Source organism: Meleagris gallopavo, chromosome 17 (assembly GCF_000146605.3).
Source record: "Meleagris gallopavo isolate NT-WF06-2002-E0010 breed Aviagen turkey brand Nicholas breeding stock chromosome 17, Turkey_5.1, whole genome shotgun sequence".
In the NCBI taxonomy this organism is placed as follows: Eukaryota; Metazoa; Chordata; class Aves; order Galliformes; family Phasianidae; genus Meleagris; species Meleagris gallopavo.
Window position 1 is genome coordinate 2,033,651 of NC_015027.2, and position 51,921 is coordinate 2,085,571.

Consider the following 51,921-nt stretch of genomic DNA (forward strand, 5'->3'; position numbering starts at 1 on the left):
TCTCCCTTGAGAGGAAAGAGTATTATCAATAAATTATTGCTAAAAAAGATAAGTCAAAATTCAGACCTTGGAAACAAAGGAGAGTGACTCTCAAAGAATTCAGTTCTAACTCCAGAATTCAGACGCTTCCACACTTTAATTCTTGGATGATCATTAAATTCCACTGGTTGTTCTTTCTTAACCCGAGAGTTCCCCAAGGGTACTCACCAGCTGACAGGCTTGTGCCTGACATTCCTTTTTTCTTTCCTCCCACTGCAGTTCTGGGGCTGTTCCTGTCTAGGGCTGGGGGAAAAGATGCTTAGTGCAGCTCTTAGCTCTCAAGGCAGCAGGACCAGCACTACCTTTGCGATGGACTAAAGCCCAGATGGAGAGGATGGGGCCCTTGGTAAAATGAGAGGTGTGGGCTCTGTCTCATCAAGCGACTGTCACAGCTGTCTGCCACTTCTAGAGTGGCCACAGAAAGTCTGTGCCAGTGCTGTAACTTTTCCTAGGGAATAGATGTGCCTCACGTGTGTCTATGTAGAAAAATGACTTTAGTCTTTCTCTGATTTTTCCTAATTTTACATCTCAGCATGTGTGCTCACACAGCTGTTTTTTGTCATCTCGGGGAAAATACCCATCTTAATGAAGGAGATCTGATCACTGTGGTCAAGACAATGATACTGTGGTCAAGTAAGGTTTTACTTAAAGCCACGCTTTCTAATTCAGTAGAATAGGAAGAGTACTATCAGTCAGTCAGACAGAGCTTCAGAGCTTTGCAGGTACTTAGGAGTATAATCCATCAGGTGCTCTGATCTACAAGTCTGGCTGAAATCTTGCAGCTGTCAGCATGAAGTTACTCCCAGTCACATGCAGTGTGCTGAACAGCTAATAGATGTTTTGAAAGGAGTTAAATTGGCTTCCCCATATTCACCTCAAAAATGCAGGACCTTTCTGCAGCTTGGATTCTAAGGGAGGGACTTAAATCACAGTACCTGGTTGTTGTTTTTTGTTTTCTGAAGCTGCCATTTTAACTTGCATTTACCCAACCATTTAGCAATGCTGTGTTGTTCTACAGCAAACAATGTGCTGGCAGGTGACTAAGATCAGAAGAAAAACCAGTTACATTTTCTTGGTGGATGTGGCTTTCAGTTCAGAGCTAAGGCAGGCCTCTAAGTGTGTAATGAGAATGGTGTAGGATGAGTGCAGATCTCACTTCAACTCTGATTAATTTTGCTTATACATACAGTTCAAAGTAAACTGCCACACAGTCAGCAAAATGAAGACAACTCTTCAGTATTCCTGTGCTGTAACAAAGAGCATATTACGATCCGTGCTCTTTGTGAGAAAGTGTAGAGGATGTTCCTTGCATGTTTCCTTAAAGCAGAAAAAATACAGTCAGCATGTGCTGATTGCCAAGTTCTTTGTTAAGAGACAAAGTTGCTTGGCCTTATCCTAGGAAGCTCTCTCTGAAAAACTGGAAAAGAGTAGTTTCAGTGAGGATGATCCTGCAGTAAGCAGAAAGAGTATGGAAAGCATGCTGTCAGATACGGTGAGTGTAGGGATGTAGTGTGCTGCTGCTGGGTTTGCTGCTGGGTTCTGTCTGGTGCCTACAGCCCTCAACTTGGCTTCCAAGCACAGCCTGTGCCCAAAAGTAAAACATCCATTATATGTCAGTCATCTATTTGCCTCAGTTCTCTTTTTCCCCCTTATTTGGGTTGCCAGTTTGGTATAGGGATGGTAGGACTGAGTGCTGGAGCTTGTTTGTAAGTACTTCTTGTAATGCATTGCAAGAACAGCTGGGTAGCACGTATAAATTGCTATTAATTGCCAGCCTAAGAGAAAGGTGCTTGCATACATTACTGGAGAGCCCACTTGAACTTGTTGAGCAAAGCTCCCACCAGCATCAAGAGGTCGCTCAGCCCTCTGCACAGCCGTGCTGTGAGCCATGCACTGCACAGCTACGTGAGTCCCACCGTTCCTCTGACAGGCATTGCCCAGAACTGATGCAAAGCGACATCTGACAGCGCAGGCGAAGCAGTGGCAGTGCTCTGAGACATTAGTAATAGCTGCCGAGCTGGAGCAGTTTTCCTCCTTACTCTTTATTACGTTCACCCCTCTTTGGTGAGGAAATGTTGTCAGTTTATCCTTGGAAACCACCTCTGAGCCATTTAATCTCAAGGCTGGCTGCACAGTGGAGTCAATGTACTAGGAATGCTCCCACCATAATCTCTCTAAAGAACGGCGGATACCTCACTGAGAACTTTGAAAAACATTCCTCTTTGAAGCAATCCCTCTCAGAAGTCAGGAGGGGAGCTGATGGGGGAGAGCCTGAACTGTTTTTGGAGCAACATGGCAGCAAGCCCCCAGAAAGGCAGCCTCCTGTTCTTTGCAGTCCTGTTCTTTTTTTTTTTTTCCTTTTTTTTTTCCCTCTTTTCCCCTCCATTTCCTTTGTTACTAAGGAGATTTACATTGCAGCAGGCTCTGCAGGAATCCTCAGGTTCCCAGCAAGGAGATCTTCATATTTCAATTACTAGAGGAGTGAAGATATTAGAAAAGGTTCCTGTGAGGGGTTCTCAGTGCCAAATTACAATTAGAGGGGGAGAAATGATGACTAGCTCCTCAAACCTCAGCTGCACACTCATAGTCGGTCTGGTGAGCCTTGAAGTAACTCCAGGGCCAGCAGCAGTGTTGTGATGTGCTTTGCTAGGACAGGAGCAGATGAGTGTTATTTTTTGGTGGGTTGGCTTTGAGTTCTCCCACCGCAGCTGCTTGTTCCTCGCCCCCTGCCCACGTCTCCAGGCACCCAGCTGACAAACTGTGACAAGTGAATGAGGCTGAATGATGCGTGGATTTATTCTGATAGGTATCTTTAACCGTTACTTCATGGATAGAAAAAAGGAGCAGTGATTTTTAAGAGTGCTGGATTTACTGAAAGGAGTAGGTGCCTAAGGAGGAACTTGAAGAATTTAGGCTCCTAAATCCAAAAGGATAATCCTCTCCGCTCCTGCCTACTTCAGTAAGCAGCTGAGTATCACCACCAAGAGGGTTCCTTAGGTACTTAAAGCTCCTCTCTGTATGTCTAGAATTATCCAAGTCGTGTTGATGCTGAACTGCTCAAATCTGATCTCCTTCCTAAGCCCTGTCAAGATTAGCAGGCCAGGCTTTCTCCTGCCGCCTCCTGAGAGGCCCCACTGACTGTGCATTGAGCATGCCTCTGGCGTGCCTCCGTGCCAGCCAGCACCCAGCCAGCTGCTATTTACATTCCAAAGCAGAGGAAGAGTCAGGGATGTCCTGCTGCTATAAAATGCTGCTGAATATTAAAGGATAAGAAGAGCTGTTGCGTGAGCAATGGAGCTCTGGACAGTATCTTGCATGCTCTTCCACTGGGGTAATCTCAGCAGCATTTTTGTATTTGCCAGTTTTTTTGGCTAATGCAAGGGAGCAGCCTGTGATGTGAAAGGGAAGAAAATACCAGAAAGGGAGGAATGGGTAAATGCCTTTAAGAGAGCAGTTGAAATGAGATTCCCTCTCATTTCATTCCCCATTTCTTCTACTAAAATACGTATTCAGTAAGTGAAGTATATTAGGTCCTCTTTCACCTTGGCAGCACTGCTGGTGATAGTGTTATACAGATCTCTGGTTGCTAATTCCTTTCGTCCAACTGCTGTACACCGCTTTTTTTCCCATGTTGATATGTAGGTTCTTCTGACCTTTAGAAGCGTGGCACATCTGACCGCTATAGTCACATCTAGCCTTCCCGTTTGCATCTATTCTCAATTCCCAGCACACTGCTATGATATAGACTTTTTGCTTCCAGTTTATTATTATTGTTATTATTTTTTTGTAGAATTAGCCCCAGGAAGTCAGCATCTGGTCCCAATTATTGCTCTTTAGCTGAGGTGGCTAAATCTCCTGCTACTGGAGGGTAGAATTCCTTTCTCCCAGAGCACATGGACACCAGCAGGGAAGGCAGAAGCTTCTTGTGAGATGAGGAACATTGGCATGCTTCCCAGCACCTGTTGATAGCACAAAGTGTTTGTTACAGGCTGGGCTGTGCAGTCCCATGGTAAAGAAACACAGCTAGGCTATTAAACACCCACTTCAAATTGCACCTTTGATCAAATTCCTAACCAAGGGCAGCATTGCCGTGCAGTTCTGCTGTGTGTGTGCTTTGCAAATTACATCCCCAGACGTATGAGATCTCTGGAGACCAGAGGGGAAGGAATGTCATGCACACAATAGAGCTGGAAAAACCTCCTGTTTTAATGGTGTCCCATCAATTCTTATCTGATAATCTCTCCTTTTGAAGGTATGTGGAAAGCCAAAAATAAGAACAAAGCAAAACACAGACATAGACTTGCCCTGACCTGTCTTCTAGTCAGTATCTCTCTGGAGCTCTGCTTGCCTGCTTGCTCTCCTTGTCTGCCTGTGACCTCTCTCTCATCTTGCTATCAAGCTCACTTGCTGGTGTGAGCAGCTGCCCCCTCCTTCCCCTCTTTCCAACCTCTCCTGTTTGTAGCAGCCTCCTTGTGCTTGTCTGACTTACCCACTTTGTCTTATATTTTCAGCAGAGATTAGAAATATCTTTTCTTCTGAGTCTCAAAGTTGTGAATTCCTCTATCTTCCTGCCACTGCTTATCTTGCTGCTGTATTTTTAAACTCTAATATGCTCCAGGATGTGGTTGTCACAGGGGACGCTTGAACAAAGTAAGAGCAGTGTAGCAACCTTCTGAAATTCTCAGGAAAAAAATGCTTTGTCAAAAGAAGAAAGTTCAAGGCATAAAAATATGTACCTATATTTTTCAGTTGTTGAATAGTGATAACACATGATAGCGGGGTGATGTTGGAGGGTGTTAACCACTCAGTGCCACTCTGTTCTGTTCTTCGTGCATTTTACCTCGTCTAGTTTGAGGGCTCTGTGGCATGCTGTGGCTAATTGCAAGGAGCCTGGAAGGCAAAGGATGGCTATAAGCACAGTAACTGCACAGAAGAGATATCAAAGCAGAAAGAGGAAGCATGGCTGGAGCTGGTGACAGACTGGGAAGTGAACTCTGACTTCCCCTGTCCCAGCCGGCAGCAGAGGTGGAGGGCTCCTTCCTCTCCTCCAGATGCATCTTGGAAGGAGTGAGAAAAACTTAGCATTGCCTAGCAAAGAGATTTTTATCTGGGTGCTCCAAAACCACCAGCAGTGACTCTCTTGGACGTTTTGAGTTTAATGAAGAGACTTTGAAACATGGTGGTTCACACAGCCAGAGGCTGGCAAGTGCTCAGCTCCTGTCCTCCGGGGAGGCCAGGTGTGAGTTGTTTTCAGGCTCCTGGAGAGCCTCAGCCTAAAGCCCTGGGCGGATGTCGCTGTGCCTTGGGAAGCTCTTAGCAAATGCAGACAAAGCTGCTTTCCATTGAAACTTTCAGGTTGGTCCTTGAGATGCCCTGGCTCATTTTGCCTTGAACGAGGGCACAGTAACTAGCAATTTTCCTCCTTGCTGCTGCCCATTCAGGAATGTTAGCTGCCACATTCCGAGCGAGGAATGGTGCTCTGGGGTTGTTTGTCTTTTCTCTATGGTTTGTTTAATTATACTTGCCCTGAAGACAGCATTAATAAGATACATATCTAGTCTTTTCAAATGATGCCCTCACAGTCTCTGACGTTCATTACTACCTTGCAGTGCCCATAACTGTTTTCAGGAAACCAGTCTTTTCTCTAGGGATTGGCATTAACAGAGTGTAATATTCCATCTCCCCTGAGTCACTGTAGGTTCATCTCCTCATTCCAGGAGATACAGGCATAGTTGCCCTCTTTATGGGAGCAAACATCTACAGATGTCAAAGTTGGCAATTAGATGATCGCAGCAATCCTCTGCCTCTGTGATGGCTACACACCAAAAATGCACTTTTTTTTCCATGGAGGAGGAGGTTGCCCAGCGTACTGCTCCAAAACTGGTCCTTCCCATCCCAGCAAAAAGTGTGTTTCCACCTGTTGACCAGTGGGACAATTCAACAAATTAGATCTGTAGCTGCACATATCTACTAGGGAATGAAATGATTTTTTTTCTAACCAGTTTTAGTTTAGAGAGAGTAAATTAATTCTTGTTGCTTTGCAATAGGAAGAAAAAAAATCAAACTAAAAGGCATGTGATTTCTGCTTCTTCTGCAATCTTTGTGTTGTTAATAGCTGCAAACAACTTGCATTGCACAGTGAATCATAAATAAGAGATGCCACCAGCTGAAGGGTAAACTGAGCAAAACCCAAGAGCTCTCAGTGCATCTGAATCCAGGTGGTTCAGGCAAGACTGGATGTAGCTGGCAGGCAGAGCAGAAGGTATGGCTGGGTCTCGGACAAGCCTTCTGGTCAGCTAATTTTAAGATGCCCAGTTAGTCTTAATTTTCAGTATAAGTAACATAATATTTGCAGTTTGGATGCCAAAATTGTCAGGCATAGAGGAGGGGAAAATATGAAACCCTTCTGTGGAACAGGATTAGGCAGGATTAAAGTCTGAAGTGATCATGTTGCACTGCGTAGTGGATACTGCCAGAGCCAACTCAATAAAACTCAGTGGGACACTTGACATTGTACATTTTCAAGCAGCACGTCATAAATTTATATTCATGTGATATCTTTTGCAGTCAGCCTGATGGGAACAGAACAACTACACAACTTCAGGTGCTGGTTTGGGGGAATAAAGCACAAGTTGCTGCCTCGCAGGGATAGATCTTTGCTCAGAGAACTGGAAAGCAACTTGAGTGATGTGCATAGTTTTGTTTGAATCATTCTGCTAAATGTGGCTTGATTGTAGGGCAATGTGATTGCTACAAACCCAATAAGAATCCTTAAAACCTGAGATTAAAGCCAGCTATATATATATTTTTAGCAAGTCATCCAGAGTTAACTATATATAGATGGCAGTTTGTACAACAGTTCCAAATTTGACCGCCCAAAGCACAGAAATACCTGCTTACCTTTTATAAATTAAACCACACACTTAAGTGCTTTACTGAATGGGAAGTACTTAAGCATTCTACTTAAAAATTGGGCTGAGTCAGGTCTAAATTTGTCTCACTGTGAGTTCCAAATTACTTCCCTCAGAGCTAGCAGGAGCATTGAAAGACCAGTGTCAAAAAGATGGCATGGAGAATATGCATTCTTGCATCCACCTTGCGTTACATTGTGTGCATGTGCAGCTGGCTGCAGGTCTGCTGGTGGTGCTGGGTGCATTCTGGAGTTCCTTACTTGATGGAGTGTTCTTCAAGCTCTGTATCAAGCAGATTTCTCAACTGTTGCAGACTCAACTCTGCCAGCCCCCAGCCATGAGGTAACCATTTGCTAGATCCAATATGAGTCATAGATGGGGAGGATATTTCTGGTTTCCAATTTAAAAAAAAAATATAATGGTGGCGTAGCTCATAATCATGAGCAAAAGGTCTCAGTGCTGTAATGGGAAACAGCTGGTGTGGTAGGCCACTGCAGACTAAAATCTGTCTTTGTTCAAAACGTGGCCCCACCATTATCACGGTTGGAAACAGTCCTTGGTGCTGACATGGTAATGACAGCTTCATGTTTTAGACACATCTAATGGCACTAAGTCCTGATCTTAGCTGGCATTTATCAAGATAAATAAGGCAGTCAGGCAAAGAGCATGGTGGGCTGACTGTGTTCCTGCAGATAACGACGTGCGTGTTTCCTCTCTTGGAAGAGTAATGAACAGAATATGACTGTCAAAATATTTCCCTCTGGAGAGACTCCAAAATAACCAGCACTTGCATGAGCTTGGTGCCATCAGCAATGTGAACTTCTTCTCAGACCTGGGAGAAACAGAGCTGTGGCCAAGAAAGGTGGGAGGGTTTCTCCTGAAAACAAATCAGGAGTTGAGAGTATTGCTTTCTCATTTGCCATAGGACATCTGGGAGCAGCTCTGCTAGTGGTTGCCAGATGAGATGCTATAGTGTGTCCTTCAGGCTTTTTGCAGCAGATGGACAAGGTCCGACCGAGTCAGCGTGGTTCTCATGTAGCACAGTGGTAAACTTGCTTTAGCTGAAACTTTTGTCCCAATTCTACAAATCAGCAGAGAATCAGTGTTACAGCTCTCGGGCTTTTCTCTTAATCAAAGTGGAAAATAGCTGTGCTCACGACTCGTCTGCAAAACGAGTGCATGCACAAACTTATGTGGATCTTAGCATGCTTTTGTGGTGTACTCCCTCCTCATTCTTAGAGAACTGTGGGCAGTGTGTGTAACTGCTTGGAGCTTCCATGGTTCTAGGGAGGATCTGTTGAAAAGGTGGAATCTGAAAGGCAGTAGCATTGAGAGCCCTAGTGCAGCACTCCATGCTGTATCAATGCAGTACACTCCAGCAAGGCTGCAGTGCAGGTCAGAGCTGGGAACAGTACATAAAGGGCTTTCTCTGCAGAACAGGTCAGGTCATGCTGCTGGTTAAATGCAGCCTGTGAAGGTGTCATAACTCTCTACAGCCGGAGTGTTATGTCTCTGGTATGAGTGCAGGGTTGTGTGAGACTGGATTAAGGTGAATTTATTCCCCCTTCCTTCTTTCAGTGTAGATTTATCCCTGTTGATTTGAGCTGTGACGACCTTGTTTGCGGTAGGCAACGGTCTGACTCTTGTACTGACAAAGAGACTTGTACTTCTGCCGAAATACTTCCTTCCATGCTATTCACAGGAGATTCCATGATTTTTCTGTATGGGTGGTCAGGAAAACAATTTCTTGTAGCTGTGATGGGCTCTGCCAAGGCTACAGCTGCCAAGATCACTCTTTAGCTGCTTGCTTCTCCCAGGGCTGTCTGGGGGATGCTAGCGGCCATCTGGGCAGAGCATCTCTGCTGGATGATCCCTGGTGCGTCCAGCTCCAAAGTGGCCCAAAGGCTGGATCCCTCCTGGGGTCTGCAGGCTGGAGGCGGGGCTGGCAGCTGGAGGTGCTTTGGTGCAGGAAGCTCAAGTGTGTGCCATGGGGTGGCCCAGCAGAGCTTCAGGGGTAATTTTGGCGTGGGAAGCTGTTGAGACCCCCATAACAAGGGCTCGCCGCCATGCACAGCTGAGAGAGAAGCAGCCAGCAGGAGGAAGGCACTGCTTCATTTCTGAGAAGCGCTGAGCAGGGAAGGGAAGAAGGCAGCGAGGAGTGGGTGGGAACCAACCCCCCACACTTCTCTTTGTTTGCCTTTTAACAATCGGTATTTACAGCAAAGTTTGACCCCTCCCTACAGCCACACGTTTCTACATGAGATAGTTTTCCCAAGAAAAGATGGCAAAACATCAGCAGTAAAATAATATTTATAGAGCTTTGTATTTGTGCGAGTGACTGTGGTTTTCTAGGTAAATAGTAGCTGGATTATTCAAAATACTCTGTATGTCAGTCAAAATCCTTGTGTCGTGTGGAATATTTCCCACACAGTTTCACAGAGAGCCTCTTTTAGCTGCTGGTGGTAAACCTGTAATGCTATGGTAGGTTTTGAATAGCTTGCAAAGGTCCCCGATTGATTTTCACACGTTTATTTCCACAGCAATAGCGTTTTACATACTGAGGTGTGGGAAGGAAAGGGGAAAAAAAATAATCACAGGATGTTGAATGTGTTTCAAAACCTGTGCCTAAATGTCTGCCCTTAAAAGGCTCTCAGAGTGGGGGTGGTTGGAGTGATTACATTAGCAGTCCTGGAGGAGAGCTGAGAATTTTGCACTTCTTGAGCAAGGGAGCACCTCAGAGATGAGGCAATCTGCACAGCGAGACAAAGCCCCCACTGAGCTGCGTGTTGGCTCCTGCAGTAGGGATGGATGGTTGGACGCTGCTGGCTCCTCGCTGCCCACCTGGCTGGGGTGTCCCTGCTGTGCCCTGCTTGTGTGATGCGTCAGAGGGGAGGGGGCACCTGATATGACAGCCGTGGTGGTTATGAACCAAAGCCATGCTCCAGAAATCGTCCTTCCAGTTTAGATGTTAAACATCTGCAGAGGTTTGATGAAGTTTAAGGGGATGGTTTTGCTGTCTACATGGCAGACATTATTGGGGATATCTCCTCCCCTACCTCATAGCAATTTGCCTGAGGGCTGCAGCCCAGCCTAGCTCTTCCAGAGGTTTTGAGTAAACAAATAAGCAAGTATTCTATTTAATAATAAAAAAAAAAGACTTGCAATTAAAAAAGACACCTCGTGTTGTACAAACAGGAAGGATTGTAAAACACTTTGCAGGGAGTCAGTGGAAATGCATTCAGTCTAGTTTATAATCACAGCACAATGAAATACCCTGAACATAAATAGCAAGAAATCAATTTTCTTTAGAAAAAGTAAAATAAAGAACATTAAACGATCATTTGACTAGATAACTGCGGTTTACTCGGTGGTATAACTGTCAGCTTGCCTGTGCACAAGAATGGAATTAATGCAGAGGGGGTATGGTTTAGATGTCTCCTTCTTTACAGTGACAATAACTCCCTTGTTTCTCTAGTGAGTAGATGTTTATATTCTAATTTTGTCTCTGCAGGCTACACAGAGCCTTAAACTCGCACAAGGGATTTGTGAGCTGCTTGCTTGTTGAGAACAAATCCTTGTCGAAAGGAACGCATGACTTGCTGACCCTGGGTTCACACAGCCTTCATCCTGACGCTTCCACACCACTGAGGAGTCGGCTGCTCCGAAAAATGAAGTCCCCAGATTAGAATGGAAGCTCCAACAAAGGACCTGTATGGTTTACAAATACGCATCGATTAGGGGACTTTGGGAGAGCTGTGTAAGAACAATGGCATTAGGAAAAGCAAATGTTTCACAGGCAAGAAACCGACCGAGGTCAAAGTTGATAAAAAACAGGCTCCTGAAAATGTGGGATTTCTTATTTGTATTTTGGCTAAAATCCTGAACTCCTTCTGTGTAGCTGTAGGTTGGCTTTTGGCCCCGGTCGTGTTGCTGATGCTGTGCCATAGGAAGGGATGCTCGTCCCGTGCAGAGTGACACTGTGGAAGTGCCCTCCTCCTCCACCGAGCACAGTGTTTGTGCACACGGGTGGCTGTGGCATGGATGTCTGTGCCTTTTCTGCATGTACATGAAAATCAGATAAGAATTTATTTAAAAACGTATACATAATATACTTCTATATACTTTCTCATAGGGAACATCTGTGTGGATAGCAGTAATATTCCTTAACCAAGTGACAGCCTTGGCTCCAAGGTTATAACTCCCATATATTGTACCTGCTCGACTGCGAAGATGTTTATATCAGGAGAAGTTGGAAAACTGAGAACTTGTTTTGCTTACCCCATAATCTGCAGAGTTCGCTTTGATGATAGTATGTCATAATTGCTCCGGGTGCCAGTCAAAACAAAGCCCTCGCACCGTACACAAGCAGCTCTTGTTTGGATGGTTTTGGCATTTTGAAATGCGGAATAAAATCCAAGACAGATATTATTTCCCTTCCTGTAGCTGAATAAGGATAAGGAGGAAAGTGTGAAGAATTTTTAAGCTTGAGGTAATGGAGGCTTTGATCCCCTTAACACTGAGCTGCTGTGACTCGGTGCTGTATCACGGGCAGTTTAAAAGAAAAAGCAGCAAACGAAAAATTAGAAACCTTTCAAACTGTCATCTTCTGCTGAAAGGGGATTCTTCAGATGTCAGCAATGAAATCTGATGAAAAACATTTCTTTTATGTTCCAAAGCTTCCAGAGAGAGAGCACAATTTAAGTGCATATTTATTTTCATATTTCTTTTCCTACTTACCCCTTTAACCTATTAATAGAGTATTTTTTGCCAGCTATCAGGGGTCTGCTTTAATGGTGCCATTGAGTGATGTCGCTGAAACTACAGCATTACACTTATGTGCACTCATTGCTATTCATCGGGGCAGAAGGGAGTTAAATTTCTTTTGAAGCTTGGATGGATGGGCAAAACAAGGTATTCCCTGAAATTATCCCTCACAAAAACACAACAGTCAATAGAGTGAATTATCATGCCACTTAATGCTTGTTCTAGGTGAAGTTTGCTGAATCAGCTGAATGTTTTCTGTCTCTGTCAGCTGGGTGGGCCTGAGATGGCCCTTGGGCTAACAGATGAGCTGAAGGCTTCTGATTTGGGGTTTTATTTGGGTTTTATTCCCGGAGGAGGAAGGCATGGAGCTGTATGTCCAGAGAGCTCACAGATGCTGATTTGCTGCGTAGCCAAAATCCCACAGCACTGCTCATGGGCCATCTCCAGCAATGATGGGAGAGGATTATTGAGTGGAAAATGATCCGGGTCCTTACATGGTACTTCTGTGTTGCCTTGCTGCAACTTTCCCCCACCAGAAGCGGAAGGTTACATGGCATTCCTTGAAAACAAGTTGCCTCCTTTGTTCCTTTTTGTCTATAAAATGGGAACAGCTGTCCATTTCCTGAATGGTTTTGAGGTCTCAGGATGAAAAGGCTTCATAGTTACCACTAGTAGCTTTCAGTGATTATTTTAGACCTTGCTGAGTCCGAGCCATCCAATCTCCTGTTCTTTGGTTCAGTAATTGCTCAGAACTCAGTTTTTAGGCTGAGATACAGAGTTTTACATCTAACTAAGAACCTGAACTGAGGTTATCTGCAGTCTCAACGAAGATACAAAAAAGTTTCCACAACGTCCTGAAATGCCCTGGGAGAGAGCATCCCTGCAGCACTGCTTGCTATCAAGCTGCAATTAGTGTGCATTAATGAAAGGACAGCACCCACCACAGGAGCAGCACCCACCGCAGCTTGTGCAGTGCTTTCTGGTGCTCACGTAAGCACCGCTGCACCCAGAGATGTGCAGGTTGCGTTGTAACGCAGATCGCTCTATCTGGAGCTTGATAGTACAGCAAAAGAGATGCAATTGCAGGCTTATTTAACAGTGTGAGCAGAGGGCAAGTCCCAGGAGCTGTTCCACATATCAGCACTGTTCTTTTGACTGTTTTCCTTTGGGAGCGTTGTCAGCTCCAGCTCTCCTTTTTTCCCTGGAGCTGTAGATTGGGTTTCAAGCAGACAACGGCTCTATTTTGGGGACAGAGGTGCCCAGCTGGATGGAGGTGTGTGCAGGAAGCAGATGCAGTGCGGCTGCCCAGGACCAGGTGCTGCAGAGCAGGCTGCTGCTGCCTCCCAAACCAGGCCGGGGTGAGGGAAGGTCGGGGAGGATCTCGTTGTTCCCAGTGTCTGTCAGTAAGTAATCATGCAGATAAACATCTCACCACTCCCTCAGCCCGACAAAATTCTTCTCCATCTATATATCCATATAGCATTACAATACAAGCCTCAGGGCATCTCTAGTCCTTATCTAAACAAAAGTCTTCTCTGAAAACCTTAGTCATGCATGTTGTGGCATGAAATCACCCTTTCAGCAGAAAAACGGTAATTTTGCATCTGGAGTCAAAGGAGGACTGGCTTGGTGTACAAAACTGATCCAATCGCCCTCAGTAATTTGGGAGCAATTCACATATTAGCCTGCAAAGTTATTTATTCAAAGTGGGTATAAATTCCACTGGATTTCTTTCCTTTTGGGTTCCGATCCTACATAGCACCAGCCACCTGCTCCTTGGAAGGCTGTAGAGAAATAAAAGACACAAGAAGTTAATTGGGAATGACCTGCAATTATAATCCTATGGCACTGGGAAGTTGTACTGTGATTAAACTGAGGAGGGGAGAGGAATGCTCTGACCTGCCAATACCTCCAACCATTCCACTGAGCCTGGGAGAGTTCTGGGAGTGCAGCCCTGTGCCTCCCACCTGGCCCCAGCTGCAGGGTGGCTGTGCATCCCTGCACCCTGTGGCCTTTCCGTAGAATCACAGAGTCATTCAGGGCAGAAGAGACCACCTAAGGCCCTCCAGTCCAACCCCAACCCACTCCACCACCCCCACTGACCATGTTCCTCAGTCTTCACATTTCTTGAACACCTCGAGGGATGGTGAACTCACCACCTCCCTGGACAGCCTATGCCACTGCCTGACTGCTCTTTTGGAGAAGAAAGTCATGAGGATATTATCCTACTATCTGGTTTCCTGCAGATGGCAGGTGCTGCGGGCTCAGGGAGGGAAGGGGAGGGGAGGGAGCAGCTTGCATGGTGCTGGGTGGGCCCTGTGGATGCGTACAGGTGAGTGGGTGCAGGTGACTCCTGGAAAATCCATGTGAGAATCTCCTTTGCCGGAATGAGAAACCTCTGTGCACTCCTCGGGTTGCGTAGTGTTAGCTCACGTGGTTGACATTGGAAGGAATTCTAAAACAGTCCTTAAAAATAATTGCAGGTAATGATCCCTTTCCCTGTTTCCTGCCTTACCAATGATCTATTTGCCCTCTTTAGTTCAGGCAAGGTGTGGGGTGAGCTGAGCCGTCCCTACAGCAGGCAGCTCCTACTCCCAGCCCCACTGCCCTGCTCAGCCTCAGCCTCCCAGCACCACACCTCAGCCCTGTGCCAGGGGGGCTGTGGGACCGGGGGGGGCAGGAAACCTGGCCGGGGTGAAAAGGAAACCAATGCATGCATCATGCCATGCCTTTGGCACTTGCTTCCTTCTCCTGACGTTGTGCAGTGTATGCCGTTCTGTGCAGGATATGTGATGGGCTCCCTCCCTGCTGCAGACAGGTGGTGACCAGTAAGCCTTGATTTCTTCTCTTAATTAGAATGTCTCTGTGCAAACCTCCAAGATCGCCTTTAAAATGCTGATGATTATTAAGAAGTGCACTCTGCTTGCAATTCGTGCCACTACTGCTGCCTTCTCGGAGGGGTGAAAAGCAAACTCTAATAGATTTCCTCTAGTCTTTAGATTTTAAGCACTGTCATGTTCTCTCCGCTTTAGCTTTCAGTGTTTATATTTAGATGTTTACATTATTGCTGGGGATGCAATTTCTCCTTCCTTCTGCTCCCCTCGGACCCCCTTTAGGCTTTCCCCCAGTGCACAGGGTTTGAAATGCTGCTAATACCTCTCGCTTTGCTGTTTATGATGCTGGGCAGTGGTGCATTCTGATTATCACAGCACGAGTAAAATAATATCCACTTCTTCACTTACATCCTATTACTGCACCTTGGAGAGCCCTGTCACTTAGATTGCTCAGGGGAATGTCAATGACATACAGCCCTTTGATGTGAAATACAGAACTGGTGTGCAGCAAACTGAAAGGTACCCCAATTTCTTTGGAAATGGCCAGAGTGTGCCAGTGTTCTTTAATTGCCATGCTCTATTAGGCCATATTTTTTTATTTTTCTTTCATATAGCTTCTATTCCCCAAACCGATGGGAAGATGGTGATTTATTTTGGACATCTGGTAACATCTGAGCTGTTTAGGGACCGAAGCGAGGGAGCTGCATTGCTAGTGGGAATATCTGGGGGCTGGAACTTGATGATCCTCGAGGTCCCTTCCAATCCAAGCTGCTCTATGATTCTGCGATTGTAGAACTGCAGTCTTCCCACAACAGGGCAATGTGAGAGACACCCAGCTTTACTGCAGCCTCTCTCTTTTGCATGCTTTTTCCATGCAAATTTCAATGCATACCCTGTCACGTTGTTATTAACTGCCTTCACATATATTTATCTTGTTTAAGACCACCTCAAGCCTTTCCCAGGAGAGCAAGGACTATCAGCTCCATTGCTCTGCTGTGCTCAGCACGGAAAGCAGCGGTGGCAGTGGGGGCTGGCTGGGTTCCCCACCCACCACCGCTGTGACGCTTCTGTTCTCAGCTCCGTACTCTCAGTTCTCCTCCCCACCACCCCCAGCTGCCGCCGGTGCTGACGACTGCTGCATGCTTTCCTCACAGCTGAAGCAAACCCTGCTGCATTTCTGCTTCCTCCTGCAGGACAGATTTACTCACTGTGGTGACCCTGTGGTTGCCACATGTTAGTTATGTTAAAGGCACGGCTCCGGATCTAATGAAATCCATCAGGTATGTATAAACGTTCTATTCTTCTCCTGGTTTCAAGAACACATCCTGTTCTCCCCCTCGCTGGTTCTGTGAGCGAGGTCGGCCTGTTGGAAAAGCGCTCTCGTGCAGTGTGTCAGGCTGTGGGCTCTAAAATACACACAGCCTGCCTGGGTTTCAGCTGTTGCAATGGGCAAGAGCACAAAGGGGTGTTCCTGTTTGAAGAAGGAGAGGTATTTGTGCATGGAGTAAGAGCCAGTAGCTGGCACCAAAAGTTGCTCTCAGGTGCTGGCTTATGATGCCATTAAACACAGCCAGAGGTGCAGACATCTGTTCCAAAGCTGAAGAAAGAACTATAACTTAGGGGAGTAGGGTTTTTTTGAGGGAAAAAATAATATTTCAAACAGTTTGTAAGTGCATTAAATGTTAATCCTCACAAAGTGGTTACGCAGCAGGAAATGCTGACTTATTTCAGGCACAAAACAAGCAGGCTGGTGTATCGGAGTAACGGGGGACCTGAAGAAGTCTGTTCTGCTTTGGGGTTTTCAGGTTTGTCATTGCATAGCAGGAAGCTGAAGAGCGCGGAGGCAGGAAGAGGATTGCTGCGGTGCTGTGATGGAAGGATCTCTGGTGCTGGGCTCTGGCCATGGCTGCGGTGCTGGGAAGGGGCTGGGGGTGCTGATCCCTCTGTTGCCGTAACTCCCAGAGCCAACACACAGATCACGTCGTATCTGGGCTTCGGCATCATGTTGAGTCAGAGATGACAGCAGCAGATCCACTTCATGAGTCATCTGCTTAATCCCTCTCCAGACAGAGGGCTCTTCCTTTTGTTATTAGTCAGTGTGTCAGCGCTGCCTTACTGTTAGATGTGCTGGTTGTTGTTTTCTTGCTGGCTAAATGAGGTCATTTTTTTCTGTGCTTTTGACTCTGGCAGTGGCATTTCCAGCCCTGGCAAGGATTTCTACCTCTGTAGGTTAGCTGGGTTCATGCCGTGCTCCAGCAGACTGCTTCCCCTCCTGGAGGGAGAGCTGGCGAGGAGGTCTCCCACGAAGGAGCCGATCGAATCCATTGGGAATGGTAAGAGACATCTGTGAGCTTTGCACTATGTTGGGCTGCAACTTACAAACAATACAAGGTCTGTTGCTTTTGTACCGGGGCAGCGTAAGCCAAAGTCAGACCGTTATCTGGCGGTCGGTAGGGCTGTGACGCAGGGAAGCTGTCCCAGTAGCTGTGAGAGCTGTGTGAAATTTCTGTCCTGAAATCCCATACCCTGTGAGATGCTCCAGGCTTTGCTGCCAGCCTGAAACCCGAGTTCGGCCTGTGGAGGTCTATGAAACTTTCAGGAGAAGCAAAGGGAGTTTCTATTTCAGCCGAGTTTTGCAGGGGTGCCATAGACTGGGTTAAGTGCTGAATATGTGGAAATGAACTCCTTTCCTTCCATGCAAATGTTAATTTAGTTCACTTTGTTTAGCTGCGATGGCAACACAGTTTTTGGAAGTGTTTCGTGTGAGTGAGTCATCAATATCTGAGTGATGTTTCTATTGTGCTCATATGCCAGTGGTCCTAAAAAGCATCAGCAATTTATCTGTTCCAGCTGGGACAAGAAAGGCTGACAAACTGCAGTGCCGCATCAAAAAGCGACTAAAAATGGAATCCTAGGGTATGTTTATTGCATTTTCGTGACTGCAGTGGTTAGGGACCGATTCCCCAGCATGAGGCAGTGCTTGGGATTGCTGCTGCGGGCTGTCTGTCTCAGCTGTGGGGTGGATGTGTGCTGCTCTAAAGGCTGTGCTGTGGGACCGGCCTGAGGGCTGCGTCCTGCTGCGGGGGGCTGGCGGCTGCCAGGTGTATGCATGGTGATATCAGCTGCTTTAGCAATAGGGCTCAGTACATTAGCTTAAGGACCAGTATATTAGTTTAGCAAATCGATGAGTGCTAGTTCTGAAACTTTCCAGTTTAGCTTTGCTTGGTGTGTGAACAGCCTTGGTTTTCTCAACAATCCTGCTTCGCAGGAGCACTGGAGTCACAACAAACGACTTTTATCTCTGCATCCACCAGGTGCAAGGACCTTTTCCTTGCATTTCACATACATTGTTTTGGATTATAGTGCACTAAGATAGAAAGTTGCTCATTAGGCATAACAAGAAATGGAAATTTGCCAAACTAGGGAAAATAGCCAAAGGTCAGCCAAAAGTCACCATGATGAAGCTGATGATGGAAAAATAGGGAGGAAGTAAGTGGTCTACAACCACCAGAGGTCCATACCACACATGCCCAGAAGGACATTAGCATATTAGCTAATGAGTTATTGGAAAATAATGAATATGTATACAAGTGTATTGCATATGTACGTCTTACCTGCTAAAACTTGAACTCTGAGGGCACGTTCATGGTACTTATCATGAAGAATAAAGGAGTGTTGGCTTTCTGACACCCCATTGGGGTTATAAGTTTCTCTTCCCAAATTTTGGATGACATTAGCGCTCAGTCCTGCAGGCTGAGGTGATGAGTGAGGATTCCTCAGGATGGAAGTTCTGTTCACCACTGCACAGAGTGCTCTGCCCACCCTGGGTTAGGTTGCTATTACAGTTTTCACCATTTGTTTTCTACACAGTCATCCCGGGAAGCAGCAGTGCCCTGCCGGTACCCCGCACTGGTGCCAGTGCTGCCCAGCACCTGCCGCAGCTGAGCTGAGCTGCCTGCAATTGGTCCAGAAGGAAAGGAGCAGTAAGAACTCTGTGCCCCATGCCTTTCCCAGGTAGGTGTGCCGAGGCCGGCCTCTCATCATCAGCTCCTCCCTCTGACAGGGAAGGAGATTGAGACAGAAAGGTTTTTAAGGTCAGCACCATCTATTCAAAGCAAGACTAGAAGGCCTGACCTTTTTCAAATGGTAAGTGTTGTCAGTGCTCCCATTGGGATTTTTCCCCAGGTGACTGCTTAAATGTCACTAGTGGTAAACCAGGGGACTGGAACCACTGTGAACTCCTTTGTTTCCTTCATGAGACATCATTGAGAGCTTTTAATCAGGTTATATATTTTCCTAAAGTTGAAAACATACTGGAGAGAGGGAATATAAATACATTTTTCCTACCATATCCATTTTGTGAAAACAAAGTTTGCGATGTTGTCTGTCTTTAGCAATGCAAAAGAGACATCTTGTATGGCTGCAATTAACACTCCAGCAATAACTCAGTGGCGTACATTCCTTGTGTTTATTGATTAGTGAACAAGCCCCCTGGGGTTTACATGGCTTCCAACACATTTGGTTCCAGCTGAATACCTGCAGCGTGCATTGATCTAAGTGTGTGATTTCCCCTCAATATCAGCCTTCCTCTCCTACTGCATCACAGCTGCATGTGCTCATGTAGCTGTGCAAACCAAGTGGCTGAAAATGAAAAATCGCCCTGTGAAAAATGAAAGGGCACCTGTTCCAGTCTCTGCTGGCACCCATGAGCCCTCTGTCACATCGAGGTTACACCTGCATAATTCACTTCCCTACAATAGAGCTACTCCTGATTTCTATTTGTGTGTGAGGAGAAGCTCAGGTCCCTCCGGGGCTGTGGCAGCTCAGTGCTTCAAAGCATCAGGTCCAGAAAAGGACCTGATAGCAAAGTTCAAAACGATTGGATACTCACTTCTTTACACCTTTGGTTTTCTTTGTGAATGTACCTACAGATCGCGGCACAGGCATTTCCAGTATAGGTGTGGCTGCAGTCATTCCTGCTCATTCTTTTGAAGGTACACATGCTTACAAAAGAGCAGGATGTGAAAGCCGATGAACACGTCTGAACGGACACAGTGACCAACTGAAGGTGGAGGGTGATGAGCAGCGGGAGGAGCTGCTCAGCAGAATGAGGGCTTCAGCTGGGTGGGAGCTGGGGATGTGCATCCTGCTGTGGCTGTGCGTGTGGCAGGGGTGGGGATGGGCAGAGAGGAATGCTGCTGAGGAGGAGGAAGGCTGCGGGAAGAGGGTGCTAGAGCTGTGGGAGTAATGAGCTGCTGCTGTCAGCTCCTCAGCCTCTGAGCTATTTAAAAGTTGATACTGGAGTATTAAATGGTGTGTGGCAAGGAGGATGGAGGTGCGGGTGAGTTTTCAAGCCGGAGTTATGGTGCAGGCTAATTCTGCCGTTCTATTCATAGCTGCATGGTAGAAGAGCATAGGCTGCATGTGGAGGAGTGAGAAGAAGCTGATAAGGAAATTAGCAAGCATTAATGCATCTGTGATGGGAAATGTCTTCTTACAGCTGCATGTTGTGCTGCTCCTAACCAAGATGAAGCACTGGTGCTGCCTCTGCTTTCAGCTGCCATGGCCTCAGCCAGTCCTCGTCAGAAGGGTCACACTGTGAGGACTCCTGAACACAGGGCTGTGTGGGTCCCAGCAACTCCAGGGCTGTTTCTTCAGGGCTCTGGTGCCTGTGCTCTGCTTGCTGCCGCCAGCAGGGATGATCCACTTGCCGAGCAGGTATCTCCCAACCCTGCCTTCGTACAGCTTGAACGGAGCCCTTCTCTCCGTACTCCTGGAAGCATGGTGTCTCCACGACTGCTTTCTGCAAAAGTCTGGAGAAGAGTTTATTCCTAAAATTCCATTTCTCCTTGCCTTGTGCCAATATTTAACCAATCTCTCACAGCAGCAATAGTAAAAAAGGCCACGGCAGGTCTGAGGTGCCAGTCTGGACTGTGTCACAGATGGTAAGAGGCAGAGCTGGGACATGGGCAGCAAGAGGGTTGTGAGAGAGCAAGGAGGGCTTTGCCCAGAGCCCAGCCAGCCCTGCTTGCCCTGAGCAGTCCCAGCTGTTGCTTTGGATTGCAGACTAAGAGGCTGTCTCCAAGGTTCATTAGGCTGTCGCCTATTAAGGGCTTTAAAAACTCGGGTCAGGACCTTGAAACAGATCTGCAGTCTGCGAGGGAGCAGAGATGTGTGCTATCTGCACAGCAAGGAGAGTGGTTCTGGGTCAGTTCCTCATGGATGGGTGCATGCAGCACAGCACAGGGAACTGACTGAGGCACGGCCGTTTGTCAGCCCAGGGCAGGGGGAGCAAACTGCCCTTAGCCCTGCTTATATTTGGGGCTGCAGGCACATGTGGGAGGATGCTCTGACACTGCCCACGCTGTACTTTGTCAGCTGCATTGCCAGGGCTGCCAAGGCAGAGCTGTTGCAATTACAGAAGTGTTTTATTTTCTTGTAGGAAGGTTGCACATATTTATTTTCATTCAGGCCATGCTGTCCCTGGAAAGTTGCTGCTAAGAACCGAGACAGTTCCTGATATCCGAACATTGCCTTTCTGCTCTTATGTTTCCTTATATATTCTCATCTGCCATGTGAACAGCAGACTCTGCTCCTCAAAGCCTTGGAAATGAAGCCCACCAGAAACCAGTCTCGGCTTTGACAAGAAAGGTTTCGAGGTGAATCCCGAATGCCATTGGAAGATGTATCTGTGTCCGACAGCATCCTTTGCTTCCCTGCTATTCTGAAGCAATATCTAGCAGGAAGAATACCTGCTCACCACTGCTGGCTCCCAGTGGTCCCACAAGGAGGGCTGCCTGCTCTCTGGTGCAGCAGAGGCTCCAACAAGCGGCTGTCTTGCAGCTTGCAGAACCCACTGCAGCTCCGAGGAGGCCCCAGGCACTGCCTGCCGCCATCCGCTCCCGTCCCACTGAGCGCAGGATTTCCATCAGCGCTCTGATGTCTGGATGGAAACTGGGACTGCGGCTCATGCATATACAGACGGAGCTGCTGGACCAGTAATTCTTCTGTCTCTTTTTCTGTATCTAGGACGTAGCCCTGAATTGAATCTCTGAAAATGGAAGGTCCGGCCTCAGAAGCGGGGTGAGGATTTGGATGTGCGTGGCTCTGCCCTCACTGCGGAGGAGGAAGGGGCTCCATCCTTCGGGGGGGAATTCCAGTTTAGGGTAATGCAAATGGAAACACCATGTGTGTCCTTTTTCATTCAAATTACATACAAAAAAATTGTGATACGAGTCATGAGCAAAGGCAGAACAGAGCCTAGAGTCTTTAATCTTTAAAATCTATTTTACATGATTAAAAGGATCCTGCCTGGAGAAAAGCAAGACTGGCTATTTATATCTCCATTCTTCTCCCCCCTCTCTTTTTTCCTCAGAAAATACTGTGCAGTCTTTCACATCTGAAAGACCACGGCTGGCTGCCATTAATTTTAATGCTAAATCCTCATCAGCATTTCAAAACATTATGAAAATGTCGAAGAAACTGTCTTCTAGTAGCTTGAAAATATTGCAGGCAGCAACCTAAATAATACTGTAAGTGCCCTGGTAAGTACAAGAGCACATGCTGGAAAGGAAAAGAGAAAAAGAAAAGGCTTTAGACCACCACGCAAACATCACTTCTACAAAGCAGGCGTAAATGGATTGCAGGATTTCATGGATGCTGAGAGTTTGAATTACTGCCTGAGCTGCACCTCTCTTAGAGAGAACGTGGCTTTCTTTTTAGGGAATGCATCAAAGACTGAATGCTGCTGTTTGCTGTGCAATCTGCTCTGTGGATGAGTGCATAAATAACCTTACATGTTGGGTCCTGTTTTGGCCAGCAAATACAATTAAAGGAATGGAATATGTCACCGACTATAATATTGGTGCTCAATTCTGCTGCATTTGCAAAGATGATGGATGCCAATTAAATTGAAATCAATGGCCATGGGCTAAGCAAATGATGACTCTGATCAAAGCATTCCTCCTTAGCAAAGCAGTAAATCGGTTCCTAAACTGAAATACATCTTCTTCGTGGTTCTACTTAAAATTAAGCACATGCTTAAGAAACTTCCTGTTTAGGGAAGAGTTGAAAATGCATTTTGGAGCTTAGTTTTTAACTGGGAGTATCCATTCTTACCTGGCTCTAAGTGGATGGCATTTATAGGGACGGTGACACACGTGCCAGATTTCAGTGGGGTTTCAGGACACACTCTTGCTGTCTCACGCTCCGTTGTATTTATGGCAGTCCAGCAGGATGGGGAACTGTATGAGGATTTCAGAACTGCGTGCTATTTCTGCTTTCTTTCATGATGAGGCTTTTCCTGAAGTTTGCCCTTCGATGGGACGGAGCATAAGGGAGTGCTCCTCCTCTCCTCCTTTGGCAGTATGTGGGATGCTGCCACATGGGGTGACTCTCATATGGTCAGTTTTGCAGCAGGGATTTCCTTCACCTTGAGAACCAGTTTTTGAGTAACCCCAACTCTACCTGCTTCTCTAAGAATTCAAGTGATTTGATCTTTCTAAATGTTGTTGCTTTTTTCTTTGTGAAAGAGATTTGGAAAAGTATAGCTGCACTTTGAAAATAATTTTAAAATAATTAAAATAATGATGAAATTCTCCAAGGGCAAAAAGCTTCCTGTTTTTCCTAGCAGTAAGTGGGACAAGCACTATCTCCAAGCAAATGCCATTAAAAAGCTCGGTTTTGCTGGGAAATCTCAGGCTTTGCTGGGAAAAAGTACCGTCAGAGACAGAGATGGGAAACTTTCAGCCTCTGTGCTGCTTTTTCTCTTTGTGATTAAATACCAGGTTGAAGTATCATCAACAGCGCGGATTCTGAAGAATACATGAGAATGCACTTGAGGTTAGAAAGCTTGTCTTTTATTCACCGTGTTGTTGTTGTTGTTGTTTTTTTTTAAAGCCACTAGACTGTTCTTGAAATGAATCACTGAGAGGGTGAGATGAAGGCTGGAGGTGCACGCTATGTTTTCATCGCCAGCTCCTCGCAGCCCAGGTATGATGTCAAGCCTCACCTCCGAGAAGCACTTCTCTTCCTGCCTGGCTCTCCGTGGTGGCATCATTAACGTTGATGGCTATAATTGACTACAAAAAGCAGACCTTTAGTCCCCACCTGATCTTTCGGAGTGTTTATACACTGCGAGCCTGACCACACAGCAGACTAATGAGCATTACACTTGACAAATATTGTCATGCCTAAACAGGAGATAATGCTTCTGCTAAGACAAGCAGCAAGCCTGGGGGCACATCACGCTTAAATAGGAAAGTTAGGAACCAATATTCTCTTCTGCTCTCTGGGTCCCATCCAGATCCTCAGTGCCAGTGAAGGCTTTCAGCTGTGAGCTTTGCATCTCGAAGAAGAAGCCCTTAAGCACGCTGCACAACCACATAGAAAGGCATTGTGCAGTGGAACAGTGTGAAGATGAATCCCTTTGTAATAACACTGTGTGGTAACTGCTGGGTCATGGCCTGAAGCACTCACTGAGCACCTGGGGAAAGGACCCGGTCAGCCCTGGGAGCACAGGTGAAGGCAATTCAGCTGTGTGACCAGAAGGGGTGGAGCCGGGCTGCACCTCTCTTAGACCTCACTTAAGGGCTGACTGCCACTGGGGAAGGATCTGTGGTTGGAGATCCCTTTTTTGTGGAGTCTTTCCTGTAAGCCTGGATGTTCGGAGATGGGTGAGCACTTCTCTTTTTCTTTGTAGTCCCTTTCCATCATGTTAGTCCCTTTGTCATTACAACTCCTGTATCCACCACGTTGTTCTTTCTGATTGTTACACAGATGATGTAAACTGATTTTTAAGTAGGATTTTTGAGTACTGCTTTAATAGCTGGGTGAGATTAAAAGCCAGGTCCTGACTACCCCTAGATTTCAATGCTTGGAGTACCGAGACAAGCTGGATGTCACTCCAGATTGTGCTAGTGCAAAGTGTGGTGAGTGATTTGGAAGAAATGAGAACCTGCAATTCAGCTGAGGCAGCCATGTAAAGCTGAATGTGACTGTGTGCATTCTGCACGTGGACTGCTGGGGAGGTTCCTCATTGCCTGATACCAGGGCTGGTGGGAGATGCTGGGCAAAATCAGTGCCAGTGTGGGGAATAAGGGTGACCGTGCTGCCATGAGGGCCTGTGGAAGGTTGTCCTGTTGACAGGAGGTGGTTCAATGGAATACCCATCTGAGCTCAACTTGAGCAGAGCCACTGATACAAACAGACCTTGGGTGAAGTCAGGTCTGAATACAGCACAGAGCGTTTTGTCCTTTTCCTGCAGGAAGGATATCTCACCATACCTATCGCTGCCCCCCCAAGCCCTCAAAATGCATCCAGAGGTGAGCAGCACAGCAACAGATCTGTGCCTTTTTTGGATGGCTGTGATGCACAATGTTGGCTATCAGCAAGGTCCCAGGGAGAACGACAGTAGACATGTGCTGTCCTGCCTCCTCTGCAGGGAGGCTCTGAGCTGCCAGGGCAGTGTTTTATGTAACTATCACCCAGCTGCTTTCACCTGTGTGCTGTTAAACTGTTAATATATCAGGGGAAACTGCTCCAGGAGGATGCACCGGGGCTGCCTAAATGAGGTAGTGGTGTTATCCTCAGTAAAAATATTATTGTTGTTGTTAAATGTTCCCACCAGATAGTTGGACAGCTTGCGTTACAGCAGCAAAGCTAACATTTCATTATAGGAAGATATATATTCATAATGGATTGCAATTTACCAAAATACACAGAGGGCCCCAGATTTGTCAGTGTGCATTTGCTCTGCAAGAAATACATCTCACTAAAAAACAGATGTCAAAATTAACAGTACAGCTTCTGCAGCACAGGGAAGAAAGCTGACATTTCAGAACTGGCAGTCCAGCTGTGCTAACAGCATCAGGGAGTCTTTGTGTTATTAAGTACCAGCTTTAGCACTGGAATTGCATTAGGAGTTTCTTTAAATTGTAAGTGGTGGGAAATCACTGTGCTGTGTTGGGGACAACAATTGCAATCAGGTGAGATCCTGGGTCCCTCTCCACCCTCCACTTTTCTTCTCTTTTTATTCATTTGCTCTTCTCCACTGTGGCAGAACTTCCATTGGTTGTGAGAACAGCTTTGGCTCTGAGGAAATAGCAGGGAATCACTGGCAGGTCATGTTTTGCAGAGGGGTGTGAGAGATGAGACACAAAGCTCCTGTAAACGTCTGAGTAACCATTCCGAAACAAAAAGTGTTGGTTAATAGCTGCCTGGATTCTGGTGTGCTGCTTCTTCCTGGTAACTTCACCAAAGGGTGCGGAGATGGGAGTGGACCCACTTGGGAGAGCCGTGGGAGTTGGGCACAGTGCTGCCATGCAGGGCTGGAGAGAAGGAGGTTCCTGAACTCGAGAGAATCCGCTCTGCTTCACATGTGACTGCTCGAGCAATGTGCACAAAGTGTCCTTTGAAATAGCAGCTGTCTGGCTTATCTTCCTCTGAAAGATAAGTAATTATGAGAATGTTATAATGATTTCTTAAAGAAAAAAAAATCTAAACAGCGATTGCTTTTTAGTGCAGGAGATATTTAAGCATCAGTACCTTGAACTGATTAAGAAGTGGTGCAGTGATAATGCAGTTGCAGAGCTCAAAATTTGCACTCATGTTGAAAGGCTGGAGGGGGTTTCTGATGGGGACCACACACTGCACCCGTGGCTCTGAGATGGCTTTCAGAGCTCAGAGAAGTCTGTGCTGGTTTAAGGGGAGAAAAAAAAAAATGGCAGTCAGGATCACTGCTGGGTTGGTTCTAGTGATGTGTGTTTGCTTGGTGACGGTGTGTGGGGGCAGTTGGTTGTGCTGGGGTGCCCCACTTCTCATGGATACTCTGCATCTTCTGTGAATTCATGTTGACTGTATTTCTTTGCTGACTGAAGGATTTTTAATGTCATGCTACTGTCAGATTTGCATTTCTTCTGCAGATTGTCTTTTTAACTAGCCCAAGTGGAAAATAGATTTCTTCCAGCTGGGCAGGAAACCTCTAGGAACTGCTGTCCCAGCCAACAAGCAATGCTGTTGAGCCATTGGATCACAGAAGAAGCTGCATCTGACCAGCCAGCCCCTTCTGCACCATTCTCTTTGTTCCTTTTGGCATGGGGACATAGCAGTGGTGCAGTGTGCCTCCCTGCTGCAATCTGAGCTCCCTTAGTTCCACCTCTGCTCCAAGTCTGCCCTCCTCCTGCCTCCAGACAGGGGTCTCAGCTGCTGAATCCTCATCTCCTAGCAAGTAGTGACAGCCCCCTCGTGTTAAGTTTTGTAAACAGTAATTTGTGACATCTCCTGTGGCTGAAATCAAAGCGCTCGAGTAAAAGTAATAACACCACTGCTAAAGTGAATGTTAGAGAAGAAAACTTCTATCAGCCATGCTGAATGGAGCCTGCTTCTTCTCTTCCTTTCCCCAGCTCACTCAGCACGTGCTGCAGGAACCCTGCTGCCCTGGTCAGCCCATGCCTGCTGCTGGCAGAAGCGGCTGCTCTGGAGCTGGTGGAAACGTGCCAGCTCACCAGCTGGAGCCCTGACCTGCACTTGGCTTCAGCAAAGCAACATCAAGGTCAGGCTCTGTGGTGTGCAGGGATGGGCACAGCTGTCCTGGTGGCACGATGGCTCCACCAGCAGGGATCAAGAACCTGTCCATGTCAGCACAGCTGCACTAATTGCTGGTAGCAGGAGGGTTGGCATTGCAGAGCTGCCCGCACATCCGGGGGCTGAGGTCTACTTTGGATTGAAAAGTGCACTTTGGATCAATTTGTTCCTTGTATGATTGGGAGATATCTGAGAATTCCTACTAAGTCAGGATGCTTCTACTGTGGTAATATTTAGTACCAGCTCTGGCATATTTCTTTTGGCTCCCTGATTAGACCAAGTGCCAAGCTGTCCTTTGCGGCCTTAATTATCGCAGCTTCAGGCCAGAGCTGCCTGCTTACTGCTTAATCCCATGGCCTAGAGTGAACCCTGGAAATGCTTAATTAAATGACATTCCACAACAGATTAAAGAGTCAGAAGCCCAAGATAAAGGAAAAGGGAGATGGTGGCTGTGGGAGTAGCAGGTGCTCTTCCCTTTCAGGCTTCTGGCTTTGATTATTTCACCTTGATTACATTGGAAACAGCAGCACGAGTTGATAGGTGCTGCACTTCTACACTTGGCTGCTCATGTGTTCTGTGCAAAGTGGCTCTGAAGCAGAGGGCGGTCACCAGCTTGGGCACAGACAAGCCCCTGCCTTTTTGTCTTTGATATTAAAAAGAAAACCAAAGGCTCCCTGTGTAACTAACTAGCATGGACTTACTTGGAGCAGGGATGATCAAACTGTGCCTTGGGTTCCCCTGGGAGCCAAAGCCTTCATCTAGCCACAGCAGATCAGCATACAAATACAAATGTTGTAGGTACTGTTACACTATGCTGATTAGGGCTCAAGTCTTCAGCAAATCTCTTTGTAGCAAGAAAATGACTGCAAGTGGGGAATGTGCAGTACTGAGTGCATCTCCTTCAGGAGCTGATCTGTAAAGGCTGTTCCTGCTAATGTTGTGTTTTTATCATATTACTCTTCAATTATTTGTTCCAGCAGTTCTCTTGTCTTGGCTGAATGAGTGGCTGTGCAGAAGCTGACCTGGAGTGATTTCCTCTTTGCAAAGAGAAGTGGATCACGGGGGGGATGTTGTGATGCTTCTGGGCGTTGATTTGTGTGCTTTGTGTTCTCCTTCAGTCCTGTAATGCAATTTCAGCAATTAAACTACAGCAGGGGAATGACTCAAATGTTCACGCTCACACCAGGTAGACATTGGGAAATAAAAGATGGAGGGTGAGGATGCTCCTGACTTAATCCCTAGTGTGCATTTTGTCTGCACCACAAAGGGTACCACATGGTTTGACACAACTGGAAGATTTGGGTGAGTGGAGGCAAGGCTTTTTTTTTTTCCCACTTGCTAGCAGAAGTAAGGCGGATTATTTCTAAACGTCAGCTAAGCTGCGCGAGGGAGTGTAGCGCATCATTTCCTTCTCTCCACAACAAAGAAGACTGTTCTGCTGTATGGGGCTATTCAGGTGGTGGTTTAGAGCTGTTAGTGCTAGGGCTGGGCAGCTGCCCATGCTCTGCAGGCACTGTGCTCCAGCTGCTGCCCCACAGCTGTGCCCTAAGCCTCAGTTTGGCTGGGCTTCATCTGCAGGTTGAGATGCTTCTGCCAAGAGCAGTCATCTGCCTGAATGCCCCACAGCTTTACTGAGCACAGTGCACTTATCAACACTAACGTTTATCAGCTTCTATCACTGCTTTTCTTTTTACAAATGCAAAGCAGAGGACTTTAAAAGAAGCAAGTGGTATCTTACAGCAAAAGCTTCTTTTTAGATATTCCATATCTAAAAAAGGAGGAATAGCCTGTGGCAATACATAGAATCATAGACTGGTTTGAGTTGGAAGGGACCTTTAATGTCACCTAGTTCCAACTCCTGCTATGTGGCATTTTTATTTACCTACTGGTGTTTTGTACTCAGAGCCAACAAGTCTGCACTGGTTCCTATTCAGAGCCTTAGAAGTGATAAAAGGCATCAGTGCAGATTCTTTTGCTTTTGTGTGTGTATGTGTGTTTTCTATTGTTCCTGCAAATAAATGGAATATGCATCTTGTTCCAGCACCAAGCCTGGTTCTGTGATGCTATGGTGTCCTCTGCTTCCCATGCCACCTCTGAGCTGCCTGGCAGCACACGGCCCCTCTCACCCTCAGGTTGGGCACAGAACACAAGCCAAACCCTGGGGGTCTTGCCCTGGTTAACCTGCATGAAGTTTGTGTGTGTACAAACTGGGACTGCCCTCAGTCACAAGCAAAGCCCTGTCCTGTGCACAGCACCATTGCAGACCTCATCCAAAGGCCTCCTTTGTATCTGGAGCAACTTAAAAGCCTTTGGATGGAGTCTTTGTCCTTGAAAATACTTCTTTGATGTTTCGGGCCTTCACATGTCCTCCAGACTTTCATTTAATGCAGTATTTTGTTTCGGTGGGTTTTTGTGAGATTTCAGGTACGATTTCAATAAAGGCAGGGATGTATCGAAGCATAAGGTATTTGCTCAAGTCTTAATCAATCCAAACTGCTCTCTGAAGAAGGAAGCACAGAGGCTGCTGGAGCAGGCCAGGCTCTTACAGGGCAGCAGATGTTTCTCTTTATTGTCAGAACAGCCATCTTTATTAAATACCAAAGAAAGCCTTATAAATCCGGGAAGGCGGTGCAGTCCACGTGGAGGACACCTCTTCCCCAGGCCAAGCAGCCTTTCTGGAAGTCCATGGTTCTTCCTGCTGATCCCTCAATGGCATTGCCATGACGTGAAAGCAGATGGCAAAATGGAATGTTTAACAATGAAAACCATGTTTAACTAATGTTTAACCTGGCAACAGGAGAGGCAAAGAAGGGAGCAGAGCCAGGAGAGCAGAGCTCCTTCGGGGTGAGCTGGAAAGTGGCAGGGGTGATGGGTCCGGTGCTTTCCAGTACTGGCATCTTCTGCTTTGAAGAAACAACAAGAATTCATGGATTAATAAAGGGAAATTGTGACTGACTAAGCAGAAGGTGTGCCAGTCTGAGTTCTGGTCTGTCTGAACCAGGTAACGTCCGTAGATACGGCATTAATTTAATTCTCAGTTGAAATACTCCAGAGAAAATGTCAGATCGATAATGTAGGAAAGGGCAAAGATTTGCTAAGCCTGGCTGACTTGTGTATGTTAACTACTGTGAGATAGATATGGATAAATGCTGAACATTAAGGTGAGTAATCACAACTGTCGTGGGTGTCTGAAAAAATTTTCTGCATAAAGACTGTACAAAACAAAGGTGTTTCGGGTGAGAAGCCAAGAGCGAAGGCAGCAGGCTGGTATTTCCTGCACAGCTCTGCAGTTAGCATCCCTGGGTCTGCTGCTTTCCTGGAAGAGTGCAAAAAAGCCTTGGCACAGATGCTGTTCCAGCCTAGCTGGCATGACGTTGTGACCCAGATCCTAGCAGAGGAGATGAGTCCCTGCCAATGGGTAGGGGCACTGTGACGTGGTTGGGTTCCAGGAGACTGGGTGGGGAAGGGTGCTCCAAAGCAAATCCCAGCTCTCCTCACCCAGAACCACCTCTGTTCCCAGCAGGTTTGTTCAGCACAGACCTGGCAAGCAGGCCTTCCTCCCGATGGAGACAAGAACAGAAAACTTCCTTCACCTTTGGGCCTGAATCTCAGCTATTTGACAATTGCAAAGTAGTACTTCCGTGCAATCTTTGCTGAACCACAGAGGATTTTTTTATTTAAATAGCATGATATCTTTCAGTATTGAGCGCTCGAGCTCTCCCTGAGCCCGTGCCTGCGTGCTGGGAACACCGCGATTTCGGGATTGCCAAAACAAACAACAGGTGCCTGTGTTGTTCTGCAAGTAGGAGCTTCTCAAATGTCAGATCTGGCAGAGGAGATGCTTCCTTACAACACCAGGCGCCTTACCCCAAGGCCCCTGGAACCCGGGTGGTGTATTTACAGTAAAGAAGGCAGAGCTGGAAAATATTTTGAAATCAGCTTTGAGAAAAAAGCCCTAAACTTGCCTTCCCAGTGACTTGCTCAGCTGCTACATTTATGCTCTTAACAAAAATACGGATCAGTATCAGGCTTAAGAACAATTGGACAAGGCACTCCATGACTCAGAGCACAAATAACAGCCTTTCTCCTGGGGGCTTGGCTCTGGAGAAGTGTGCGTGAGTGTAGCTACACCAATGTCACTGTGCAATCACAAGCCCCTGTGTATAATCAATAGATATACAGATGGTATAGTATATTCAGGAGCTTGGCTGATGTAATTGTTATATTGGAGTAAGGAAAGAAAGACACTCACCCTATCTTGGGCTCACAAAATAGATTCTGGTGGAGTAGATCTCCAGAGAGATCCTTCCCTACTGGCAGCCAGCTCATAAATGGCTCTAGGAGAGGTGCAGCCAGGCTCTACCCCTTCCTGCAGCACAGGTGATTTGCCTTCACCTGTGCTCCTGTGGCTGACTCATTGCTCACCTCAGGTGATCAATCAGAGGTTCAGGCCGTGATTCAGCAGCCCCATACACCCTGTTCCTGAGGCATGGTGAGATTGGAGAAAGCACTTACATCGGCACAATTTGTCCCCATCCAGAACTGCAGTGATGTCCAAGCTCTTTGCTGGGACGAGCTAGACTGAAGCGAGACTGAATGCTGCAGCCCTTCAAGTAGGACTTCTGTCCTTTGCCAAGGGATGAAGCTCTAGCTGGCTGCTATGAGCCAAGGGACTGTGCCTGGCTCAGCTGCAGGACGGTGCTGGGGTCCCAACTGGGCAGTGATGGACAGGGACCAGCCCACCTGGGACAAAGAGGGTCAGTTGGGGATGGAAGCACTGACTGTGGGGCTGCAGGGTTCTCGATGCCAATAGCATCCATATGGGCTGGAGAGGAAAGAAAAGAGCTGATGGTGCTGGAACTGCTCTATGGTGGAACTGAAACAACAGCTTGTGGTGGTCTGAATCAGTTCCCTTCTTTCGTATATTTGACTCAGAGCTGAATATTTCAGAGGCTCGGAAAGAGCAGGCTGATTTCAATTTTGGTTCTAATAATGGGCAAAGGTCGCAGCAGCTGGAAAGAGAGGGGAAATGAAAGGCATGGGCTTGGCTGTTTTCTCTGAACCAGCTTCACCCATTCCTGCTCATAGTCTCAGCAGAATAATAACTGATACTAAGCAAAGCCAAGAAATGAAATTAACACATGCAAAATTACATTACGGCCGTGTCAGGAGCCCTGGTGCCATGCGGTGCTTTGCAAGGTCTGGCACACAGGGCAAGGAGTGAGGAGCAGCTGGAGGCCGGGAGCACAGCATCCCACTGCTGTCCCCTGGCACCCACAGGGCCACCTCTGCCCAGCCCTGCTCCGTGTCCCAGCGTGCTGTAAATCCAAGTGTAAGAGCTTCAGCACCTGTGGCTCTGCTGTCGCAAAGCAGGTTTGCACAGAGCCGGGAGATTAATACGGGTATTCCCATGATGTGGTTAATGACATCATTTACTTCAGAGGCTCTTGGGACAGCGCTGACACTCGCTTTAGCAGCTGAAGTGTTTAATGTGTGCTCCAAGACATTCTCTAAACACTGATAGGACTGAGTGGCACAAATGTATTTGCTGAGCATTTTAGGGTTAGCACGCTCTGGAGCAGCACGGTGCAATAATTGGGAACGCTGGAAGCGGTTCTGTATGAGTATCATGATGCTGTGAGCGCTCATAATTATTAAATACATCACAAATTTCCCTCCCTGTGTTTTTCATACCTTCTTTCTCAAAGTATTACTCATATAATTTTCCCTCTGAAAGTCATTACGAGTGAATCATCTCCAGCTTGAGCGCACAAACGTGGCCAAGTGTTTGTTCTGCTCACAGATGGGCAATTCTAAGAGCAGGGCTTGACCTTAAGGAAGTCCCCAAGCAAGGCTGGCGGATAGCCCTGACCGTACACTGCGGGTCCCTGCAGTGTTGTGACTCAGAGGGACGTCTCTCATTAACACATCTCTGCTTTTTGCTGGGGGCTATCACGTCGCGCTGCCCCACAGCTCGCTGCTGCCGGGCCGAGCAGTAGGGAAGCACCGATTTGTTCCCATAGGCAATGAAGTGATGTCACCGTGCGCCGTTCCAAGTGGAGAAATAAAAGTGAGCATCCCCGGGGTCAGCTGGAGGATAGGAGAGGGGCTGAGCCTCCTGTGTTGGTAGGATTTGCTCTTTGGATCAAATTCTATTTTTTTCCCTTGGCACTCGAGTTCAGCAAATCCATTCTGCAGCGGCAGCTAAGGGAGGGCGGTGTGTGCCGTGGTTGAAAGCCGCTTTGTCGCCTGCTGCTAATCGGAGCCGTTTCACAGCCTCTTTGAATGCTTTTGTCTCGAGTTTTGTTTTCACTTCAGGTCTCGCCACCACTCTCACATGGTTTCCTGGCTAGCAGAATAATCTCTGAGCTCAGCAAGCAGGAGGCTTGCAGCTCGGGGGTGAGCAGGTGAGGGGAACTGCAGGGCAGTCCCATCGGCACTCTCAGTGCTGTTGGGAAGGGGCTTCCTCCCACTGTGGCAAATGGGGGCCTGAAATGCTCCCAGCCCTGGAAGTTAGGTTTAATCGTTAGCTGATTTGTTGGGCTGCATCTCATTTTTGATGAATGAGGGGAGGAAGGATGGGAGGCCGTGGTTAGCAGTAGAGGATCTGAATTTCCTATTTAAGGCCACGGCAGAGGCTGGGCTTTGTGCTGCTGCAAGGTGAGGGCTCAGCTGGGCGTGTGTCCACAGGGGTCTTTGCTGGTGGATGAGGCTGCAGCCATTGCCTGCTGTTGTGCTCATGGCAGGACAGGCTAAGGTCATGGGCATTGCTTTGTAGGAGGGGTAATAAGCAAGGGCATTCTCTTTTGAGAGGGTCATGGGGGAATAAAGCAGAATGCAATTCTGAGCCTGAAGCCCTGTGCGGTAATTAACTGCTGGGTCATGGCCTGAAGCACTCACTGAGCACCTGGGGAAAGGACCCGGTCAGCCCTGGGAGCACAGGTGAAGGCAATTCAGCTGTGTGACCAGAAGGGGTGGAGCCGGGCTGCACCTCTCTTAGACCTCACTTAAGGGCTGACTGCCACTGGGGAGGGATCTGTGGTTGGAGATCCCTTTTTTGTGGAGTCTTTCCTGTAAGCCTGGATGTTCGGAGATGGGTGAGCACTTTCCCTTTGTAACACTGCTCTGCCTGCAGTAGTCCCTTTGCTGTTACATTCCTGTGTTGCCCTTCCATCACATTAATCTTTCTGATTTTAGCGAGCTGTGTGGCAGGGCTGCTGTAGGGCAAAACACAAGTAGTCCTAATCTCACATCACCTTCTTTTGTAAGTGCATCTTTTAAATGCATGTTAGCATTATGCGTGTGTGATGTAGCAAACAGCCTGTAATGTTTGCTCTCAAGGCAGCGTTAGCATGCCCTGTCTCTGCTCCATGGCTGCAAGGTCACATCACTGTGGGTCTCCTGCAGAAGCTGCATGGCAGCCGAATGAGTGGTGTTGGGCTGAGGAGTCCTCTCATCCCTGTGCTGTAGGTGGTGTGACAGCAGCCAACTGCAGGGCTTTGTCTGGGCTCCTGCCCTCAACTGTGCAAACAGAATAACAGCAGTTTGTTGTAGGTTAGGTCCTGTGTAGATCAGCCCAGAAAGAGTTATGAGGTAGTGGTGATGAGATCCACAGTACAGGGGGATGTCAGGGGAGGGGAGAAATTGATAGGATTGAATTTAGGTATGAAACCTAGATTTTTGGTTCAGACTCTGTAATATCCCTGAAAAAGTCTGATGGAGTGGCTTAGTATTGTATCTTGTTGAGCAGAAAGACATAAGTGAGGATAATGAAGTGCCATTAGCCTTCCTGTTCCAGCTGAAGGAGCTCTGCCAGCAGGCTGGGCAGCCAGCCCCTCTCCTCCAGTGCTGGGGTCAGTGTGGGGTGCTGGCATTGCTCGTGCTGCTCTGCCTGAGTCCAAGGCAGTCATTAATCTGCTCCCTTGATGATTAGGGTTAATTGAGATTTGTGAGGTGCTTAGAGGCGGTGGTGATGAGCACTGTGGTAATTGGAGGCAGTGGAAGTGGGAACACAGGGGGGGGGAAAAAGGATTTGTGGAAAAATATTGGAAAACATTTTTTCAAAATAAAAAAAAATCCTCTATCTGTTTATAATAAGAGAATTTTAAAACAGATTATTGGTAACAACCTTGTATTTTTCTATGCTTTTTAACAAAACCCTTCTCTTTCACTCTGTATCTGATAGCAAAACAGATCAGAACAAACACTTTCTGATAAGCTCCATGTGTTTGCCAATAGTTTAAACAAACACCTGCGAGCTCTACCTCCAATATTTGCCTTTGGAGGTTGCAGAGGACAGCAGCTGTGGTGTCCACCAGCCATGAAGACCTGGGGGAAGAGGCACAGGGCCTGAATGGGAATGACAATCCCCTCATGTTCAGGTTGAGGTTGCAGCTCATTTTCTAACAGTGAAGTGCAAACTGTGCAGCAGGGCTGCAGAGAACAGGATTGGTTACCAAGAGGCATATGGAGAACAGAGCATGGCTAAAATGCAGATTTAGTGCTCAGGGAGCTTTGCAGGAACATTCTTGTTGGGTTTGTCTGAGATGCTCCTCTGGATGGTAGGGGAAGGATGGGTATGCATGTTGGTATTTGTCTCTGGTTTGCTTTCTGTAGAAGTGATGTGAAATGGAGAGGTGGAGTGAGAGGTAAAATATCTCACTCTGGCTTTGCTTACAGGCAGCTTCCCTTTGGGGAGGGCGGAAGACATGCCAACAGGACCAGGTCTGCATGGCCACAGCCCTGCTGTGCTGTGAGTGTCCACTCTGGGTTGCCACCCCACTGCCTTTCCTCACCCTGCGGCCGCATCGAGCACCAGGAAAACCAATGTGCTTTCCTCTTTGGGCGGGGGGAAGAGAAGAAAAAGTCATGACCTGCTTTCCCTTGGAGCTAAAATAACACACTGAGGATGCAGCTGTGGTTCAGAGGGGGTTTATTTTTATTTTTTAATACGCCACTGGGAGTTCAAACAATGTGTCAGTGACACGTCACATTCTGTAGAGTGGCTTCCCTCCCCACCCTCTTTGTTTTTGTTTTTTTTTTTTGGAGAAGTATTTTAGTCATTCCATGGCAAACGCAGGACTCATTTGGATAAAAGCCTCTGCTGTGACATCCACAGCCTGAATGCACAAAGTTGTTTGTTCCAAAGCAATAGGCTGGGAGAATTTATCGAGCAGACAGCCCCCCCATGCCTCCTGTGTAAATTAATGAAATGGATGTGCTGTGGCACTTGTTAAAGAGCAATAAATCCTCTCCCTCATGCTTACTGCTTAGCAGGTAAGGGGAAAGAGTGCTGCAGCTTACCCCAGAGGCAAGGTGGCTGGAGGAGCTCTGCATCCCCAGCACCTCGAGTGCCAGGAACCAGTGGGGGTGAGCATGGGGTGGGCTGGGGGCTCTGGAGCAGCCAAATTCCTCCTGGGATCTCTGGGCATCGCGATGCATTTTGACACATGGCAGTCAGTGTGTGCTGATGCTGTTCTGTGCTTGCTGGTGCCTGAGCATCTTGGTGCTGTGAAAATCCTGATTAAACAAATGTGGTGTTGTGGTGGTATTTTGTTTTTTACTTTAATCCCCATATTGCCAGGATGTGGTAAAGCTGCTTAATCTCTCGTGCTAAATCAATGTCTGCAGAGAGAAGCAGGTGCCCTCAAGCTGCTTGCTCCCCTTTGCTGGGCTGCTGACTCACAGTCAGGGTGCTTATGGCCCTTTGGGATGCCTGCAGCCAGGGCAAAGGGGGCTGTGGGATGAGGGGCACAGCCAATACCTCTCCTGCAGCATCTTCTGTACCACCATCCTGAGCCACGCAAAAAGAGACACCATCCCCCCCCACACTTCAACCTGACATGTGAGGCACCTCTTCTCTCTCTGCTTGGGACTCAGAATGTTCTGTGTGCTTTAGGTAAGGCCTTGCAATGAGGGGACTGCAGGATGGTTCAGATGTTTGTTTCCAACTGAAGTTCAATACAGCAGAAAGGATTGTGAGGATGATGCTGACAGGCACTTAAGCACTGCTTTTATAACCACAAATTCCAATTTCTTTTTGTTGTTACTTTTGCTGGGATCATGCAGAAATGAGTTGCCTTGTAGCATTTTTTCCAGAACTAACTTATCTCTGCATGCAGTATATTTTGCAACTGGGTTTTAAATCTTCCTGTTGCAAAGTGCATCTGGCACTGCAGGAAGATGCTCCATACTCAAGCAGAAGAGAGCTGAGTGACTGCCTCCCTCTCTGTACCATCAGTGCAGGCACAGGATGGCTGTGTGCCTTTGGCACTTGGCAGTGAAGATACCCTTCACAGAGGACTTGGTGTAGCTGAGGATGTTGGTCTTTTTGCTTAGATTAGGTGACGTGTGAGGAACACAAGCTGCCTTGCTTCTGTTCCACGCCAGTGTAACCCTCTTTGTCCTGTCCCTGGATGGTACCCTGCTCCCCACGGCACTGGGGCAGCTCTGCAGGTCCTGGGTGGGATTTCCTTGGCTCTAAAGGAGGAAGGGGAAAAGAGGTTGGATTCTGTTTCCAGAACAGTCCAGTGTTTAATTCAGCAGCTGAAGCAGAGGTCTTGAATCCTTCACTGAAACAAATTATTACCTAGTAACAACAGAGAAAAGGATTTCAAAACCTTTCCAGGGTGTCTGGAATATCACAAAGCTGTGCAGATTTACAGCCTGAGACTGAAACCCCAGACTACTTCAGAATGGCAGATTTAAAAAAACAGCTTAGGAGAAGAGATGCCTAAACATGCTTATTCTGTAGGTGGATGAGCAGCAACCAAGTGTGCTGTTTTCTGCCTCAGAGAGATTTTAGACCCAGCGCAGGTCTGTTCCCAAGCAGCTGTGGCTGGTGTCTGATGGAGACCCCTGAGCTTCCACTTGATTAGACATTAAAGCCTCATCTCATTTCAAGTCAGAATCCTTATTCCTACTTCTTGTCAAGGAGATTTACTGTCCAGCTCTAAGGGCAGCCTGTGACTCCATGAAGTCGTGGTGTAAGGCAAGACTTGAGGTGCTTCACTCCTTGGTGCTCACAAGTCTCTTTCCCAGACGTGCAGACCCTTGGATATTAAACCAACAGAAGGTGTCAAAGCACAACCAAGCTGCTGTGATATACAGTGCTCAGAAACCCTTTCTCACGTTACATTTCCTAACCTCAGCCACTTCAATTCTGCGGCAGAATGAGCCATGAAGTGCTGCACCAGTGGATTTATAGTGAGTAAAGCTATCTGTGATTTGTGAATCCCCCTGAGTAAATATTCCAGGGAGAGGAGTAAAATGCAGCTTTTAGATCTGTTTGGTTCAAGCATCTTCTATCTTACTGTATTTTTTTAAAGCCAAGTTTGTGCCACATGAGTACCTTGAGCCCAAGGTCTTGGCTCTCTCCTCAGCTCTTTGGCTTTTGAAGCTGTGGAGACCTTATGTTTTGCCAAGAAAGATGGACATTGGTTGGTGACACTTAACCTTTGGTGTCCTGTCCTCTGGGAGCTATTGATGGAACTTGAATTAATGCCTTTAAGCCATTCAGAGCACAGCTCGGCCCCTAGATTGCATGTTTTAACTAAATTGGTTTCAAAAAAGATCTGTTTAAATTGGCGTGAGCCCCTTTGTGTGAACACTCCTAAATCAGTTTAAGAGTGGCTGGTATTGATTTTAACTTAATGTGGTTTGTTACTGAAGTAAGATGGATCAATAGTGCTAAATAGGTGCAGTTCTTGCCTTAGGTTTGCCATGTGAAACTTCATGGAGAAGATGAGCTCAAGGGGAAAATGATTTGTCCTACTGTTGCTTCCCAGCGAGCTTTCACTGTTTCTGTGTTCAACTGTGGAATTCTTCCTCAAAAGACACCTTTGAACTGAACTTACATGACAACACAGGAATCCTAAATCCAAATCCACTTTAATGCAGGATTTTTAGGAATGTGACTCTGTTTCACTTACCACCTTTACACCTACAGCTGGTGCAGGGAACAAGCACAAAGAGCAGCCCAGAGGGCAAAGCTGCAGGAATAACTGCATTGGCTGTGGAGGGTGGCAAGAGATGGCTTGGCCATAGACCTTCTGCCTGGCCCTGGATGCTCTGGCAATACTGATGTGCTTAGAGGCTTTCTTGCATGGGTGGGATGGAGGAGGGCACAAAACTGCCTCTGAGGAGTCCCTGGGTGCAAGCTTAAAGCCTTTCAACCACATGACCTCTGTGTTGAGCGAGAGGAGTGGGACATTGGGTTGTATCATATCAGGAAAGAGAGAGTAGAGAGTTACTGTAATGAAAACCAACTTGGTGTCCTTGTTAGGACTCAGACCAAAAGCTGTTGAATCCAATGAGTATTTTTGCCTTCAACCTTTCTGTAACTGGCTCTTACTATCAACACCGTGGTTTTCCTTCTCATGCATTATGCAGCAAGTTCTGCTTTCTCATTGTCTTTCCAACACTTAGTTCAGTGCCCTGTTACTATAATTGAGTTTAGCTACTAAATGTTATTTATCATAGCAGCTAACGTTAATTATGGATCCACACTGATCATCAGAGCCTTGTATTGATTCCCTTGCCACCTTGCTAGTGCAGAGCAAAGGCCTCCCTGCCCCATCAGCCTTGCACTGCCTGCTGGCCACAGGGCTGTTTCCTGCCCCAGGGCCAGGCTGCTCTGCGTGCCTCTGTGCCACTGCCATTGCAGCAGGAGCAGTGCAGCTACTTGTACCGTAGCACTGCTGGTAGGTTGACTGTGTGAGAATGTTTGGCTTCCAGCAGGTCTCTGGTGAGTGTTCCCCTTTCTGACTCTCCTCCTGAAGACATGCAATGGAGGTACCCTCACATCAGCTCATCACCATGCGTGCCTCAGCCAAAACCTCATTTTCATTCCAGAAACAGTAAGTCTGTCAATTCATTTAACTGCATAGAAAACACCAAACAAGAAATAAAGCCCAATTAAGAACAGAGAAAAGGAAGAGGCTCAGGATAATAGATTGTTTGGATAAGTGGCTTTGTCATCTCTGCTTGTGAGCTCTTGCTGTGTGAACCTGCTGGCTTGGGTGCAGGCAGCCTGGCTGCTGGCTCTGAGCTCTGGGATGGCGGTGAAGATTAGGATCACCTCCCAGGTGCAGCTGTGCCACCAGACCCCAGCTGGGTCCTGCTGCTGAACCATGAAGCAGGATGCTGCTCTGCCTTTGCCCTGTCCCGAGGTGGGCTGCCTTCTGGCATAGGCTGGGGATGGATGCTGAGCTCAGCTCCCGTGTGCCCAGTGCCCATTGGGTGGCCTTCTGCCAAGCTGCTCCTGGGGACTGCTCTGTGCTAACAGATTTCTTGCATGCTTTCCCTTGACTTTTCTCTTCCTTTCAAGAGATGACCACTTCAAACAACGGTTCTGCTTTCTGATGCATTAAGACTTGGAAATTTGCCATTCATCACAGCTGCGCGTTTGAGCTTGTGATTATTTTGGGAAGTGAACCATGGTGATTTGTGTGTATGTGTTTTATTGGCGAGCAGGATGTTCCCTATCTACCTCTCCCTGGCTGTCTGCATTTGCATTGGTTAATAAAATGGATAATGTTCAATGACTTTCTGATGGGTGAACAAGATTTGGCATACAGGATGTAGTAGCTTTTCACGAGGGCTAAAATTTCATCCGGGGAGATTGAACCTTCTGTGACAGCCATACACAATCCATAATAACAGAAGCTTTTAACCCATCCATAATTGCTTTCATATAGAAAATGATTGCTGTAAGTTAACTTCATAATTCCAAATCAGTGGCTCTCAGTAGGATTTCAGATGCTTTAATTTGCCCTGAATTATCTGTAGGACTCATTGCATTTCATCTATGCTCTTTTCTGATTATGCTCCTTGTCACTCTGACCCGAACTTTGCCTATTTAATTCCACCCCCCACTGAAAACAGACTAATTTCCAATGATACCTCAACAGTGATAATGATTCTGACTTGTGAACAGGGCGGACAACGGGCTCTCCAGCTTTCTCCCTTGGCACCCAACCCTTGCTTTATCCCTGCAGTGTGCTGCTGACTTGAGGATGAAGGTACCAGTGGGGTAAGGTTAACTCAAGCATGGCAAAGACAGCAGTGGCTGCTGGATTGAGTCACAGCATGGCTCCTCCTGCAAGGAGGACCAAAGGACATGACTGCAGGCTTTGCATGTGCCCAGCACGTGGTGGTTTCCTGGGCACGGTGCTAGATGTGTTGTAATGGCATGCGCAGCGTGGGTGTGATGCAAGTCTGGGGCATCTCCCTAATGAGGGCAATGTGAGCAGCTGTGCTATGTGACAGCCCCCAAATGAGCAGGCAGCCACTCCCCACATTATGGCAGCAACCGGCTTGTGTGATTGTGAGTGACAGCAGATGAAGGGATTCCATTACAGCTTGTCTCGAGAACTGTACATCTGTGTCAACTCTCTGCTAAATCAATAAACAGGATGCTGAAGGAAAAATACTTTTAGGCTTCTTATGTCTTTATGTATCAAACTGATGGGGCAGGGAGCAGCTCGGATGGTGGTAGGGCTTGAAGCATGGCTGGCTGCTGGATTTTGTCAAGTCATGGGTGAGGGCTGGGCCTGGGCAATGCTGGATGTGCTCCAGACTGCAGCTTCCCCTGGAGAGGAGGGTGGCTGTGTGGGCTCCTTTTCAGTGGCAGTGTTACTATGCAATTTGGATACAAGTCTTCAACTAAAGAGCCTGAGGTACAACATCAAGAAGTAGGGAGAGATCACTTTGCATGTTCCAACAGACTAACAAATTACCTATGGAAATGTACTTGAGAGTATTCCTTAGTAATTGGATTTCAGCCGTTGTTTCAGTGTATATGCCCCTGGGCTGTGAAGGTAAAAGGACTCCACTGAACTGCTTTGAAATGCTCCCTGGCACCTACAAGAGGTGTTTACTATTTAAAAAGTGAAACTTGCAAGTCAGAACGCTGCTAAGTGCAGTTTAAAAACAAAATTGCACCCCTGCAGCACTGCTTGGAGTGATGGAGTGCCTGGCTTAACCAGATAGTCTCAGCCTAGAAATGTTTCTGTGACTGGAGTGGACAAGTCCCATCTGCTGTCTTCTGGAAGGTAACGTGGGCATGTCTGTGCTGTGCAATGGGACATTGAATGTGCTTGTCCTACCCCTGCACCCAAAGTAGCTCCTTCTATTGTTTGAAATCCTTAAAAGTGCTGCTTTAGCAGAGCCTGGGCATTGTGGTTCCTTAATGTATTTGCAGTGCGTTTGATGCAGAACATAGGCACTCTCCAGGAGCTGACCCTGAATGTTTGGCATCCTTTATCTTCCAGTGTGATGGATGATAGCAACATCTCTAGTCTTGACCTTGATGCTGATGCCACAGAGGAAATAGGAGGAATAAGCTGTCATTGCACATCACACAGTGACTGCTGACTTTGGCATGGCAGTGAGGGGTGACAAGTTGGGTCAGGTTGAGTCTGAGTGCTGAGAAAGTGTTCTTGAATTTGAAGCACAAAGCATCCATAAGCAGAGGCAACTGAGAATCGCTGGCTTTCCCCGCTGTGTTTACATCTTGGCTGAAGACAGCAGCCAGCTGTTGAGAAGTGTGTGGCTCTACTGGAGCATCTCAGCTCTCTCTGCCCTTTGGAAGGGGCTGAAAGCAAAAATGAAGGGCCGGGCAAGTGCCCTCGTTTTCTCTGAGGCAGCTGCAGAGGGAAATAAATCTGCTCCGCCAACTGAGGCAACTAGTTCTGCGGGTTTATAAATGCTCCAATTGAGTGTTTTGACATGGCAGTCAGATATAGTTAATCTTTCCCTTGACCTCCCGATACCGGAGCGCGGGCTGAAACCGCTAGTTAAGCACGTCCGTCTCCTGTTGTACCATTTGCGCTCCAGCGCACCGCCTAATCAAGTGTAATATATCTCTGGGTAAAACACACACAGTGCTTTTCACAGCTATTTAAACAAAAAACAGACCTCAATGCATTAGTTATGTGCACAAGCCACAGAGAATTGTTGCTCCCATGGTTTAGAAAGAAGTTGGATGGGCTGGGTGTGCTCTGGGGAGGAGGCGTGAGAAAGGTGTGGGAATGTTCTGCGTGCCTGCCTGGATATGGAAATACCCCTCTGCTGGGCGTGGGGTCCGGAGCCTACATGCAGATCTGGGACATGGAGGGAGGTCAGGAGGACCCTGCTGTACAGGGGTTGCTCAGGTGGTTGGCTTCTCCTCTGGTGGGGATAAGTCTTTCCCCCTGTGATCTTAGCGGTCTTTTCCAATCTCAGTGTTTCTGTGACTATGACTCATTTGCTTTTGTTTGTTGGGATGGATGTGGGAATACTTTAACAAGGGATATGTTGAGCGTTGCACTGCTTTTAACAGTGTATAACCAGGCTGTGTCAGAGGGTGCCTGAGGACAACCACCAAGGTAGGCATGTGGGCCACATCCCCATGGGGCTGCAGGGAGGTGAAGGGGATGTTGCTGAAGGCATTTTGTGTTGGTCAGATGCAGACAGCTTGCATGTAGCTCGTGGTTTTGGAAGGTGAAGCCTTGCTGACGAGCTGGGGAACTGGCCCAGGAGTCTTCAAAGCACAGAGTGGCCCATAAGAAAACCAGGAAAAAGTAAATCATTCAGGAGATTGAAAAAATGAGAGAAGTGTGTGTATATAATAAATAGTAAATAATATATTATTATTAGCGTTAATCCAAACACTGGAAAGGTTTGCAAATGAGCTGGTTGTGCCAATGATGCACAAAAGTCTGTGACTTCTGAAAGAAACTGTTGAAGTGATCTCCAAATGCTGAGAAACACTGGACTGGGTGATGTCTTGATAGTCCATCAAGCTTTCTTTTTCCTGTGATACTTTGCTAGCTTTTCCCCTAGAGGTTCTCGGATGCTTTCTGCCTTATTTTCCTAGCCTCCTGTTTGATCTCCATAGGACGTCAGTGGGGATTCATTGACGTGTCTCTGATACCTGACAATGCTTCTGTAAGGGAACTCTACAGAGCAGCTCATCCCATAAACACTGAGAGAGCACACCTCTCAGAATGAGGCACATCCTCACCCAGCAAAAGTCCCAAACGCTTTATTGTGAGGTCCCCTGGGCAGTGCAACGTGTAAATCCCATACAATGGCAGTAGGGTGCTTCATCCCTTTTGAAGCCTTGTTCTCTTGAGCCCATCCGTGACCCTGTGCCTCTATCCCTTCATCTTGTACCTGCAGCAGCATTCTTCCTTCTGTGCACCTATTAGCATTCAGGGCATGCTGCAGTAGCAGCTCTGTGGTGCTGTGTTAACCGTACTGATAAATCTTATGTAAAAACAACACTTCACCGTGCTGCTCGCACTCCTTCCGCCTGGGAACACCAAAGTCTGACACGAGCACAGCTTGATCCTCGCTGCAGCCAGGCTGGTTTCACGATGTGGAGCTGCGGTGCCACTTCTGTCCCTGTGATTTTAGCAAAATAAATGCAGACTTGAGAGTCCCTCATCACCACAGTGATGCCCTGGCTCCGTGGTTTTGCAAATACGGGATTATCACATGCCTCCAGAGCTGGTGAGGCCACTTGGTTCCCCCAGTGAGAGTAGGGCTGGGTGCAGGAGGAATGGGTATAACTGCACCTTAAAGCCCATCTTCCATGCAACAAAAGGCAATTGGATGCCACTGTAAAACCCAATAGCAATGGATGTGGGAGTAGTCCTGCCAGTGCTGGAACTGGGTACCAATGCTGTGCTGAATGCTACAGAATTGCTCCATGTGCTACCTTAGAGGCTGCAATTCCTCTTAAGTGTATTTACTTCCCTTAATGCTTTGAATTCAAAGCAGCAGGTACCTTTTATCAATTTTTTTTTTTTCCACGTGGTTTGCAGTAACTTCTGTTGGAGGACTGTGATGGAAAAATTCTATCACCAAATCACAGAATAATTTAGGTTATGATGAACCTCTGTATGTCAGGAAGTCCACCTCCTGCTCAAAGCAGGGCTGACCTCTGTTACGCCAGATTGTGATTTAAATGCGATGACATTTATATAGTGATCATCATGTATAACACTCCAGCGTGATGGTTTATTATTTGTTCTGGCTCTCTTGAATGAAGGGATAAGTGGAGAAAACAGATGAGGATGTCTGTGGTTGGTGTCTGGATGACAATGTGACTGTCGCTGCCCAGAGATGTGCTATCCCACTGCTCTGCCATGAGTGGTGTGAGAGCTTCAGTGGGTGCAGGAGGGCTGCAGCTCCGGGGCGCTTTGGAACCATCACGTGTGTCACTTGTGTGTCACTTGACAATTAGAGCAAACGGTGCTGCAAGGAACACAATAATTAGAGTTGACAATAGCGGTGAGAAACAACTTTAGAGTAATCTGTTTTGGGAGGGAAAATATTGTTTCCATTGTTTGCTTCTTGGCTTTCACTTTAAAATTAGGTATAGGTTTCCAGCTCTCGTGTGGGAGTAGATGTGCTTCTGGTGTCTAGTAATGATTCTAATAAGCGAGTATTTTGGGTGCTGCTGCTGTAGAGTTTGTCACTCAGTGTGAGCTGTGGAAGAATTGCTGCATTTCTTCAATAATTTGAGAATCTTCTGCAAAGCTTTCCCCAAGGTGGGTACATCTATCTCTGCTGTGTTTTCTCCACCCAAATTTCCTATGCTGAACCACTCTTTCAGCTCTAAAATCCCAAACAGCCCCAGGGTAGAATATGTTTAGAACCTAAAAATTCTCTTAACTTACTCCCATTGTGAAGGGCCATGCTAGAACGTGCCAGCTTTCATACAGTGAACTTCGCTGCGTAAATCTGTTAGTATGGACTACTTGTTTCCTTTAACACTGAATGTGGCACTTATTGCAAACAGTATGCTTGGTCTGGTGGAATTTTCTTACTGATGATACAAATCCCTGATAATAAGTTTTGTGGTCTCATAAACCCAGAAGATGGGATGCTCCTCTTGGTAGCAGCGAGTGCTGGGTTTGCATGGCCAAACACATTGGGCATCCAGGAGGGAACAGTTCTGCTGTGACCTGCTTAATCCCAGAGCAGAGCTGTGCTCACCCTGCATGCAATCCAACCTTCACGTGTGGAGTCCAGTAATGCTGGCTGTAATTTGGCAGTATTTGTAAACCACGGGAAACTGAGTTGATGGTCTCCAGAGTGACATGCTAGTGTCACTGTGTGGTGTGAGTAGCTCAAATGTTGTTGCTGTAGCGTTTGCATGTTGCTTGGGATGAAGGATTAACAAATGATGGATTAGCCAAATTAATGGCTGCTATGTCTGGAAGACTTTATGTGAGGTTCAGTTCAGTGTAGGTGATGGATTTATTATTTATTTGCTGTTGTGTGTCAGTAAGTGGCTCTCCCTAACGTCATGATGTATGGTAGCTGCCCATGGTTGAGCTGCTATATGTAAGGGTCATCATTTCCATAATTAACCCCATTTTTCATGGTCTTTTAATACCAATACATTAATTTGTATTGGCCTGGGGTGTGACAGAGCAATGCATTTCCTTGTTAGGTTTTCTTAACCCGAAGAGCTCCGAGACATAGGACAACGACCACAGGCTTTCAGGATACCAACATCCATGTGTTTCAGCTGGCTGCCTGTCACTGAGATTTTGTGACCCACAACTATTTTCAGGAAGAGACACAAGGCGTAGTGGTGCCAGCAAATCTCACTTTAAAAAGAGGTGTGAAGAGTGGGGCTCTGCAGCATCATCCCTGCAGCCAGAGGCAGGCATCTGCACTGCAGCTGCTCACCCATGAGGATGGGGTGGCAAGGTGCTGGCTTTCCCATGCAGGCAGTTGCAGTTTTGCTCCCAATATCCCCATCCTTATGGTTTGAATCAGAGCCTAAAGGCTGGCAGGGGGCCCTTCTTAATGGTACCGTGGGGTAATCATCATTTCCAATGGAAAAGCAGCATGTGTTTTAATCTTTACAAATGTATCTAGATAAGCCCAGAGACAGGATTATCTTTTGCATTACAAGGAAAGGGTGAAAAACACACTGTGGAGCACTGCTGTACTGCCCTTGGCCTTTTCTTCAGCCCTTGTCTTTCTCTGTATCTTGCCCTGTAGAATTAATGTGATATAAGCTCTGAATGCTTAAGTGATCTATTCATTTTCATTAGCTTCCTCATTGCTTGTGGCTGGTGATGGAGAGCAGTGCTAGGGACAGGGCTGTTTGCATCCTCGAGATGCTGCACCTCCTGCAGGATGTCTGGGTGCAGCAGCTCGAGGTTGGGGTGTGGAGGTGAGGGAGCAGCGCTGCTCATTGTCCTCACCCCCATCATGGGGATGTGAATGGGGGACAGGCAGCCCAGGCTGGAGGCAGAGAATGGTGCCCTTCTCACCGAGGCTGTGTGAGATGTGGAAGATGAATCACTCCTGCGGCAACCTTTCCTGCTGGCAGGCTCCTGAGATGTTTGGCTGCGCTGTGTGCAGCGTGTACTTGAGGAAAAGGGAGAAGGGATGTTCTCTGAATCAAGGGAGAGTGACGCACAGAGACATTTTCAGGGGGATAATTTGCATATGCATTCCCTTTCTAAAAATATCGGTCACAGTGTTGCCTCTATTTTTGAGCACAAAGCTCCCTGGGCTGGTAGGTGGAGAGAACTGTGAATCTTCACTCACACTGATCCAAATACCAAAGGTCCAGTGGGGCCGCAGCGTGGGCTGCCTGTGGGGAGCAGCCAGAGGCAACTGCAGGGCAAGGCAGAGGGAGACGGCCCCTCTCAGCCTGGAGTGGGCTCAGAGCATACCCTTCTCTTCTTCATTCGAAGCAGTCCCTTCTCGTGTCCTTTGTCTCACCCCTTGGCACCCAACCCAAGCGTGGTCCCAGTCAGAAGGCTGTGCACGATGTCCCTCCTGGGGGTGTAAAGGGACTTCAGGACCACCCTCCTCCTGAGACGCTTGAGGCAGAACCCGTGTCTTCAATTCACAACAAATTAAGGAGCTCAATAGAAACACACATTTATCTTGAACTTCTGTCATGTAACATCCTATAGAAACAAAGCAGAAGGAGTGCTTTGATGTAGCTCCAGCCAGCCCGGGTCTCACAATTGGGAATTATGTAGCCTTTGGAGGAGGGAAAAGGTGCAAGCTGGCCACTGGTGAATGTAAACTGGGTACAAAGCAAGAGTTGTTGTCACACAGAGGTGCCCAGGCTGCCCAGAGAGGCTGTGGATGCCCCGTCCCTGGAGGTGTTCAAGGCCAGATTGGATGGGGCCCTGGGCAGCCTGGTCTGGTATTAAATGTGGAGGTTGGTGGCCCTGCATGCGGCAGGGGGGTTGGGGATTCGTGATCCTTGAGGTCCCTTCCAACCCTGGCCATTCTGTGATTCTGTGAGGTGGTGTGGGTCACTGTGCCTAGGTGTGTGTGGAGCCGTGTGGCTCTGTGATAGTGGCAGATGTTACTTCTGCTGGCTGGGACTGGGCTCTGTGGGCCCTTCCTGCATCCTGGTGCGGGTCAGCAGGGCTGTGCCAATGCAAAAAGTCTGTGTGGTGAAGGCGGTGTGGCAAAGAGCAGATTTTACTCAGGGTTACAATGGCCAATCTGAAATTCGGTGGATGTTGACAGAGGAGCAAGGAGAAGGCACAGGGCTGTGCTGGCAGCGACGGAGAGGGCTAAAACACGGCAGAAGTCACAAAGCTTTTCTCTTTCCCCTGACAGTTTTGTTAGTACACTCAGGAAGTCCCATTAACTCCCACTCACTCCAGGAACACGTTTTGCACCTCAGTGTGTCTTCTATGAAAAGATGTTACTGAGGAAACAGGCTGACGCTTCCTTGAAATGGCACGGCAGAGCCGTGTTGCCCTGAGCAAGCAAACAGCAGGCAGAGTGGGGCTGAGGCACTGTGCTCCCTGCGGAGCCAGCCATGGGATGGCACCGAGTGCATGGGGCCCAACCAAGGCATGGTGATACAGAAGGGTGAGCGCGGCCAGGGAGCTTCTGGCAGCCCCTGTGAGGGCAGGAGAGTGGTGAGAGCAGTCCATGTTGCCTGCATTGGAGAAGCAGGGGAAATAGCACGCAAAATGGGAGGCAGCCTGCCTCCTCGGTCACATCCAGTGTTTCTCTGAGTGTTGCTTTTTTTTTTTCTGCATCCTGTGAAGCTTTTTGATTTGTTTCCATCTGTTCGGTATAGATCACTTCTGCAGTTTACTTAAAACACAAATACCCTTTATGAATCTCTACAGATGGTTTTCAAAGACTTATAGAAAGACAACGATAAGATCAAGAAAATCTTGAGTGTTCGCCTCGAGGGGAAAAAAATGGGACAGTCGCTTTGCCTTGCAGCTGCAAGCCACGTCAAATCAGACACTTTGATATGTTTCATTTTCCGTCTGAAGTCTACATCTGAAAGGCAGCCTGGCTTATTTCAGTCAGTGCGCAATTTTTGTTAGTTGGGGCTCTTTCTCAGCTTCTAAAAAAAATGCTCATTTGCATCACAGAACAAAGACGGCACTTTCCCCCCCATACCTCAGTGTGCCTTTGCCTGGTGCTCATCAAGCTGCACAGTGCGTGTGGGGCACGTGCGTGGCCTCAGCCCTTCCATCCCAGCCCTCTGGCCCTGCCTCCAACCCCCAAATCATCTCCCAGGGAAACCGTGTGAAACAGGATGGCTGCTGCATTGCTGCTGCATTGCTGCTGCCCTTCATCTGCTCTTAAACATTCTGGTGGTGTATTTAGTAGTTTATACTTCTTTTGGCCATCTATTTCTGTTCATCTGTGAGCCAGGGTGGTGGTCACAGCACTGAGCTTGCAGGAGTTCAAGAGCATCTGGACCAAAGCTCTCAGGCACGTGGTCTGAGCTCTGGGAGGTTCTGTGTGGAGCCAGGAGTTGTACTCTGTGATCCTTATGGGTCCCTTCTGACTTGGGATGTTCTGTGATTTGTAGTGGTGTTGGGCATGTCCCAAAGCTAAATCAAAGGGGCCATTCCCTTGGGTGCTGAGGGACACGGAGACGGACTCTGGAAAACTGATTATGGACAGAATCAACATGTTTGCAGAAATCAGAATATTTGCACTGCAGATAGGGAACTGGCAAAAAAAGGGGACACGTTCACCTTAAAAGCACAGCATGTGCTTCATTACTAAGAGCCTATAGTGTAAAAAAATAATAATAATAAAAAAATGTAGGAGTCATGCACGTTAGCACTGGACTTTATGTGCAAAGACAAGGTGTGTATTGTTTGCCCAATTAAAAAGATAAAACCTGTAGACCACAGTCAGCGAAATGAGCTGTGAAATGAGTGATGACTCGCTGAACAGGCAGGTGCATGCACAAAAGCATATGCAAACTGTTCTACTTATCTAAAGACAGGTTTATTGCCTGGTCATCAATTTACACTGAAGTTGCTTCATAAATTCGTGACCTGCCTTTGTGCTGCACTCTGGGATAAGCTGTAAAGGAAACAGCATCGCCTGTGATACTCTTGATTTTTGGGGGTGGGAGATGAGGACTCGCTGTGAACCTCACCCCCAGCCACGAGGAGCTGAGCTGCAGAGCTGTGGCTGGGTGGTTCAGTGTGTTTCTCTGGATGCCAGCAGTGTTAGTTAGAGCACAAGGTATCTGAAACATACAGATTTTTATTCTGTCAAAATGCAGGCTTGTAGCAAATAGATGGGGTTTGCAAACACGGCACTGAGCTCAGATTTGGGAAGCTGTGGTCCCTCTGGCTGTGTCGATGTGCCTCTGCCCACCAGGGCTTCTGCCTGTCCTCCCACTGGAGCCCCAGCAGCGTGCTATGGGCAGGGGTGGTGGGAGGGCAAGTCCTGATTTTTAAACCTCAGTACAACAGAAATAGCAGCGAGTCCTGTGAATAAGGCAACCTGTGCAATAGTGCTTGCTGCAGCCATGTTAGCAGCAGCCTCCCAGGGAAGCTCGGAGACGAGAACACTTGCTCTCTTGCATGCTGAATTCACGAATGACGTGGGCTGCTGCTTTGCAGTGTTCTTCATAAGTCAAAGACGGCGTGCTTCTTACAGGAGCTCTACAGCCACTCAAATCAAACAGGTGCACATATTTGGCTTAGGGATTCAGGGTTTGTCTCAGAGATTGCTTCCCAGTTTACATCAGAGATGTGTGTTTCTAGAGCTGTGTGCATCTCACAGCCTTGTCCAGGAGGCTCTGGCAAAAGCTGAGCGTTGGCTCATTGCTAAGCATTAATACCTATACACAGTAACTATATGAGATTATTTTGTATCCAGGCAGTGAGACTGAGAGCCAAATAATTGTCAGAGAATTTCAAATGGCTTGAATTGGGCCTGTAATCCACTACACTCAATCTCACTTGCTGAAGCTCCTCGAGAAATAACTATGGCTTGATTGCTGGCTGCTGAATTCACTGCCCTGGATCTGAAGTTGCAGAGGCACGCGCTTCTTATGGAGAAGTTCAGGAAATCTGAAGCTCATGAAGCCAAATGCATCTGGTGGCTGTGCTTGTGATGGATTTCACGCTCCAGCCCTGTGCTCTGACACTTGTCTCCAAAGAACATTCATTTCAAAAGGAAGTGCAAGAGCATGCCTGAAACAAATTGGTTACCAAATTGCACTGATTGGATTTATTTATTTATTTATTTTTGTGACACCCGTTCTGGGAAATTTCCTTTTCTTTAGAGCATCTCAGTCTAAAGCTTCAGATCTAAACACTGCCAGACCACCAGATTTGTCCTGTTTGAAATTAAAGGAACTGCAATTGCATCCTAAAGTTCCCCCATCCCTGCGAGTAGGGGCACAGCCTCCATGTCCCCAAATCATTGCCTGCGAAGAGCAGGATTGCAGGGGCTGGATGCAGGATGGCTCTGTGGTGTCCTTGGAATAGAATGGCAGAATCATTAAAGGTTAAAAAAAAAAAACAAAA

The 51,921-nt window shown here is 47.3% G+C and overlaps 2 long non-coding RNA genes across 8 annotated transcripts; both read left to right on the forward strand.

Moving 5' to 3' along the window:
• The first annotated feature begins 15,469 nt into the window (after positions 1-15,469).
• Positions 15,470-24,067, forward strand: LOC104913527. Of its 5 annotated transcripts, none has more exons than XR_004161557.1 (5): positions 15,470-15,828; positions 16,354-16,881; positions 17,399-17,464; positions 18,419-20,266; positions 20,991-24,067. It is a non-coding gene; the product is annotated as an uncharacterized LOC104913527 (long non-coding RNA). The 5 variants fall into 5 exon arrangements; XR_004161559.1 differs by lacking the exon at positions 17,399-17,464 and having other exon boundaries at positions 20,991-21,207; positions 21,578-24,067; XR_004161560.1 differs by lacking the exon at positions 17,399-17,464 and having other exon boundaries at positions 18,419-18,562; positions 19,480-20,266.
• A 39-nt stretch (positions 24,068-24,106) lies between these two features.
• LOC109370304 lies at positions 24,107-30,509 on the forward strand. Of its 3 annotated transcripts, XR_004161562.1 has the most exons (5): positions 24,107-24,222; positions 24,813-24,870; positions 25,683-25,774; positions 26,470-27,098; positions 28,111-30,509. It is a non-coding gene; the product is annotated as an uncharacterized LOC109370304 (long non-coding RNA). The 3 variants fall into 3 exon arrangements; XR_002120324.2 differs by having other exon boundaries at positions 25,683-25,792; positions 26,950-30,509; XR_004161561.1 differs by having other exon boundaries at positions 26,950-30,509.
• Positions 30,510-51,921: the final 21,412 nt, after the last annotated feature.